General features: G+C 35.0%; 6 protein-coding genes and 1 non-coding gene across 8 annotated transcripts; 4 read left to right on the top strand and 3 right to left on the bottom strand.

Annotated features, from left to right (window-relative positions):
• Nucleotides 1-2,370: 2,370 nt before the first annotated feature.
• On the bottom strand, nt 2,371-2,904 carry LOC145617163 (uncharacterized). The gene has a single exon (XM_081671846.1). It carries the CDS (start codon nt 2,902-2,904, stop codon nt 2,371-2,373), a length of 534 nt encoding a protein of 177 aa, XP_081527972.1.
• Nucleotides 2,905-24,967: 22,063 nt separating this feature from the next.
• LOC145617404 (uncharacterized) lies at nt 24,968-30,043 on the bottom strand. Of its 2 annotated transcripts, XM_081672110.1 has the most exons (7): nt 30,002-30,043; nt 29,770-29,821; nt 29,362-29,454; nt 26,602-28,996; nt 26,175-26,495; nt 25,989-26,088; nt 24,968-25,844 (listed from the first exon to the last, which is right to left on the bottom strand). In XM_081672110.1, the coding sequence occupies exons 4-7, from the start codon at nt 28,983-28,985 to the stop codon at nt 25,140-25,142; spliced, it is 3,510 nt and encodes a 1,169-aa protein (XP_081528236.1). In that variant the 5' UTR covers nt 28,986-28,996; nt 29,362-29,454; nt 29,770-29,821; nt 30,002-30,043; the 3' UTR covers nt 24,968-25,139. The 2 variants fall into 2 exon arrangements, with proteins under 2 accessions (XP_081528236.1, XP_081528235.1); XM_081672109.1 differs by lacking the exon at nt 29,362-29,454.
• A 436-nt stretch (nt 30,044-30,479) lies between these two features.
• Nucleotides 30,480-36,231, top strand: LOC145617305 (uncharacterized). The gene is made up of 8 exons (XM_081671998.1): nt 30,480-30,498; nt 30,838-31,680; nt 32,809-32,889; nt 34,084-34,158; nt 34,542-34,586; nt 34,670-34,759; nt 35,197-35,298; nt 35,866-36,231. The coding sequence occupies exons 2-8, from the start codon at nt 30,943-30,945 to the stop codon at nt 36,046-36,048; spliced, it is 1,314 nt and encodes a 437-aa protein (XP_081528124.1). The 5' UTR covers nt 30,480-30,498; nt 30,838-30,942; the 3' UTR covers nt 36,049-36,231.
• Nucleotides 36,232-36,322: 91 nt separating this feature from the next.
• LOC145617306 (uncharacterized) lies at nt 36,323-37,916 on the top strand. The gene is made up of 3 exons (XM_081671999.1): nt 36,323-37,309; nt 37,415-37,492; nt 37,596-37,916. The coding sequence occupies exons 1-3, from the start codon at nt 36,860-36,862 to the stop codon at nt 37,815-37,817; spliced, it is 750 nt and encodes a 249-aa protein (XP_081528125.1). The 5' UTR covers nt 36,323-36,859; the 3' UTR covers nt 37,818-37,916.
• On the bottom strand, nt 36,375-36,448 carry TRNAI-AAU (transfer RNA isoleucine (anticodon AAU)). Its single transcript has one exon. It is a non-coding gene; the product is annotated as a tRNA-Ile (tRNA).
• An 8,198-nt stretch (nt 37,917-46,114) lies between the features above and the next one.
• LOC145616590 (phospholipid-transporting ATPase 1-like) lies at nt 46,115-57,590 on the top strand. Its single transcript, XM_081671342.1, has 9 exons — nt 46,115-46,456; nt 47,146-48,846; nt 50,583-50,937; nt 52,187-52,973; nt 53,105-53,228; nt 53,618-53,837; nt 54,777-55,235; nt 55,332-55,633; nt 57,079-57,590. Exons 2-8 carry the CDS (start codon nt 47,421-47,423, stop codon nt 55,525-55,527), a joined length of 3,567 nt encoding a protein of 1,188 aa, XP_081527468.1. The 5' UTR covers nt 46,115-46,456; nt 47,146-47,420; the 3' UTR covers nt 55,528-55,633; nt 57,079-57,590.
• Nucleotides 57,591-67,495: 9,905 nt separating this feature from the next.
• On the top strand, nt 67,496-70,222 carry LOC145617399 (putative WRKY transcription factor 30). The gene is made up of 3 exons (XM_081672098.1): nt 67,496-68,022; nt 68,501-68,605; nt 69,364-70,222. Exons 1-3 carry the CDS (start codon nt 67,643-67,645, stop codon nt 69,920-69,922), a joined length of 1,044 nt encoding a protein of 347 aa, XP_081528224.1. The 5' UTR covers nt 67,496-67,642; the 3' UTR covers nt 69,923-70,222.
• Nucleotides 70,223-71,666: the final 1,444 nt, after the last annotated feature.

The following is a 71,666-nucleotide window of genomic DNA, read 5'->3' as shown; positions in this document are numbered from 1 at the left end:
AAATAGCCAAGAAAATGCAAGTAATATATTTGTACTAAATTGATATGTAGAAGCACGATAAATTGATGGATCATTTACTTACTTTGACATCATCAATGCAATACAGAAAATTAATATTTGAGACCCTAAGAAAGTAAATTCAACAATTCTACCAGTAAATATATCATCTCACGTTCTGATAATTACGATTGCTAACAAAATTTCTCAGCCGAAAAAGAATTATTTGTTTTTCGCCCAAAATTTCCCTATCTCCTCAAATTTCTCCAGATCTTTAAAACCCAAAATAAGAAATATGGGTGAATTATAACTGATAAAGTTTTTCTTCTCACGCGCTGTCGCCGCACTCAATACCAGAATTTTGTGTAACCTCGAACTGTTTTCGAAGCTCATCAACCTAAAAAACAAGTAGATAAAAAGGAAAAAGAAAAATCAAAATCAGAGGATCTGAGATAAACCCTAGAAAATAGAGAACGAAATTAGGGATTGAAATGGGGTAAAATTACAAACAAATTGAGTTAATTACTCATTACATATCCACCTTGTGAGGGATCGTATGAGAGAGAGAGAGAGAGAGAGAGAGAGAGAGAGAGAGAGAGAGAGAGAGAGAGAGAGAGAGAGAGAGAGATGAGCATGGTGAGATACTTCTAGAATTAAAGATCACTCGCCGCCATTAGGAAGAAGATTGAGGTCGATATCATCGGAAGAGTTGATAAGAAATCCGACAGAATTGGGAGAATAATTCCTTCTCTAAGCAATTATGGGCGGCTGTGGTTGTGTTCTTCATGAGTGTCGTCGGTGAGATAAGGAAGAAGGACGAGATTGAGAAGAGGAGAGAGAACAGAGAAGTTTGTCTGTGACTTTGTGTGATGAAGGATGAAAGAGGAAAGAGATGTGTACCGGTGAATGTGAGTTTTGTCTTTTTCACTGCAAAATAATTGGAGGGCAAAATAGGAAGACCACTGTAGATGAGGAAACCAAAGGCAAAATATAGGGGTGAAATCGTCCGGCCACTGTTCATAAGGATTCCAACCTTTGAGCAATTCTAATTTGTGCTCCCAGGCTTTTATAGGGTAAGGATTCTATTTTTTTTAACAAGATTTAAAGGGAGTTGTTAAACGTTGCTCTCATTTTACAAGGGAACGTTCGCATTTTTACAAAGGATTTCTATTTTTACCCCTAGTATATAAGTTCACGACTCACTCCACGACACTCACATTTCACTCTCTAATCTCACTATCAAACTCTCATACTCACTCGGTTTTTAAATACTTGCTCCACTTTCTTTTTCCGGCCGTTTTTAAATACTTGCTCAATTTCTTTTTTTGGAAAGCTTTTACAAAATTTAATTAATTTCACACACTTGGTGGACCCAACATAATACTCTCTCTCCTCCTATTCTTCCACTACTTTTGTTTTTTACAATTTTTATATTCTCAACTACCCCACTACCTCTATATTTTACTCCCTCCGTCCCTAAATTACATTCCTCTTTGGAAATTTACACGGGAATTAAGGAGGGAAGAATAAGACAAATAACAATAATTAGATAATGCAATGGGAAGTACAAAGATAGAATAATTATTACTCATGACATGTCATCAATCCTTTGCAAAAAAAAGGACCAATCAATCACATGCTCCTAATTGAAATTTTTTAACCAATCATATTCATTGTAATTTGGCACAAGGATTATGAGTGAGATTAGGAAAGGATGAGTGAGAAAACATTAAATATAAAACAGAAAAAGAAAGTTGATTTATTAAAAAAACTTACCAAAAATAGAAAGGAGGAATGTAATTTTGGAATACCAAAAATAAAAAGGAGGAATGTAATTTAGGGACGGAGGTAGGGAGTATTACTTTATCCAATTTCTCCTAAAACTCCGCGCATGGAGAAATGGAGCGAGTATTTAAAAATGGAGGGAGTACAATTTAAATTATACACAAACTCTAATTTGTATTTTATACTTTATAATCACAAAATATACGGGTATTACAAATCAAGTCTCTAACCTTTGGAAATTCCAGGGATAACAGTCGAAGAAATATTATTACTGCCATGTTTGTCAGCCACCCAAGCATCGCCCCAAATATCAATGCTCTCACCATTGCCCACCTTCCAAATCAACCCATCTCTCAAGATAGACTTTGAAATCCAGATTCTCGACCAGGTATAACTTCTGAACTAACCAAGATAGGACCCCCAACAAATCAGATTCCGGGTAATATTTGTGTGCCATGACTCTACCAAATAATGAAGAAGGGTGCTTGAAAAGTCTCCAAGCTTGATTCCCAAGGAGAGCTAGATTAAAAAACCTCATATCTCAACCCCATTCACCCCAAGCATTTAGGAAAACAAAGCACATCCCACTTAATTAATACAGTGAACCACTTTCTTTTGATCCGAACTTCCCCACCAGGACCTTGCAGTCATGGAACGAATCTCATCAATGACAAAAATCATGACAATAATTGGAATTTTGTAAACTCCCATTAAACAGGTTGGAATGGCTTGGATAACCGATTTGATGATCACCTCTTTGCCTGCTCTTGACAAAAGTTTCTCTTTCCACCCTTTCAACTTTTTCCAAAGTTTATCCTTCAAAGCATTACAATATTCCCTCTTTGACCTTCCAATAATCGTCGGAATCCCCAAATACTTCACATGTGCCTCCACCTTTTTCATCCCTAAAAGTTCAACAAGTTCCTCTTGCTTCAACTCACATACGCCTTTGCTAAAAGAGACCTCCAATTTCTCATAATTAATTTTATGTCCGGAAGCTACTTCATATGTGTTGAGAATTTCATCTATTTTTGAGCATTCCCGTCGGTTGGCTCTTGCAAAAAGAAAACTGTCATCAGCAAAAAGGAGATGTGAAATACTCGGCCCACTCCTTTTCTTCATAGTGTGAAAATTTTCCAAAGTGCTTTTGTACCAGGGAGACTAATTACAAACAATGCTTTAATATCACACAAGTTTTAATAAAGGTTTTTTTTTTTTTTTTTTTTTTTGTTTGAGGGAAAGTTTGAATAAAGGTTATTAGGATCACTATGTTTAATACTCCTAATTGTAAGGAGTATCGTCTGTTACATGTAGACTTGGCAAATGGGTCATTGAATTTCAGGTTGGGTCAGGTAACATTTAGGTTGGGTCATTTCGGGTTTCAGGTATGATTCGGGTCAGGTATCGGGTCGAGTTCGGGTCGGTTCATTTCAATACGGGTTAGGCCATTTTCGGGTCAAGTATGTTTGGGGTCATATTTAAGTTGGGTCAAAATCAGGCCAGGCCAGGTCATGTTTTGGTTGTTTCATTTGTAGATCAAACTCAAATCAATAATTTTATATTTTGTTATTGTTATAATAAGAACTATCATTTCGGATTATGAGCTTGACTACGGTTGAAGATGATCAATTTGAGTTATTTTTGGCACCAAACATTATTAGTTTAATTATAAAGTAATTTTAGTTCAGGACATTTTGATATCAGGTCTGTTCGGGTTAATTTTGGGTATCGAGTTTGTTCAGTTCAAGTTTGTGTCAGGTCAACTCCATTTTTGGGTCAGGTATGAGTTGATGTTATTGGGTCAATTTCGGGTCATGGGTTGGGTCATTTGGGTAGTGTCATCGAGTCTGGGTTAGAATTGTCAGATCTAGTTACATGTGTATAACCCTCAAATTCAAAATAATATTATAATGGACTAGGTACACACAAGCTTTTTCGATCCGATTAAGCTAAGACCATCATCACTCATGGTATAAAATTTATACCACCCCTCTCTCTCTCTACCACTTTCTCACTCCTCCACATCATCTATACCACAATACAATATACTTTCTCCAAAAATCACCCCACCCATGGTATAAAAAAAGTTTAACAACATACTTTCTCTCTCCTATATGTATGAATTATACACTTAATTAAATTATAATTATATTTTGTTTTATGTTGAAAATAACTAATTAATATTTATAAAGTTAATTAAATAAAAATAAGCAATTTAGGTAGAAAAAAGTGGATTTCAAAAATATATAAAACTATATTAATATGGGTGTCTATGTGTATGTCTTGAAAAATTATGAACAATGGTAATTTTTTCATAATTTTGACTTTATAATTTTTTCTTAAAATGCAATTGAGAAAAATAAATAAAAGATGTATGACAACTAGGCCACATGGCGTGACCTGGTTGGTTTATGTTTCACGTGGAACGAAGCTAAAGTTTACCATGAGATGGTATATACTATAGTTTTATGCTATCAAGATAGTAAAAATTTGCAACTTTTTGATGAATATTTACACCGTGGTATAAAATTATACCACGAGTGTTGATGCTCTATTAAATATGGCAACAAAATAATAACGTTGGATAACTAGTGATATTAACAAAATAACAATTGATATTATATGTGGGCTTGTATGGAAATTTGGCTTTGCTTTGGGCCAAAATGGTCGATCCACGTTTGCCCAAACACTAAATTTCTTTTACGAGTAGTAATTTGTCAGACTTGTCAATTTGCCATTATATCAATATCAACTAGTCATCTGGGCCCGTGCAATGCACGACTTGTTCATAGAAAATTGCATTGAGAGATGAATGAGGAAATACCAATAAATAATTATGGTGTAATGTGTAACTGAAAAAACATAATTAAAGAAATAAATGGGACTTTAATTTGAAATGAGGTTTGATACAAAGAAGATGGAGGGACTAAAATCAAAGATAGAAAATGAAAAAGGTTGAATTAATGAGGGGAGATGAAGAACAAGTGTTTAATGAAAGAGTTAAGAAAAATAGTATAATTAAAGAAAAAGAAAAAAAAATGTAAAACGACATGTGGCACATTGGGTTGAAAAAGAAGATAGGAAAGTGTAATAGAATGATGACACATGTCTTTTTTGGTTTGCTTTTTTAAATACTAAGTATAGATGTCAATATCAATATCAATCAATCAATCAATATATATATTAAAACTCATGGCAAGGATTGTAATCTTGCCATATGTTGCCAATCTTGTCACGTGTCGCCATGTCACTTATATTAATTACTAATATTTTTTTACAAAAATTTATTATTTGTTAGCATCAATATTTGAACTTATAAGCCATAACCTTTATATTCATTAAAATTGAACTTTGATCACCACTCTAACGACACATCTTATATGATAATAAAGTTGTACTCCCTCCGTCCCAAAATGGACGACCTATTTGGCCAAAACTTTGTCCCAAAAAGAATGGCCCATTTGCATTAAAACACCCACCAACTTGCTACAATATTTGTGCAAAATTAGCTTCCCCATATAAAAATTATTTTCCATGTTATTTTATTACTTTCTCTCTCTATTTTTCTACAAACCCCATGTAAATTTATCTTTCCAATATACTTTTACTTCTTTTTACTTAACTTCCTTAATACCCACGTAATCATAGGTTATTCTTTTTGGGACGGAGGGAGTATTAAAAAGTGTTATTTATGTTCATAAATTCTAGAATTATAATTATGAACTTATATGTGGATATTTTAACAATAATATGATTACAAATTTATTTTCGTTTCTTTCAGTTACTCAACACCATAACTTATATAGGAGTTAATTAAAATATGTAATCCAAAAATGCAAAACAATTTTACAGGTTTTTTCTTTTTACCATAAAATATATTTACTCAAATGAATTTATTATGAAAGCTGATTAATAAAAAAAATCCTTTAACAATTAAAACAAACTGATACAATATAACATTTAGACTACTACACATTAAATAATGAATTTTGATGTTCAGTTATATTTACAAAATTTAACAAATGATATTATTTTTATAAAAGCACCAATATATTTCACTTTATTTTGTTATAACTTTTAATTTACACTAGGGAAGCCTACGCGCGCGATGCACGCGATACAGCTAGCCATCGTAGGGGAGTTATAAATTCGAACCTCAAAAGTTTACGTACTTTGAGTTGCTGTTGAATTATACTTGTTTTAGGACGATCAATAAAAGATTTTATCTTAATTTATTTAATTGTAGAAACATGTTTTGTGTTATGATTATTTATTTTGAAAATGATCATATATATTATAACTCGCCAATGTAGGCATTACTATATAAAAAGGCAATCAAAGCTATTGCATCATTCTATAGCTACAATAGGAGTGTTATGGAGAGGACAAAACCCTCATTGAACACCCTGGCACAAAGGCTATGTAGTATATTTCCCTGCAATTAGATAGTCTTTGGACCATATAATGAAGGAGATAACATTTATGAGCTACGAGTATTTAACTGTTGATGTATAAGTATGTCTTAACTCTTTCCTATAACCATAAACTATAAGCTTTTCCTAGGATAAAACTCGAGCCAATGACACAGTAACTAAAGCAAAATACATCTTCAAACAACCTCTTAATCAAAAGCATAAGACTATACTACCTCATATGTAAGACATAACTGGTATTCTGTAAAAGACTCATCAAATGAGTTGCTTTGTTTTGACTCCCCTATAAACACAACTAAAAGAGACTACATCAAAAGTATTACTGTTATGTTTTTTTTATTTTTGGTTTATCATTTTAATGGCATCCAAGCAATTACACTTTACACTCCACCACTATGAAGGTACCATTATTGCATTCATCCGTCAACTCCACCAATCTTGAGTTGTCCCCAACTCTAACCAGATACGGGCGTCTTCGAATAGTATGCTTATTCACCTCTTCGTATAACATAAACAAATAGATTGCACGAACTTTACATTTCCTTTAGTATAAAAAAACAACCAGTAAGGTCATCATCCTTATAGAATTATCGCGGCGGTGGGTGGTGACCGGGGGTTCCGGAATGGAAACTGGCATGTTAACATTATTTTCCAGCAACCAGAAAATGAGTTCGTGAGAAAAGAGGAAATTGAGAAATGAGGAGTTTTGGCCTTTTCGTTGGAATGATAAGAAGGAAGATAAACAAAAGAAATAGAGGACAAAAATACGACAGGTTAAATACTTAAATGCATCAAAATTAATTTTAATTGGGGGTAAATGTATCAATTAACTTTTTTAAGGGTATAATAGTCTTGACACTATTCATAAGAGTATTTTCCCACTTTTTATAAGGTAGGGAAACAATGACTAGGGGCATCGCCCGGGCCAAAAACTAGTTATACTCTATAAACCAAAATAATCCCACGCTATATACTCTATATACTCTATACTCTATACTCTACGGTGGATTCACCTTGTTATTTTTTTTCATTTTTGAACCAAGCTTAGTCCAAGACCTCCAAGTAATGGAAAATTGGCTCTATTTTTTTTTTTTGAACAAAGAATTATTGGTGTCAAAAAAAAAAATAATCCCACGCTATTTGCATTTCCTTGACTGACTGTTGACTCTAGTCCCCCCCCCCCCAATAACCAGTACGGTCCGTACATCACCTTTTCTTCCCGCACTCTCTTCCTTGCTGCGCAAGCTCATAACACTCACGAAAAATGGTGATTATTATCCATAATCTTTGCGATTTTACTCTGCAATTTCGTTTTGGCCAGTGATTCTAATCCGATTATTATCCATAATCTTTGCGATTTTACTCTGCAATTTCGTTTTGGGCACTGATTCTAATCCATTTGAGTTGGTTTTCATTGTAGGTTATTGGGGGCGAGGGGAAGGAACAGGTCAGTGGAGAAGAAACTCTTCTGGGTGTAAATTTCTTTTTTCGTTGGATTATTCTGTTTTTATGATGTTGAAATTAAATAGTTTTGGTGTTATTGATAACTTGATAAGTGAAATGTTTTATGGTTTGATTTGATATATGTATTTTCATTAAATCTCAATAGTGTATGATCATGTTTTAATGGTATTCACGACACTTTAAAATGCAACATTAAAATATTATGTGTGTGGTTTTATGAGCAGAGACATGATGTCGTGGTGATTGTGAATTTTATACGGTTCAAAAATTGGAGTTAGACCTGGTTATTGGGCGGGTCGGGTCAGGGTCGGTGCGGGTCGGTTGCGGGTCAGGGTCAAAGAGGGTCACCTTTTATAGGGTCAATATAGGGTCGGGCCCATGCGGGTCGCGGATCGATAATGGACGGGCCTACAAAATATCAATTACAATAAATATTGGACAAAGCCATTATTAAATACATATGAATACAAATTAATCTATATAATTATTTTTACATTATGTATTTTCTTTATCAACTAAAATGGAAAAACTTGTTGGCCCTATATTGACCCTACCCAATAAGGGCCCTGTCCATTAATAGCCCTGTCCATTAAAAGCCCTATAAGCTTGGCCCTGACCCTGTTATCATTGGGCTACCCTCTTCCCTGTTATCATTAATAGTGTTTCATCACCATCTATCTCATCAAATTGTCTTTTTCTACGTATGATACGTCTTTGAGGAAATACAGGATCAATGCCAATTGAGCTATTTTTTTTTGCAATATCCATGGCCTTTGAAAAACCATTCTCCCTATATTTTTTTCTTCTGTTTTCTACTCTTTTTTCTGCTGTTGCTCTTCTGTTCTCTGCTGTTTTGACATGAGTAATAACAGCAGCCCCCCAAACGCTCATAATGAGCAGCAAAATCACGATCTGAGAGGTGGGCCGCTCATCCCGACACCTGCAGATTTCAACCTTGAATCCTTGATGAGAGTAGCATTGATTTTAACTCGTGTGTTATTGGGATGTTCATTGGTCCACGCCCTCCCTCTGAGCATTATGTGCAATTGATAGTGAACTCGAGGTGGATAAGGAGGGGGGAAATTAGGGTCCAAAGGTCAGGACCGTATTTTTTATTCGAATGCAGAAATATAAGGGACTATGATGGGCTGATCCAAACTGGTACGGCAGTCTTTGATGGCAGATTAATTAATTTGCGTCATTATCAAAGATTTTGTCCCTCAACAAATGAGTTTCACTCTCACGAGGCTTTGGGTGAGGGTGTATGGTCTCCCTTTGGGCTATCTAACCGAGTACATTGAAGAGGTGGACCATGAGGGAAACAATCTTCTCATGCATGCTGAGCTAAGGGCAAGAATGTTAGTGGATGTGTCGATGCCTTTAATTCCCGGATGTTTCATTCCTTTGGAAGGGGATAAAGTTATTTGGGTTTACTTGAGATATGAAGGGGTATTTAGGTTTTGCAAAGCTTGTGGGTGTGTGGGTCATTCTACATCTCGTTGCTCCTTGCATTCATCTATAGCAAGGAGAAGGGTTAGGCGACGTCTTGATGAAGTGGAAGCCGATGGAGTTAGGGTTCTTTACGGTCCGGCGGAATATCCATTCTACTCGAACTACATTCGAGGCCTACCCGATTGGTATAGGTATCGGAACACGGCCGTGGATTTGAAGCAAGGTGAAGGTCCGGTCGGAGGACCTTTGAATGCAAGAGTTCTAAGGGAGGAGGTGGATTTCGATGAACACCTTCCACATGACCTACCTTTTTCATCCTCGGAAAGTGAGGATAGTGAGCATTTCTTTTCCAGGGAAGAAGATCTTCCCAACGAAGACTCCGGCATCATGGAAATGGAGGAAGATAAAGTGCAACCGGATCTTGTGTTATCTCCGGGAAGGAGATTGGGATTAGTGGGAGATCCGTATGCAGAATTCACTCATAAGGAGGTGCATGGTCAAAGTAACACGGTGCTTAGAAGACCTCCAAACCCTAATGTGAGTACTACATACTCTAACCGTCGTGATCATGGCTTGAGAAGGGTTGGAGGTGAGCCAATGGCTCGAAGGTTTCTTAATTTTGTGAGGGTAGGCCGAGGGAGGAGTCATCTCTCCCTTGGCCGCTAGCTTACCACACCCTCCTAGGAGGTTCTTTGAAGGATCGAGGTTTGAGGTGGGTGAGTCATCTTCGGCTCAACAACAACCCCTACAAAGGGGAGGACTGGGGACAATTTTTCACACTTTGGGTATTTCGGAGTGGGCAGCTAGCCCAAATGGGATTGGTAGAAGCAATCTGGCAAGACATGGATTAGGAGGTTGGCTCAACTCGGATGATGAAATGCCGAGTAATGTTTTGGAAAACTCTTCGATTATGGCTACGGTGAGGGAATATGGGGAGCAACCACCGGATGATGAGTATGCTAGCATCATAGAGGCAAGCACGATCCTTTCTTTGGGTATTCGACATGCTAGAAGGGAGGAAATTCAAGGGATTCATCAAAATGTTAGGTCCTCTACTCCTTTTTTGAGGTTGTCTCCCGCCGACTTGGGAGGGCTTCCTAACCTTCCACTCACGGAGTTTGATCCGCCTAACACTCCGGTATCACCCTTTAGTTCTTTCAATTTCACCGAGTTATTCAATTTTGATGATAGTGCTAACACCAGGAAAAGGATTCGAGAGGCTGTGGGGCATAAGCCTCTTTCTCTTGGAGGTGACTCGGTTCTCTATAGTGAGACGGACTATGAATGGGTGGAGCGAAAAAGGCTCAAAAGGTTCCATAGGTGGTCCGAGAAGGGTGGATTTAGCATTTGGATCAAGGATAGAAATGGGTTGAACAGGTTTGCATCTAAGGCAATTTCGGATCCAGATATGGCTCGTGAATTTGGGGTGGAAGTTGATGATGACATCAAGAGAAGGGTGAACAACAAGAGGCACTAAAGTTTTTCTTCTTCTTCAACCGTGTCCTTAAAGCAGCAAAAGAGCGAGGAAGTGACTTCGGCTTTGAGAGAGATAAGGGATGATATGGACATCGATCTACAATTGTCCATTCTTGAGTCTATGAGGGTTTTGTCAAATGGTAAGGAGGTTGTACCAAATCAGCCCCCGAGAGAGATATGAAGGTTGTGGCGTGGAATTGTAGGGGTTTAAATGATCCACACTTCCTTACAATTCCGTACATAGTGTGGCTCTACCGGTCAAAGCTACCTTTATTTATGTTTATTTCGGAAACTAAAATGGCCTTTGTTGATGCGGCCTCAGTCTTAGATGTGTTGGCTCCTACATCCACTTTTGGTTGGGATTCGGATGGGAGTAGTGGGGGTTTATTAGTGTTAAGTTGGTCTAGTGATGTTGTTGATTGTTTGTACTCTTTAAAATTTTTTATCCTTTGTAAGATCTATGAATCTAATGGTAGTTTCAAGTATGTCCTTTTTCTTTATGGTGAGCCTCAATTAGAAAATAGAAAGTTAGTATGGGAACAACTACAATGGTTCTTGAATGAGTTCAAAAATGTTTTAGTAATAGGAGATTTGAATCAAGTTGAAAGTGGAAGTGACAAAATGGGGGGATCGATTCTTATTAAAGGAATTGATGCTTTCCTAAATTGGAGATTTAGTAGTAATGTCTCGGAAGTGCCCTTCTCGGGGCCAAGGTTTACATGGAGCAATAAGAGGGAAGGCAATGGTCTTATTCTTGAAAGACTTGATCGAGCTTACATTACTGAAGAATGGTTCCAACACTCACCGGAAGGGAAAATAGTCCATGAGCCAATCATATGCTCGGACCATGCGGCCATTACTTATCATTCTCAAACAAAAGAGGCTATTTCCAACAGGCCTTATCAAATTGAGAATTGGTGCCTCCAATTCCCGGAGGTCAAGGAGATTGTGGTTTCAGAATGGAATAAGAGGGTTCAAGGCTCCTCCATGTTTCAGCTTTCAAGGAAGCTAAGTTGTTTAAGGACCAAGGTGTAACTTTGGTGCATGGAAAATAAAAAGACATGGGGGGTTAATTGGAGGAAATTGACCAAGGACCTGCATGGCACAGCTTCGAATATTAGATCTCTTCAAGACGGGGATAACTATATCCAACAGATAAATCTTGTTGTGCCAGAAAGTCAGCTTGGGTATAGTTACTGGAAGCAACGTATGAAAGCAAACTGGGTAAGGATGGGAGATTTACCTACATCTACGATGTACAGAAAAGTTAAGCAACGTCAAGTCCGGAATGAAATCTTGACACTGAGAAATGAGAGTAATGATTGGGTGAAGGGTCAAGGGGAGGTGGAGGAGGTGATTTTAACATCGGTCAAGGAGGTCTTTAACCCCACCTACGCTTCTAATCATGGGGAGGAGATTGATCTCCTGCTTCGACAACTTGATATTCCTCAAATCTCTGAGGATGACAGGCTGGCGCGCTGGATAGACCTTTCACAGGGATAGAGATTTAAAAAACAATGTTTAGCATGCACTGTTCGAAGTCTCCGAGGCCTGATGGGTTTACAGCAAATTTCTTCCATTCCTACTGGGAAGATGTAGGGAGTCTAGTGGTGGATAGTGTGCAGCAATTTATGAGGACAGGGAACATGCTCAAAGAATGGAACCAGTCTTTTCTGGTTCTGATTCCTAAGGTTAAGGTTCTTGAGCTGGTGAGCCAGTTTAGGCCCATTAGCTTATGCAACACGGTGAAATGCATCTCCAAGTGTCTGGTGAACAGGTTAAAGAATATTCTTCCAAGCCTTATCTCCAAAAACCAGCATACCTTCATTCCAGGTAGGTACATGGAGGATAACATAATGTTGAGTCATGAGCTTATGCATTTAATAAATTCGAAAAAGGGCTCGAATTTTACAGCAGTTAAGATTGACATGTCAAAAGCTTATGATAGAGTGGACTGACTCTTTCAGTTAAAAGTTCTACAGGCCTATGGGTTCTCTAGCCATTGGTTAAAAATGATCTCGCAATGTATCTCAATTGTGAGTTTCAAGGCTGTCATTAACAGGAGAGCTTCGGAACATTTTACCCCGAAGTGTGGGCTAAGGCAAGGGGATCCTCTTTCTCCATACCTCTTCATTTTCTGCATGGACATCCCTTCGAGGATGCTTTCACTGGCAAAGGATATCAATCAATTCAAAGGGTTGAAGGTTTCAAGAAGATCTCCTTTTATCTCTCATCTATTCTTCGCAGACGATGCGATATTGTTCTTTAAGGCAGATGAAGAGGCATGCTCATGTATTAATGATATTCTCCTGAGATTCGGTAAGGCTTCGGGGCAGCAGTTAAACCTGTCAAAAATCCTTTGTGAAGTTTTCTCCAGGATTAGCCAGTGATAAAAGGTCAACGTTAAAGAGTATTCTTTCTATGCCAGAGACGGATAATATGGGTACACATTTAGGAGCACCGATAGATAAAGGTGTTGTCTTGGGCTTCTCTCAATCTCTCACAGGCGGCAAAGTTAGTTCTTATCAACACGGTTCTTGTAAGTATCTCGGCACATGTGATGAAATGCCTCAAGCTTCCTCAAAGTATTGTTAGCAAGATTGACTCGCTCATCTAGATACTGGTGGTCTAACAAAGGCAGTAAAGGTATGCACTGGGTTAGTAGGGATATCATTCAAACCCCCAAAAGCATGGGAGGTTTGGGAATTAGAGGCACTTCAATCCTCAATGATGCCCTACTTTTCAAGCAATCATCAAGGATGCATCTCAATCCTCAACTTTTGCTATCAAGGGTACATGGAGGATTATAATCTTGCGGGGGATGCAATATGGCCAGGCCTTATGTTAGGAAGGGGAATCCATCCTTAGGAAGATCTAGTCTTCAAAGAGTTTCCCAGGTTTTTAAGGATGGTTTTGCATGGAAAATTGGCATTGGAAAAGAGGTTAAGGCCATTAGTATGCCTTGGGTGGAAGGAGAAGTTCCAAGGGTGAATTCAAATCAGACCCTGGGAGCGGCTCTAGGTTGGAGGGTAGAGGGCTTCATTGATAAGAACACAGGAACTTGGGATACAGGTAAGGTTAGGAACTGTTTTGAGTGGAATAGTGCAAAAGCAATCTTGGCTATGGATCTCCCACATAAAGGGGATAATGACTTTACCTACTGGAAATGTCACAAGTCAGGAAGATACACGGTGAAAACAGGTTACTACTACCTCTTGAAGGATGCAGGGTTAAATCCGTCTTCCTTTACTACTAGAGACCAAGAATTCGTAAAGCTGATTTGGAGAATTGATATACAACCAAAATGGAAGCTTTTCTTATGGAGACTCTTCCATGATAGTATTGCTGTTAAAGTCAACCTAGCAAGAAGAGGTTTACAGGTTGATGAGATGTGTGAATTTTGTGGCACTAACCCGGAAGAAAGCCAACACCTCTCCCGCAAGAGAAGTTTGGGGTAAGTCCCAACTTTCTATGAGCCATGATTCCATTGGTTCCAGTTCTTTGAGGGAATGGATCCAGCACTATATCATGCTCTTTCATAGCGAGGATGGTAAGTTTGGTACCCGTAATGCTCTGTTCATAGCTACCTTATGGGGGTCTATGGAAATCTAGAAATGCTAGGTGTTTCAAGAATGCAAATGGGGATGCAAGTTATGTGGGGGAATTCATAAACCAGGCAATGCAAGATCACGAGGTCTTCACTCATAAGTATAACCAAGATGACCTAGCAAGGAATTAAGGACAAGTGACCCTATCATTCCCCTCATGTGCACTTGGGGAGAGACAAGACAGGTTATGACACTTTCATCGTAGAGGCTGATGGTTCGTGGGATAAAAGGACTACAAGAGCAGGGGTCGGTTGGGCGGTAGTCGATAACAGGTCTTCCAACATTCGGGAAGAAAAAGGGAAATGCGGAGTGGCTTCCTCGGTGGTGCAATGTAAAGCATAGGCTTGTCTGGAAGTGGGCTAAGGCACAGGGAAAACAGGGTATTCTTCTGCTTTCCGATTCCATTTCCCTCCTTAACAATTTGCAAGATAACCTTGGTAAGGATGTTTCGATTACTTGGTTGATTAAGGAAATTAGGGAATTGGGAGCCACGTTTCGAGGTGTGCAATATTAAAAGTTCCGAAAGACCAGGTAAAACGGGCGAACGACTTGGCTAGAAGATGTCGTCTTTCTTTGTCTTATATTTCTTAATTTGTTGTTCGTTTGCTATTGTCAAAAAATAAAAAAAAATAAATAAAAAAAAATAAATAAAGATCTAGCTTCACTTTGAAGTTTATGATCATTGTCAGCATCAGCTACTTCAAGTAATGCTTCACGTATCTTAGGTATTTGAAATCTGATTGCTTTAATACTTTCAACACGACTTTCCCATCGAGTGGCAGATAATGATTAAGAGTTAAACCTTTAACATTTTCTTTTAAAATATGCCATCTCTTGGTAGAACCAACAAATATAGTATAAATGCGTTGGATATACCAAAGAATTCCCTTGCTTTAGGAAAAGCATTTGCAATGTCACACAAAACTAAATTAAGACTATGACAACCACATGGAGAATAAAAAGCTCTAGGATTCAAATCCAATAGTCTCTTTAGCACAACTTGATGTTTACCTTTCATGTTAGAACCATTATCATATCCTTGTCCCCTGATATTATCTATGTCAAGATCATGAGATATTAACACATTTTCTAACACTTTAAACAGTCCTAGACTGGTAGTATCATGAACTTGTAAGAACTCAATAAATTTTTTTTCACTATATAAGAATTTGAACATTTGTCAACACACCTTAAAATTAAAGTCCTTTGTTCTTGATGACTAGCATCAGGTATACAATCCAACATCACATAAAAATATTTTGCTTCTTTTATTTTCTTCATGATAGCATTATTGATTTTAGAAGCAAGTAAGAGTATCAATTCATTCTGAATGTCATGGCTAAGATAATGATGATGAATAACCCCAGTCTAAATACGATGAACATGCTCAATAATCACATTATCAAATTCAACCAACATTTCAATCAAACCTAAAAAATTTCCATTGCTACTTTGATATAACCTTTCGTGTTTCCCACAAAATGCAAGGTTATTTTTACCAAGGAACTTCACAATAGCAAAATTCTAATAATGACACTTTTCTAGTACTCCTTTTCTTTTTGAAATTGGTCTTGGGTAACTTTGTCTATTGTTTCATTATTTTTCAATCTATTTCTAAGTTCACACCAAGCATCCATGTTCAAAACGTGATCAACACTTGTTTCATGTTCTTTAAGTCTATGACTAACATGTGACCAATTATTATATCCTTCATGTACCAAATTGCCTTTTCCGATACCCTTTTCGAAGATTTTACAGCAAAAACAATATACTTTGTCAATATCTTTAAAATAAACAAGCCAATCTCTATCACAAGTTTCACCATTAGGCAAATACCTAGTATATAAATTTGATGTAAATCTCCTAGATACTTTGTCGTTAGGGCCTTTCACTATGGTTAAGTCTCTTTTAGGGCCATTGAGAGCCAAAATATCAATCGACTTCTCATCAAGAGCTTCCCATATCCTTGGATCATATATATCACGAGAAACAAAATCATTTTCTTCACATTGTGAATATTATGGTCTAAATTTTCCTCCACATTTTGTTCAAAATCATCAACATTATTCAGATTCACATCTTGCTCAACATTAATATTCATCAACATTAACATTGTCATTAATTTCATCTACATTATCATTATCAACATTAAAATTATCACCACCAACATTATCATTATTTTCTTCTAACTCTGAATTAATAGGATTTTCACTTCACTGTGGCACTATTACAAAAAACTTAACTAAAGCACCTTTTTGTGATTGAATGAATTGATCTTCCTTCTTTTTTTAAATTGCGTTTTCATGCCCAGATGGATACTTTCGAAACATATTAAACACAATTACACAAAATATTTGATAGAGAGGAAAAATGCCACCGGAAAAAGTTTGGCCGCTTCACCAACTTAGGCAAAATTGACTAATTTGTATTAAAGTGATAATACAAGGCAAAATTGACTAATTTGTGCTTCGCCCTGGCTCTCTAGGGCGAGCACGAGTAATATAGTCAATTATCTCAATTTCATTGAGATGTTGCTCGCGCTCGGCAGGGTAGCATTACCCGATCTACTTTGTGAACGTACATGTCCGTTGGATATTAACTACTCTTCATATAAATTCTATAAATAGGAGTTTATATGACATACATGATGGATGAAAAAAAGAGATTATCATATAACTTGTTTCTTTTGAGAGAATTTATCGATAGTATTTTCTCTTAATTGGGTTTACAAACACTTGTTCACAAACTTCTTGTAGATTGATTTTGATAAACAACCAAAATCAATGGTCTCTTCTTTGTATCCCAATAACAATATCGTGTTAACCCTGTTGTTTCGTAGATGGTCGATAATAAACTATTAGGAAAGCGGCTATGATACGTGTCTAGAAAATATATCCAGTCCCTCTTGTTCATTCCTCCAAATTTTGTTCTAACATATTCTTCATTTTCTTGATTATTCAGGGCATTTCATCACAAGGAGGAGGTTTGGGAAACAATTGGGTTGTGCTTGGTCGTCAGCTGGAAGGGAGCAAGATGGGTTCATTTGTTCGGTCGCCCCAGAGCAGGATCCCTGGAATCCTACTTCCCATCCAGCCATTACAGCAGCTTGAGTTTTGTATTTCCATTGGGGTAAGTTACATAATTTTGTTAATTTAATTTGTCTCGTAATAATCGCAATAGTAGATCTTGATGATGATGCCTTATGTATTTTTTGTGAGCTTGGGATAATGTCACAAGTCCTAACTTGGCACTAAGAAAATCATGCTGCTGAGAAGGTAATGATTTTTGCTGAGAAGGTAATGATTTTGTAAGAATGTCAGCAAGCAGCTGAAGGGTGGACTTCACATAAGAAGTGGAGATGAACCCGAATCTATATTCTCTCTAATATAGTAGCAATCAAGTTTGAGATGCTTTGATCTTTCATGATAAGCTTGATTCTCTGCGATATATTGTGCAGATTTATTAGGAACATCAATATTTAGATCTTCAAAGATCCCTGCAACCCATGCCAATTCACTAGTAGTTTGGGACATGCTTCGGAGCTCAGCCTCCCATGATGACTTAGATACAACATTTTGTAACCTAGTCTTCCAAGAGATTAAGGAAGTTCCCAGAAATACATAGAACACATAGAACCCTGTAAGAGACCTGCCCTCCTCGAATCTGCATCATTGTAACCAAGTAAAATGTGTTTGTTTTGTCTAGGATAGAACAACCCCAAATCTGTTGTCCCTTTGAGATATCGAACCACATGTAAAGCAGCATGTAAGTAAGGTTTTCTAGGACAACTAACATACTGACTTAATTGCTGAACTAAGATGGTTAAGTCAGGTCTCACTCTTTTTAATTGCCTCAAATTCTTCTTCCATAGCATTTACCCATTTCGCATCCATAAATGTTTCCTTGTAACTGCATGGCTCTTTCACTCTCATAACATTATCCAAATCTGCAAACATCAAATTTGCATTTCCTTCACCATCATTCTGCTGTCTTCTCTTATTCTTCAGATATTCACTCTCATATTCTTTGAATTTCAAAGGAACTCTACTGCTTCTGGATGGTCTCAAAATTGGTTCTGCTTGTTTGTCTGGTATTGCAGTATCTTGCAAGTCCCCTTGTACATTCTCTATCATTTCTTGCTCGAGTTGTTGTTCTTGATTGGTGTGTTCTATTTCTTCAATTTCTGCATTTAATCTCTCTTCACGACTTGAATCACCAAATTCGGGAATTGGTGTATTTTCTCATCTTCAAATGAAAGTTCAGGAAGAACTATCATATTGTTGGGCAATTTAGCAAGCTCTTTTGCAGATTGCTGGAAAGGGAAAATATTTTCCTTAAAGAACACATCTCTTGCCACTAATATTCTTCTGGACTCTAGTTCGAGAACCCTGTATGCCTTCTGCATGATAACCTAAAAAAATGCATTTTACACCTTTAGGTGCAAATTTGTCTCCTTTTCTATGAACATTTGGAGCATAGCAAAGACATCCTACAACTCTCAAATGTTCATAACTTGGAGCTTTCTTCATTAACTTTTCATATGGAGTCTTCCATCCCAAGACAAAAGATGGTAATAAATTAATAATATGTGTGGCAGCCAAAACACATTCACCCCAGAGATTGTTTGGCATCCCTGCATGTAATTTGATTGCCTGTCTCGATCAAATGTCTATATTTTCTTTCCACTTTCCCATTTTGTTGTGGCACCCCTGCTACGCTCCTTTGATGACAAATCCCATTCTTCTTAAATATCTCATTACATTTACTCTGAAACATCACTGTCCCATTATCACTTCTTATCACTTTTACTTTAGTTTTGAACTGATTCTCTCTACATATGCTAGAAAATCTCTCAAAACTCCTTTCACTTGCTCTTTATTGGACAACATGTATGTCCAAGTTGTTCTAGAGTTATCATCTAAGATTGTGAGAAAATAAGAAGCCCCTGTAATTCCTTGAGTTCTATAAGGACCCCATAGATCTACATGGACCAAATCGAAAATTTCATTTGCAATAGAAGCACCAGGAGTAAAAGGCAATTTATGACGCTCTGCTAAAGAAGAAGTATCACAAAAATACTCATTTAAACTCTTACAGTCACAAAAGGTTAAGTGTCTCATCTTAGACACAGAAGTATGCCCTAATCTTTCAGGAATTAACTCTAAATTGTTCTTGGATTTACAATTCAAAACTTTTCCAGTGCATACATCTACATCTAGATCTTTTTTTTCAACATTCAGCTTCTCCAACCTCTCCGAATCTCCAACTATCATCAGTTTATATAATCCTCCTTTCTCCTTCCCATATCCAAGGATTCGTCCTCACCGTCAGTAAACAACACCTTTACGTTTCCCTTTCTTACTAATTTTCTTACTGAAAGAAGATTATGCTTAAACTCGGCATGTATAAGACATTTTTAAGCGTAATCTCAGGACTCAATACAATTGTTCCAATTTGTTTCACAGTTCTTGCATTCCCATCGGGCATCCCAATAGTCACTTCTTTTCTTAAATTTCTAAGTTCAACAAAAAATTCTTTGAACTGGCCACGTGGTCAAAAGCTCTTGAATCAATTATCCAAGAATTCTTAGCATACATGTCATAGTAAGAACATGCATTTAAGTTGGATGTTATACCTGCAAAATTGCACGTGTTCTTGATTCCCGAGCTGCTTCCAGGTTGATGCTTCTGACTCATTGCTCTTAGGACCTCCTGCACTACTGCACTTACTGTCTCTGCATCAGGTTTAGCACCTTTGCTATGGTTATCATCAGAACTCTCAATCTCCAGTGGGTTATCTAGGATTCCATTTTCAATGGTAGCATTCACGTTTCCTGCATATATCCCACTCTTCACTCCCTTAGATTTGAGCTTTGTGTACCATTGAGCTTGAAGCATTCATCTATAGTATGTCTTGTGAACTTGCAATGTTCACATTTTTTCCTACTCTTTTCCTCCTTACTCTCTCTCTTTTGATATCCATTGCTTCCAAATTGCTTCTTTGATGAGGATAACTCATGTGCTGCTTTCCTGCAAGTAATGCACTTGCTTCCATTCCAGACTCCATCAAACCAGATATTTCTTTCTGTTTCTCCACTTGCAAGACTAATTGATAATCCTTGTTCAGAGTGGGTAAAGGGTCCATTCCTATGATGTTCTGTTTTTGAACATCATATCCTGCATTCAGCCTCATGAGAAATTCAACTACTCTGTTTTTCTCTTCTCTCTCAACCATCTTCCTCACTACATCACAAGTACACTTTCCCATAGCACCACAATTGCATACAGGAAATACTTCTATGTTTCCTATTTTATCCCAGTATTCTTTCAGTTTCCCCATATACTCAGACACAGTTAAATTGTTCTGTTCTAAGTCACTTAATTCTTTCTTCAACATGTATAGTTCTGGTGCATTAGAATCTGAAAAAAAAGTGTTGATTTCGGATCAAAACATATCACACCTGGTTTTGCTCTTCAGCATTCAAATCATCAAGTAATTTTTATATATGCTTAGTAATTTTTATATCAAGTACACTTGTTCTATATATCAATGAATGATGTTCCTTGAATTTCTTCTAAAAAAAATTGCAGTTTGCCAAGACATTTGGGCTATTATATCCAATGAAATTTGATTGTAAAATCAGCATTAATTTGAAGAACTATTACATTCATTGGCTTGCCCTTCACCCCGAACTGTCTACTGACCTTCAACTGCCATATGATGATAAGGTATGAATCTAAAACTTGTAAGTTTTCTTTTTTATGAAGTCGATAACCTTAAATTATTACGAAGTTTCTTAGGTGAATTATGAAAAAGGGCAAGTTTCTTATAAGTTGTAGCTCTTATCAAATTTCTTAAATATTTTTTGCAGATTCCACCGGCAGGTTCAGAGCTGGACAATGACATGAACTTCAGATGGGCGTCGTTTACAGAACCAGAAGTTTCTGAATGGAGAAAGGGGCGTTGGGACCGTCATGGCATAAAGAATCCAATATATGATCAATTCTTCTATTTCTACAATGCCTGCAAAATTCACAACTTCATTGACATCAAAACTAAAATGGATGAAATAGGTTAGTCTCTATCTAAATTTTTATTTTAATTTTATTAAAGGTTTTGTATTATTTAAAATCTATGTTATTATTGTTATTATTATTATTAGTATTATTAATCGGAAGTAAAGACTTCACTTCTGCAAAAATTCCTCGGTCAGTGTGTGATCATATTGATCGAAAAACGATTGCTCTCATGGGATACACTACAACTGCCTAGAGAGAAAGAGGGGCTAGGCATTCGTTTGGCTAGACAATCTAACTCAGCGTTTCTTACAAAACTTGGGTGGAGAGTTTTAAAAGATCCCTTTGGCTTCTTTCTTGGAGGAAGATCCTTGGGTTTGGCATCTGACCAAGATTGGAGAATGCTCAGTCAGGAGTGCCTATTTTGCTCTGCTGAAGGGTAGCAAATCTGCTGCCACATCGTCCTCTTCTTCCCTCTGTACAGACATATGGAAGTATCTCTGGAAGGCACATGTCCCCCCAAGGTCAAGAACTTTGGTTGGCGAGCTCTCCATGGTAGTTTACCTGTTCGTAGTAACCTCAAGAAGCGGGGTATTTGCGATTCTGATGTGTGTCCTGTTTGTGGTGAAGAATCAGAAACTTTGATGCATTCTCTTTTCTCCTGTTCTTCTGCCAAGGCTATTTGGTACTATTCTCCCCTCCGTTTAACAATTGATAATATGGCTAGTTTATCCTTTAAAACCTACCGCTCAAATATTCTAAAAGATAATAAAAAAAAGGGAGTGGTGGGACATTTGTTGGAGTCTTCTAAGGGGTGTTTGGCTTAAGAGGAATGCAAATGAGATTAAAGAATGCAAATGTGGTGATTCAACGTGCTGTAAATCTGGTTGGCGAGTTTGAGAAGGCAAATGAGATTAGTTTAACACGCCTGAGCTCGTATCCCAAGGCTGCTCAGACTTGGGAAGCCCCTCCTTTGACATTGGTGATGTACTTTTATCGACCAGCTGGAAAAGGTGGGAAGAGTATGATGTTGATGTTGTTGAGGCATTAGCTGCAAGGCATTCTCTTTCAAATCAAGCAGAAAAAACAAGTTTATGACAGTACCTTATAATTTCTTTAACTTATTTGCGACTTTATACTTTTTTTTTTTTTTGAATAAATTTGTGACTTTATACTAATTTCATGATATTTTTATAACTTTCTTAGGGCAGTACCTGATGTGTAATCGTGTCTCGCACGCTGGATCCGATTGGCGAGAAGCCAAAGCCAGCACCTTGACTAGTCAGCTGACTAAAATGCTAGGCTTTATGCCGCAGCTCATTGCTAGATTGGTGCAGGGCCGATGGTGCCTATACGAATGGAAGTTCAAGCTAACATCAGCGCTCGAACTATCAAGCTTCCACTATACTGAAAGGCACATCGGAGGCTTCTCGGATGATGACTACATCTTATTTTAGATGATTACTGGAATTTGACAGATGCCAAGAGTATTTGATGATGACGCTCAAAGCTTTTCAGAACAATTACTGCGTATTATTTCGCCCATAACATGACCAGCTTCTGCTGCCAAACAATTGCGGCATCACTAAGAATGCAATCATGTGCCCCTTAACATGTGCTGCCAAACAACGCCATTTGAGTGACCTTGCTGCAAGTTGAAACTTGTATTGGTTTGCAAATCTGTATATATCTGCTCCTTAATTGTCATGCCATTTGCTGAATAGAATAGGATAGTATTGGTTTGCAAATCTGTATATATGTTCTCCTTAAACACCAGCATTACTGCTTCTGGTACGGGCAGTACTGATGCTACTTGGGTTTGCTCCCCTAATGGAGTTGTGAAGGTGAATACCACCCCTCCCACTATTTCGACCAGTTTTTCGGCCAATTTTTGAGTTAGGATTTTTTAAAAAAAAATGAAACTACAAAAAAAAAAAAAAAAAAAAAAAATGAATGCTTTTCCCCACCCAGTAACTGAATACTCTCTACAAGTCTTGATTATGAAGTAGAATGCAAATTATCGGGTTGGAAATCAATATCAATCATAGTTTAACATGGCAATCACAACTTTAAAATGAGTTGAACTTCACATAATATCACCAAGTAGCAGATTTAAAAACTTGATATAATATTATACTTGCTTACTTCCCTTTTCCCATAATTTGCATAAAATGCAGCAAGCATAGTGCTCAAATATGCACTTCAATGAAGGACATTAATATATAGTGTGTGAAAAAGAAGAACTTTGCCTGCTTTTGTAGATCTGGAGTTGGTGGGAGATTATGGGACCGCTAAATGTTAGAATTGATCGTTGTTGACATGGAGGAAATAGATACGCTCAGATTTAGCTCTTTAATCTTTTTAGATCTACTCTTTTAGGCTTTGTGACAAAGGAATAATCGAAAGGACAGATTTTACAACCCTATGGTCTTTTCAGTTTCTTGCCTGTACCTTCTACGGCAACACTTGAGGTGTGGCTATCAGCTTTGGGAAGTAAAATACGCCTCGATCTCCTGACCTTGCAGAAAACTCATAATGCATCTGCTGAACAACATATTAAAGGGCTATGGTAATTCTAAAGAAAGAACCAAGCACATCAAAACTAGCCCATATTTCATAAGATCTGATATAGTACATAAGTACTTCTAAAGGTCAAAATGCATTAGCAACTACATAACAAGATTGTCTTGTAAAGAGCATGAGCTGCAACGGCCATTTACATCTAGGCAAGCGCTACATGACAAAGCTAATGGAAACCATAACAACAAAAGAGTCCCCTAGTTCCAATACAGCAATAGCCTATTGATAAAAGTTTAGACCAAATTCAATCAATAGACTTCCTATGCTCAAAAACAAGTTTCTAGTCAGCAGGAACCGAAAAGTGAACAGGGACCTCATTCTCAGATGCAGGGATAACAACTAAAATTGTGCAGGGCTTGCTTTTCTTTGGCAGAAGTGGACAGAAGTCCATCCTAATTTACTAACCAAAGTAAATAATAAATCAAAAGTATCATAATCAAAGTTTAAAAGACCAGCTACCACGAAATTACCCAGCCAACGGAATAAATTTCCAATCAAAATATCTAATAATCCTAATTAAACCTTAGATTTGTTTTCCTAAATTCGCAATAGCACCAAATCAAGATCAATCACATCAAACCAAAGAAATCCAAAACAGAATAAAACACAGGTAATCAAGAAATCAAGCATAGGGATTGAATTTCAAATGAAAAAAATAACCAAATCGAGAGGAGCAGATTCAAAGTATTTACAAGGACATATCATGGTTTTGGAACATCTGTAAAGAAACGTACAAAAATTAGCAGAAACATTAAAGAACAGATGAGTGATTCCAACACTAAAAATAAAGACACTGCACATGATAAACAGATATTACATAGATTGTCAAACAAAAAGTATTAATATGATGAAGGGCTACTTCTTTTGATACATGCAACATCTCAGAGCCCAAAACCATCATTGCTAAAACTCACAATGGCAAAACAAACCTGAGGTTCACCTTGGGATAAGAAGTCTTCAACTTGCTTCACCTCTTTTTCAAGACAGTATCTTTTTCAAAGTAGAGACTCAAGGGGCAGCTTTCCATTGAAACAGAAACTTTTCTGCATTGTCCCATGTTGGAATTTTCTGAACCTTTACAATCATCTATCAAGAAAATTTTCACATGAAAGGGAGAAAACTAGGACACAATGGACTTAACTTTGTCCAATACAAGTTCTGCATCCTACTAATTTCTCTTATTGTTTTAAAATAGCATAACATACAGTGAAGAAACAAGGTTTTCGAGATCATTAATCATGTCAACATACTAAAAAAGCAATACATCCTATTTCAAGGTCACTAATCATGTCAAAATACAAATTAAGTAATCCAAATCAACACTAAATTCAACAAAACAAATCAGAATCATCATCCTCATCATCATCATCAGCAGCACCACTGTAATCACTTGAATCACAGCTAGACTCGTCGTCATCAGCCTCTTCCTCAGCATCCACTAGCATTCCCTCAACACCATCATCCTCATCCTGCGAATTACATTCTTCACCATTATATTCAGGAATCTCATCTGGAGCACATAGAGCTGGTGGAACCTCAATAGTTGCCTCCTGAAAAATGTCTGAGTCAAGCTGAGCATCAATCGCCGACTTTGCCTTTGTCTTAAACACAGCCCACCATTGAGCACAATCCTTCTTAAGGCTGGGATAAGGTGCAAAGTACACTTGCCTTACTTGGTATGGCAACACAAAAGGATTACAGTTTGGGTTTTTCTTCACATGGTTGACCTCAACAAGCTTGTACTGCTCATGAATATTAATATCTTCCATCCAACTGCATTTGAACAATATTGTCTTATACACTCCAAGATTTCCGGTGTAAACAAGTTCAATCACATCATCCAAAATGCCAAACTCTGATCCATCTTGATGGGACACACAAACTCCATAATTCATGGTCGACTTGTGTTTGCCATACTCATATGTTTGAAAACTGAAACCATTAACAGAAAATTGACTCCATGTCTGAGCTTGTTTGCATGGACCCATCGCCAATGCACGCATCACATCACTGGTTGTCATTGATCGAAGTACCTAATTTGAAATAGCCAACCAATGGTAACAAATGTGAATACATATATATATATATTTTTTTTGATCCAATGAATACATATAAATTAAAATTATAATGGATGTTTAAAAAATTAACAACTCAAGAATATTTTGAACTTCACTCACCTGTGACTTGAACCACTCAGAAAATTCAGCTTCGCATTTTTCCCAAACGTCCTCCAAAACTACACCTGGTCGAGTACGAACAATGTGCTCCTCAAACCTCCTATTTAATTCCAAATTTATCACGTTGTTGTAAGTCTCTGAAAGGCCATATAGATCTCAAACAATGATATGTATTTAGGTACTTACTTCTCGTAGTCACCTAAGATGCCACAGTTTGCTAACACAAACATATGTGCATGTTGATACTCAACGTTTTCCAACAAACGACGACTGCCTTCATTAGGTGCATGACCACAAACCTTAAACAATTCTGGGACATCTTTTTCTTGCAAGTGTCTTTCAACTTTTGAATTCAAATTCTTTCCTAAGTCCTGTGCTTTTGTGTCCACTTCTGACTGAAAGTAATGTGAACAAAAGTTTGCAATCTCCTCATTTAAGTAAGCATTGCATATTGAACTTTTGACACGAGCTTTGTTTCCGACCTTGCGTTTCAGATGGTTAAAAAACCTAGCAAAAAGGTAAATAGTGCTTGAGAAATTCAATGTACCACTTTGAATATGGAAACTAGAATGTAAGGAACATTTTAACAATTTAAAACCGAAGCTCCTCTTACCTTTCAAATGGGTACATCCAACGATATTGTACAGGACCACCCACCTTGGCCTCGTATGGCAAATGCAACGGTAAGTGTTCCATAGAGTCAAAAAAGGCCGGGGGGAAAATCACTTCAAGCTTGCAAAGGATCTCAGCAATGTTGTGTTCCAAGCGCTCCATGTCACTCACTTTGATGGTAGAGGAACACAGGTCTCGAAAGAATTGACTGATCTCTGTGATTGGTTTCCAAACATGCTCTGGGAGCAATTCCTTCAAAGCAACCGGAAGTAGCCTCTCCATAAAGACATGACAATCATGACTTTTCATGCCGCGAAGCTTACAAGTATGTAGATCAACAAATCTGGTCAAGTTTGAAGCATATCCATCTGGAAATTGCAGATCTCGAACCCACTCGCACAACGCCTTCTTTTGTGCCTTGTCAAGTGTAAAAGGTGCTTTTGGCATGCTTTCTTTTCCTCTGTCATCTACCGTGAGCTCTAGTTGTGTTCGTTTGCAAACACGTGCCATGTCTTTTCTAGCAGCAACTGTGTCCGAGGTATGTTTTTTCACATCCATCACAGTGTTAATCAATTGATTTAAAAAGTTTTTTTCAATGTGCATAACATCTAGGTTGTGACGAATTAGCAAATTCTTCCAGTACGGAAGCTCCCAAAGTATGCTTTGTTTAAACCAACCCTTTTTTGCCTTTTTTATCCTTTTAAGTGCTTCCGGCCCATCAATAGCTTTTGGCATGTCCTTCACACAACGCCACAACTCTTCTCCGGACATGATGTGCGGAGGGGAGTTCGTTTCAACTCTATTCCTACAAAATGCTATTTTATTGTTTCGAAAGGGGTGATCAGGAGAGAGAAATTGACGATGACAGTCAAACCAAGAAACTTTGCCTCCATGGTCAAGCCAAAAGGCTTTGCTTTTGTCCAAACAGTAAGGACATGCCTTTTTCCCCGAAGTTGACCATCCAGATAGTATTCCATATGCTGGAAAATCACTAATGGTCCATAAGATGGCTGCCCGGAGGTTGAAATTTTGTTTCCTTGAGATGTCATAAGTAGTGGCGCCATTCTCCCACAACTGTTTTAGCTCTTCAACTAGCGGTTGCATGTACACATCCAAGTTTCTTTTCAATTTTTTCGAACCAGGTACAAGCAAAGAAAGGAACATGAAAGGCTTTTTCATACACAATGATGGAGGCAAGTTGTATGGGGTTAGAGTGACGGGCACATATTGCCCTCCAAATTTACCATGTGGTGCCAATTCATTGGTGCACATACCAAGTCGAACATTACGAGGCTCAGAGGCGAAATCAGGAAAAGATCTATCCAAGTGCTTCCAAGCTTCACTGTCCCTAGGATGAACCATTTGGTTTTGGACTCGGGGTTTCTTGGCATGCCATGTCATGTCCTTTGAAATGCTCTTAGTTGCAAACAACCTTTGCAACCTTGGTGTGATTGGAAAATATAATAGAGCTTTTGAGGGAACCAAGGCACCCTTAGAAGTCTTCTTGTATCTATCTCTATCACACAATCTACATTTGTCTAAGTGTGCATCACCTCTCCAAAAAAGCATACAACCCTTAGGGCATGCATGTATCTCCTCATGAGGAAGTTCCAACCCCTTAATAACTTTCTTTGTTTCAAGGAAAGTCCTACCTATGTTGTTGCTGTCCGGAATCGCTTCACTTAGCAAAGAAGCAAATCCATCAACACACTTGTGTGGCAAGTTGTATTCACATTTCAGTCTTGTTATTTTAGATGCCATCTCCAACACAGACATGGTACTCCCATCTGTCCCATCATAAAGTGGTTGCTCTGCTGCCTTCAGAAGGTCAAAAAACTGCTTTGCTTCCACATTTGGTTCTTCTTCCGCGGCACTTGAGTTTCCTTTAGCCAACAGTTCCTGGTTATTCTTATTAACATTAACAACCAGTTTCTGAGAAGAAGAGTTCCCAACCTGTTTTTGAGAAGAAGAATTCCCAACCAGGTTCTGAAAAGAAGAATTCCCAAACAGGTTCTGAGAAGAAGAATTCCCAACCAGGTTATGAGAAGAAGATTTCCCAACCAGTTTCTGAGAAGAAGAATTCTCAACCAGTTTCTGACAAGAAGAATTCCCCTGGTCTAGATCTGAAAAACCTTCCCCGTGGCAATACCAATCATAGTAGTTAGGAATAAATCCCTTCTTGTGTAAGTGATCTTTGACCGTCTTTGGATCGTAGATACGTAAGTTCTTACATTTAGAACAAGGGCATCTAACTTCATCTATGTTTGAGCTCTCAGGATTTTGTCTGCAATGCTCCATGAAGTCTTCAACCCCTTTCAAGAACCCGGGCTTAAGATTACGCCCACTAAGCCTATCATACATCCAGCTGCGCTCCCTCCGTTTCATGATAACTAATTCTACACATCACACAAACAATGTCATAAAACACTGTGTCACCACACTTAAGGAATTCATGTAAGAAATAAACCCAACTAAAGTGACTCAGTGTTTTAGATTTTAGAAATGATATCACACCACTTATGGCAACACAGTGAGAGCATTCTGATTATATAATCAGGCTTATTGGGTGAGCAGGAATGAACAAAAATTCTACCTTCAAAAAAAAATTAAAAAAAAAAATCTAAAATCAAGCATATATAAAATCATTCAATGTAATTACTATCGACTCAAGATGCTCCTACAACGAGTTACATGTTTCCCATACATTACTATTCAACACAGAATTGAAATACAACTTAATACAATACTACGTAATTAACACCCAGAGAGAGTGAGGGATAGCTCAAGTGGTTAGAGCTCCCTCCCGGTTCCAGGAGATCCTGGGATCGATTTTCACCCCCGCCCTTGTAGCTCTCTAAACACCAAAAAAAAACGTAATTAACCCCCAAATAATTGCAAAACTTAGTCTACTAACACAATTTAGTATAATAGCACACATTGTATCTAACAATTAGAATATATATTAACTCAACCTAACCCATTCAAAAGTATAACATAACTTAATTTGTCAACAAACACCCAAATTATAATACACTTCACTACTCCATAACATAAACAAGTAAGATAAAATCAATTACACAATTACCATGAACATACAAATTACTGCATTTCACATTTCATCGAGCAAAATCTGGAAAAAAAAAAAAAGAAAAGAAAAGAATTTACTTACCTCTAATTAACCTGGATTATTGACTCCAACCAAGTAATATAATTGCAAAAATCTACCAAAAATAATAGGGGTTAGTGAGTTTGGAAAATGCTTGATACAAAAAACTCGAAAACCAGTTGAATTACTACATTAGAAAATAAAAAAATTTAGGGTTTTAAAATTATTGGGTAAATTTACTACAAAAAAGAAAAAAATTAAAAATTGTATAGAAAAAAAGAGAAGGATTACATACCATGAGTGAGGAAGGACAGAATCCGGCGGCTAAAAACGGCGGCAACGGCGGTGAATATCTTCTTTCTCTCTCCTAACAATTCTTCCCTTTCAATTTATTTTTCAGAAGTAAAATTTGGCTACTGAAGAATTTGCTGAGTCAGTAATTTTTAGTCGCATTTCAGCGATAGTTTCAAAACTGTCGTAAAATCGGTCGTTATTATTTCTGAATATTAAAAGTAAAGTGAAAGGCTCTATTCTCATACATTTATTTTAGTTCAGATCATTTCAATACAGTTCAATTCAGTTAATCTTCTAATTTCCATCTTTTATACTGCTCCGTAAAATATTCAGTTCAGTTCTGCTCTTCTCAGTTCAGCAGTTAAAATCACCAAATTTATTAAGCCGTCGCTAAAAAGCTTTATCGACGGGTCTTTATCAGTCGGTAAAATCAGTTGCTATATATATGCTCGTCTTCCATCAATTACTTTTGCAACGCTGCAACATTCACTGACTTGGGTATTTTCTCTCTCCTCCCTAATCTCCTATACCTCAATATAAGTTCATTAACCATTTTAATTTCCAGTTTGTTTTTGGAGTTTATAATTACTCGTATAATATTGGAATGTCTCTTTTTTTATTATGTACAAGTATAATATTACTGAAATGGTTTTCCAAATTGATGGTTAAATAATACAAATTGATGTTAGTTTTGTGTTGTTAGTGGGATTTGATTTCAATTTCACGTATTTTGTTACAATTTATTTCAATTTCATACTGTAATTGGTACTTTAACTTTTTAGTATAAGTTTATTCAGTTATTGAATATTTGCTCCTTTGCTTCTTGTTGTTGGCCAGGATTGAGCGTTCAATATGAAGTTGAACTGAAATTGTGATTTAAAGTTGAAGAATTTTGCATTATATTTCAACTTGAATCTTCACATATTGTCATAAAGTTTAATCATGTGTGACTGTGTTCAGTCAGCTGCTATTATAGCAAACCGATTTAGTGGTACTCGAATTCAAGTATCAGGTTTAGCTCAATGTGGTTGGAGTAGCAAGCCAGTGAATTTGGCATCAGATATATTAACTGGTTACAAAGATTGTTCTGTTATGAATATACTATCAAACAGAAAATGCAGAAGGATTTTTAGGCATGAGAAGGTTATAATGGATAGAAGAGTTGTGACAAATTTGGGTGTGTTTGGTTCAAATGCATTTGATTCCGGATCTGACTTGAGTCTGAAAGAGGGAGGGGATGAGGATTTTGAATTGGGTTTGCGAAATGGTGAAGAGAAGCTTCAAGACTTGGAGCTAGGTTTGATTGGTGAAAATGAAGCTTCTGATGATATGAGGAATTATGATAGCTTGAACAGTGAGAAAAATCAGAATAGTGAGCTTGGGCAGTTGAATTTCGACGAACTTTTACAGGAGGAAGGTGAAGGCAGAGTTTCAAAAGCTGCAGATTTAATGTCTATTAAAGGTGATGGGAAGAATGAGGATTTGGAGTTGGGTTTTGACCGATTTGAGGAGCTTCAACAGTCCAAGTCAAAGCCAAAACACAAGCTAGACAGGAAGCTGGAATCTAGGAGTAGAAAGCAGTTAGCAAAGAGATCAAGCATTCTTGCAAAGCAAGTGATAGGAATTGAATCGGCATGCAGTTTGGGATTTGTTTCACAGCTGTGGGTTGACACTGCAACTGTACGCCATACTATCCTTTACCTCATGTATTTTAAGTCTGAGTACATTCTCTATATTCAGTATAACTTACATGCATCATTTGCTTTCTTGAACGATTGATTAGTATCTTGGCACGAAGATTCGCTAGAACTATCTCTACTATGCACATTCTTCAATTAAATTGCATTACTTGTGTCATTTCTTGTGTCTGCTGTGTCACATACACACTTATTTGACACCTCTAGATACTTAAGTTAGATTTGATCCATGAAATATGTGGTAAGTGAGATCATTGAAAATATAGAATTAACGACATTACATACATGATTCTATAAATATGCAGTGTGTTTGGCTTTGGTTGAATAATTTCGGTGAGAGGGGACAGTGAGGAGTCTATTACTCTATATTTACTTGTTTGGATGAAGATTTAACAAAGGGAAGGGGATTAGAGAGATCTGTTTTCCTTCCTGATATAATTAACCAAATCTTTCTAATGTTTTTATCAGGAAAATGCAAGTCCCCTCTCTTCCCCTCACCTCCTCTTCCAGCCTTCTCTCTTTGCTTGTTAACCAAAATCTTTCGTAGTAAAGCTAAACTAGCACTTTCCATTCTCATAATGTCAGTCATGGTTTTTTTTTTTTTATCACTGTACAATCAGTGATTAAGCCTCATATACTTTTCTTTGCACATTGGTCTGTTCGTTGACTAGTTTCTTTTCTTCCAGTGATTTCATGCTGGATGACTCTCATCTTTAAAACGTTGGTCTTTGATACTTTAATCATATGAAGTAAGATGCTTGTTTGAATTTTAGGTTTTTTCTTTTTAAGCAAGTGGTGCGGTATAAGTCAATAAGATATGATGTATTTATCATCTTAAGCTAAATGACCAAGCAATTACTTGTTTAGCATATAAGTATACTCTGTTGTTTTATTGACTATGGATTTTATCAATGGGGTGGCACTCCTGTATCTTGGATTTGTGTATGAGTTGAAAATCTGAAGCCTGACTATTCAGTTCTTGCAGATTTTAATATTCAGTATTTCTGTGACTAAATATACACCTGAAAACTGCATAAATCTCCTTCTTTTTATGACATATATACTTTGGCCTTTAAAACCCCCTTTGCTTTTGGTTGTTTATGCATTTCAGTGGGCAGTAATGGAGGTTGAAGTCAGGCCAAACTTGCTTTCTTCAGAGTCAGTAAAATTTCTTCTTGAAGATATTAAAAAGGTATGTAGCTTTCCTCTTTTGAAAAGTTTGGCTTTAATATGTCTAGGTAAAATAGCATTCAAATTTGAACAATTCAGCTGCCTATTGTTGCATGCACCTATACCACCATAACAGCTCTCTTTTTTCGTCTGCCACTTCAGATTATGTAATTTAATCACGTTTATAGCTGTACTTATGCTTGGATCATGAATGTGGTTTTTGTTTGCCTGTCCTATGATTCTGTTCCACTTGTTTAAGCTACTTTTCATGACTTCTTACGAAGCATGGTTTTGAGATTGGTCTGAAGGTTGCCATGGCGCATATCTTAGCTGTACTCAATCAATCAATCAAAGTCTTAATCCCATAAGTGGGGTCGGCTAACATGAACCAAATTTGATTATTCCGTGTAGTCATCGACATTAATCTTCCTCTTCTATCTCTTACGGTCCAATGCTTCATCCTCATGCAAATCCATATACCTCATATCCTTCCTAACTCCTTCCAACCAAGTCATTTTCGGTCTCCCTCTCCCTCGTTAAATCCCTGCATGGTCCCACTCTTCCACTCTTCGAATCGGTGCACCCTCGGGTCTCCGTCGATAGTTAGAACAATCTTGAGCATCTCCTTTGTTTTTATAGACTGCTTCTTCCAATCTTGCGGGATCCTTGTAGCCCTCCATATCTTGTTGAAAAGATCTGTTAACCAATCAATACCAATCTTACCTAAACACCTCCACACCTCTATCGGTACACCATCAGGGCCAACCGCCTTCTTAGGCTTCATCTTCTTTAGTGCAATCTCCACCCAATATCTTAGCTGTACTATCTTAAGAAAAATGTGTGGCTGAAAGTTACTATCTTGATTCACTTATTTCTTTTGTACTCAACCATAGATGCTTCTTGAAATGAAATCTATGTAGATTATATGCTTAGAGTAGAATGGATTTAAACTTTCTTTGACAGTTCCCTCTACTATTTATTGTTACATTGGTGGACGACAAATTGTGTGGCAAACTACGAGTATTGTCATGCTAAATGGACTTCAATTATGTCTCCCTTGGCTATGAGATTCACCTATTTCATCTGCAGGCCATTTTGTATCATGTTTCTGACCTTAATGAAAGTAATTGTTGAAGCAACACAAGTACTACTCTTTATTAATTGTTATAGTATTTGTGCTCTTGTCATTTATATATGAATATTTAAATGTCTACAGGTTGGTGATGTGGTGCTTGTACAGGAGGAAAACTTTATACAGGATGAATTTAGAACAGTTGGACTGGAAACCTTGGTATGTTCTGTGATTACTCTTCCAACTAACATTTGAAGTGTAAACCAGCTGGTAATTATGGTCAAAAAGGGTGGATGCTTTATTCTTTTCGTTTTTAAGGGAGGGGGAAAGGGGTGTTGTTGTCTAGGGGTATCCATGGAAAAATGCATGAAAATTATTCATGAGTGGGGGGTCATACAGAGTATTGTAAGTTGTAGGAATATACAATTTACTCTTTTTAATTAAAATTCTGTGAGGATGCTGCTTGCTAATCCAATGTTACTGCAAAACAACTCCTGTTACCGCGTGATTAGGTAGGACTGTAGGAGGTTTCTTAATTATACATTTGTATTCTTGTAAGATTTGCATCCAGTTATGAAATCTGACTTTTGCCTTTCTGTTAGGTAGGGTACAGTGTTGTAACACCTGGACAAAGAAACTTGGGAAAGGTGAGTGTGTCTGATCCATGCTTGATTAAGGGGACAAATTCACTCATGGTACAATTGCAATTACTTTCTATTTATTCTTGTAGGTTCGTGGCTACACTTTCAACATTAACTCTGGTACTGTGGAGTCTCTTGAGCTCGATGCATTCGGCTATTCAGTTATTCCTTCAAGTCTGGTAGGTCATTTGTGCTTTTATAGTCATAAGTTGAACTTGCACACCATTGGTTAGTATAGACATAATTGGAACTTGATAAATTCGGCTTTACTTATTAAACAAGGCCCACCACACTCTGAACATGCACTTCAATAATGAAGTGACAAAAAAGCTGACAAACCCCTTGAATATCATCTTATGGGTGACAATGACTTTTTATGCCATATGGTTGATCAATTATCATCTCTTCCTTTCATTTATTTGCATAAAGGTTTCCATTTTTTGAGCGAGAGTGGGGGACCAGGTTTAATGGCTACCTGTTATTATGTAATTGGAACTTTCATAAGCTTTTCTTATGATTATTTATAGTAAAAATTAGATAGACTGTCTATCCTAAGGCTTGAGACCAAGATAGTCGTCCTATTTAATGAGCTATTGATTCATCTTGATGATTTCAGGTAAGCACTTATGCCTTATTCAGTGATGATGTACTTGAGGTAGTCTCAGATCTCATCATAGTGCATGAAGCAGCAGCCTCACGCATCCAAAGGTTAACCAAGGTAATGACTTGAGTTTTTCTTAATGCAATGAACTAAATTATGGTGTGCAGTAATCATTCATTTGAGGAGTTGGTTATCTGGATCACTGCATTGCCTCAACTTTTAGGCTCATGTCCAACATTTTAGGGTTCCTCTAATGGCTATGATACGTTTTGCCTAGGATTTAGGTTGTCACTTATCATTTCTCCTTCCATTATCTTAGGCTGTGAAGCGGCAAACTAGCAATGTACACTGATAATAGGCTAGTTGTTTTGATGGAGAAAATTACTGCAGCAAACTTTACTCAAACCTTCAGGGTTTTTTATGACTCCTCCCGCCCCTTTTTTTTCAAAGGATGATAGGGATGCTCCCTACGTACCGGAACACTCTACAGTACTAATGCTAATAAGTAATATCAGCAAATCACATGTGCATAAACAAAAGACCGCTATAGTTTAGAATTGAAGGAATAATTCCTGTTGGAAAGTTCTTCCTAAACCTGTAAACTGCCTTCAAAAGCGAATATGCACAGTTTTTACACATGAAACATCCATGTAGGTTGAATATCTTATCTTGTTTGCTTGCCAGGGATTTTTAGGCACAGAGATCACTGAGACATCAAGCATTAATTTCAAGAACCGCGACATGGAATTAGATTCTACACAATCTGTTAAAGCTCGTAAACCAAGAAGGAAATCGAGTAAACGAAAATTCTACCCAGGAACTAGTGATCTGGACAATGACTTTGATCTTCCTATGGATTACATGTAGTAAATACTAAATGTTAATATAAAAAGTTTCTCCTTCCTCCCTCCTCCCTTAGTCCCTTTGTAATTATTTTCATACTCCATATGTTTGTACGAGTAATATTCATACTCTGCCACACTGCCTAATTTATTGAACTAATATACAGAGAATAATTCAATTGTGAAATAAAATCATTTTTATTTCTTTTCTGTAAAGTATTTGATTATTTGTTAATTTTTTGTGATGCAGAATTTTGAAACTCATGCATGAAAGCTGGAAACTTTGCAGTTCATGAGGTTCAATGACATAGATTTTAAATTGATTATTGATTTTTTTATTACAAAAAAAATTGGCCTATGCAGGTCTCGAACCTGCGACCTTCGCGTTATTAGCACGACGCTCTAACCAGCTGAGCTAATAGGCCATGATGTTGAGACAATCGAGTATTACAAACTACACTAATACCACAAATTCCTTAGATTCTCTCATTTTCAAACAACTGTGCAAAATTCTGATACTCCCTCCTCTTTTTTTTTTTTTTTTTTTTTTTTTCTGACTGATACTCCCTCCTTAATAATGTGTTTTTTGTCGTAACATAGGGACACTAATTATCGTTTCACGGAAAAGACATACATTTGCACCTAATCCCCTAATAGCCGTTACCCGCCCCTCTCAATTCAAATTTGAAATTAGCAATCATACTTTTCTTACATTAAAATAATCATATATAAATTGTCTATCAAAATTTTCATAATCACCACCTCCATTTCTTTGACTATTGCCTCCCTACTTACACTCCCTACACACATCCTTTCTCTCCCGTCTTCCATTTCCGATGCTCGCGGCCGAGCCCCCCTCCGCATCTCCCCACCTCCGCCACCCAAAACCCGGTTTCCGAAAACCTTTACAACCCAAAAACAGCATTATCATCAACAACAATCACTATGATCCCTCTCCAAAACCAAAATTAAACCCACAAAAAGCAAATCACCAACTTTTTTCACCCATTATTATCATCAATGAGTCTAATAAGGAGAACTGGGATCCGACCATCCCTCTCATTGAATCCATGGATGCTTCTTTAGCTGATGAGCTGACCGCGGTCAAGCAGAAGCTCGAACGGCTCAAGTTTGAGAAAGATAAGACTGATAAAATGCTTCAAGAACGAGACCGTATTCTTGAGATTCAAATGACTGAGCTTAATCACCGAGGAGAGTTTCAGAAGGAGCTCGAAATCGAAGTCGATCGGCTTTATCGATTGAAGCATCTTAAACTCGCTTGCACGGTATGTAATTATGCAAATTAATACAACCCCAGATAATTTTAATATTGGTGTATTTATTTTTTAAATTTTGCGGATTATTATATTGAATTGAATCGAATCGAACAGAGGATGTCTCCAATTCGGTCATTGAGAGAAAAAGAAATGGAGAAGAAGAACAAGGAGTCACAACCTGAGCTCACTGTTGTAAGTGTTCTTTAATTCTTGTATATATTTGTTTATTGACATTTTATTAATTGTTTTTTTTTTTAGAATGATTTTGTGTATTTTTTTATTTTTATTTTTATAGAGTGAATCGTCTGAGAAATCAGGGGAAAACAAGGAGGAAATGGTGGATGAAAACAGCACTTCAGAGAGTCCTGCCCCGAGTTTTTCGAGCACGAAATCATCTGCATCAATTACTTCCACTTCTAATTCCAATTCCAATTCCAAGTCAACAGCGAGTTCAAAATTGTTGCCAATTCGGTTAAGGTTGGGGTTGGGGTTGGAAAGTGCATTGGATGATAAGTAACAATGTATAAAGTAATGGAGGAAACACATACAAGTAGTATATTTTCAACCATGGTTGATTGATTGATTGATTTTAGATTATGTTCCAAATTGCTATTTAATTCTCAGGCAAACGTATGTAATGTCTTGTTATATATGCTGCAATTTATGGTGAAATGAATTTGCTTTGGATTATGATTGTTTTGATTTTTGGTTGTGAATTTGAATCATGATTCAACTTGTTTTTATGTTAATATTCATGCTAATTCTTAATAGCCATTAGGCCGAAGACTACTAGTGGTAGTTTTTCGAACTTGTAACCTCTTAGTCATAAGTCATAACGTAGATAGGAATTTAACATCTAGACTAGCATGCATGTTCCTGTAGCAACAAGTACCTCAGCTAGTAGAAGGATGTATCAATGGACAGTGGATGTAGTGGGGAAGTCATTGTGGTGCATTTGGTGTAGGCCGATACCCTCGTTAATAATAAAAATTATTCCGTATAATAAATAATTTTCACAAAGATATACTTGTATGGAGTAATTTATATTTTCGACACACCATGAACAAAATGTTGACACTCTTTTGTGCCTTACATATCCTTGTTGTGCCACTAGAATCTACCAAGTATCTAGGTTCATAATTTTGTTTGTATTGTATTGATAAAATCAAATCTAAAGTAAAGATTGAGTTAAAAATAGGATTACAAAAAGTTATTTCACATTATGACTTGAAGATAATGGCACAATACTATACGAAATTTCTTTTAGCCTATGTTGATTCCTAGACATATTTGTTCCACTTTGAATGTAAGGGATTAAGCCATTAAGGGAATAAGCAATAAGGTAATGTTTTCTTCATCCAATCAAGTTTTACCTAACTTATCTTATCGGGCTTAAAGCTATATCTTATTACTATAGTTTTCATCTTACTCCCTCTGTTCCCTTTTGATAGTCCCTTATGGGCATTTTTCACAGGAATTAATAAACACAAATAAGAATAGTAAAAGTACATTGAAAAAGTAAATTGACATTGGGTATGCAAAAAAGTAGAGAGAGAAAATAATAAAAGTACATGGGAAAACAAAGTTTAGGGCATGTTCTCATTTACTAAACTCAGCTGAACTGAACTGAATTGAACCGAACTGAAATGAATATTTTATAAGAGAAGGAAATTAGAGCTGAACTGAAATGAACTTCAACGTATGATAACAGGCCCTTACATGGAAAATTTAAATTTGCACAAATATTGTTGCAAGTTAGAGGGAATTTTGGTAAAAAAATTAATAATAATAGTTGTTGGAAAAAGCAAATGGGGTGAATATTTTGGGACTAAAATTTGCCCATAAGGGACTATCAAAAGGGGACGGACGGAGTATTTTTTATGAACATATATATAAATTTATTAGCGTTAATGTTATCTTGTTCTAACAACTTATTAACCCGAACTTTGTGAATATAAAGTAAAGAGATTAAATTAAAACAAAAATTCCCTTAAAAAAAACAAAAATTAAGCCTAGATTTGTTGAAAATATTAGAATTAAGGTTAAAACTTTTTGAGAGACTCAAAAGGTAAGAAGTTTTCACATAATTAAAACTCAAAATATGATAACAAAATGTGGATTAATCAAATCTAAAATGTGTCAAAATATTTTCAAATGGTAACGTGACCTCAAAAGGTATATTTCAGAAAAAAAAAAAAAGGGACTATTAATTTGAAATAATACTAAAATCTATCCATCCTACAAAAAATAGTGGTATACGTAATGTAGTCATTATTGTTCTTCTACAAGCTTCTTAGTTGCATATTTGCGAGATTGATTTTTTAGCCACATAAACCACAACAAATTAAAGGACGATAATACAAAATGAAAAGGCATAATAAGAAACAAGCTAAGCTAAGGTTGTGATTCTTGCGCATAATTTAAATCACATCAACCGAGCCGCTACCAAGCAATAGCTTTCGGCACTACAAATCAAACTTGTTTTATGCGTCTGCCATTTTGCTACTTTGCTTATAATGTTAGTGAATGAAAAAGACACCTTTTATTTTTATCTTTGTTATTGGGGTAGTGTGGACTAGTGGGAATGTGGGATTGCCGATAATCTTCTACATAACTTGTAAAGGAGGCCACATATAGATGATCATGTATGCTTTTAGTTACTAATCTACATGCACACGTAAATTTTATACAAATATATGTTGTATTACAATTCGTTTTTTTTTTTTTTTTTTTTAACATTGTCTACATTTGAATTAATATCGAAAGTTGCATTATATATGGGGGTATTCAACTATTTAAGGCTATTTACTTGATTTATGTGGATATCAAAATACTAATTTAATTTGAAGGCTTTAAGAATTGGTTGTCTTATACAATAGAGATAATCGCCTTGCTTGATTATTACTACTCCCAACGTCTATTTGGATTTTGATTACTTTCAACTTTGTCTCATTAGTTGCTCGTTGCTCCTCGTTGCTCCTATTTGAATTAAAAGTATATATATACTATATAAACAGATTTCATTATTTGATATAACTTTCATTTCAATAAGTTATTGTAACTAACGCTAGCTTTAAATATATTTTCATCTGTTTACAAAATTACTTTTGTTTCTATTTTTAGTAAGTAGTTAAGTACTCCACCTTCCTTGTGTAATTAGCTTAGTAGCAAAGCATTTAAGAAAAACATACATATTATTGTGTACCGTGTACGACCTAGCATAGTGCTATGCCAATGAATAAGTGAAGGTATTTTCTTTGAAAATATACAATTTTATATCTCTTAGATAAATATTAGTGGCAAACTTGTAATAGCAATTTAAAGGTAAAACCGCTAATGGTGTTAACAGTTCTAGTATACCCAAAATATTACTCTATATTATTTTACTTATTTGACCTGAATTGAACTTAGTTTTTCTAATCTGATTAAAGCTAAACTTATTCTTTCCTATTTAACCTAAAATAAGTAATTGCGTTAGCTAATGACTAATCACACATTCACACTCCCGCTTTTACACGTCAAACGATGAATAGGAGAATAATTCTACTGCATGGGCTTGTTCATTTTGGCGATTTTGCAATACAAGGTACGTATTCCCTTCATAGTGGATTAGCTTTCTTCTTTAATTCTAGACCCTTAAATTTGGATCAAAGCTTTGCGACCTATTCACCTATTGCACTCAAAATTCGCTAGTTAAAGATACACAAAAAATTTCCTATGGAGTATAAATCTTAATCTTAAGGAAGAAAAAAGAAAGAAAAAGGGTATATAAAATTGGAGTAATTTCTTTGCTTCAAAAAAAAAATGGAATAATTTCTCGTGTAATAAAGTTTAAATAATCACAAAGTATTGGGTATATGCATGGGTGAGTCCGTTTAAGCATGAGTCCACTCACCCAATGACCCGGCCCAATACTTAAAATCCTATGTTTACTACTAGTAAATTATAGGAAATATTTATATAATAATATGTATAATACCCCTCTTTTATATAATTTGCAAAAAATGAGTTTGCATGTATTTTTAGATAAAAATTTGTTTGTTAGTGTTAAATGGACAAAGATAAAGATGCATGTGAGGTGAGTGATAAAAAGAAATGTTAACTTAAAAAAGAATGAAAAACATTTGTTGCATATAATATGTAATAATAGTGTATTTGGATTGAAAGAAAGGGAGGGAAGGGAAGGGAAGGGAAGGGAAATGAAACGATTGGATTATGGAAGGAAATTTGAGGGAGTAAATTGTAAGAAATTGATTACTCTGATAATGAAAGATTTGAAAGGAAAACTCATCTTTCTTCCCTCCCCTCCCCTCCCTTATCCCTATCTCCACTTCCCCAAAGAAATGGCCTTATATTATTATATTCCAATAAAGTTTCATTTTATCTAATTTGATTTTTATTTTAGCTTATTAACTCTTGATTGGACAAAGGGAGTGATTTAGAATGATACCAATATTATGTGCTTTATGAAGTAATAATTTGTTTAGAAATTCAATTAATTACGTTCGTATAATGTAATAATTTGTTTAGATATTATTTATTTGCTCACTTTGTTGTTTGATTTTTAATTATCAGATCGACCAAGTACTGAACAACCACAAGAAACTTATGAACAACACACAATAACCACTGAACAACCCCCACAAACCACTTACTTGCCCTCACAAACCACTAATCAGCTCCCAGAAACATCTGATCTACCCCCATAAAATACTGATCAGCCCCAAAAAACACTAATCAGCCCCACAAAACATTGAATAGCCCTTACAGACCTTTGAACTACCCCCCACAATTGAAGGTTGTATCCATCAAAATTCATATAAAATATATAGATTGATCATTTGAAATCTTGAAACTTCAAGAACCAATTGACAAACAAAGCTAAATACCATATCATTCAAACTCGTTTATAAAAAAAATGAAATCAATTAAAAACAAATTTTGCTATTACAAGTTTACAACATCACATTAATTAACTATTCATATCCATATACGCCTATGTGACTAGCATGCAAAAGCACACGACAAGTTGGACAAGAATGGTTGCCCTCCTCGTTATACCAAGAATTCATGCAAACCTCATGAAACTTGTGACCACATAGATCCACAACCCACAACCTAAATGTAGTATGTTTGGATATATTGAATTTCTCCAAGCAAATTGCGCATTCGGTGCAATTCTTGGTCACTTGTTTTATCCTCTTCAATTCATGTGCCGTGTAGGGGATCCTCACATTGGTATGGAAGTTGACCAAACCCGCGTGCCGGATTATTCCAGTCTTAGTCACACGCTTAAGATCCCGACCAGAGAAGGTGCGACCTGTATAAGTAGGGATATCCTTGGCCAACAAGGTGTACGTACCGATGCACCGATCTTTGGTCATCAATCCCGTGGCAGCAGAATATAATCCAATTTGTATCTGAGAATTAGAATCTGACATGAACTTGGTGCTGACATTCAAGGTGAACTTGTGATTCCACGTTGGGTTCGACGATCCACCCAATGTATTAATCGGAGTACGTTGCGCCGTAGCCTGGTTATCAGTCCACACGGCTGCGTAGGTTCGCATCACACGACCAAGGCTCATCGCCCGTGTCCAAGGTCGGGGTTTTAGAGCTTCTCCCGACATTATCTCTAACTCTATAACAACCTCTCTCTCTGTTATTGATGATCCTGCCATGCTCGTCTGAATTTTTTATTTTTTTCCTTAAAACTGATATTTTTTTTTGTTTGTTATATTCGATCTTGTACTAAAATATTAAGTACATATGTATATATATACTAGTTGTATCTTATGACTTAGCTTGGAGCTTAAGCTATATATGAGATTGAGATACCTAATTTATTTCCATATATAACAATGATCTTATCTTAAATTGTTAGGAATATAGGAAAGTATATTAATGTGATATATTTTCATACAGTAGACACTCTATTTGTAACTTAGGAAGTATATACATACTACTAGGCACTCGCTCATATTATTGGACTTAGATAGCCACTGCGCGCCTATTGCCCTATTGGTGTTAGTGTCTTAAAATCAGTCATCAATAATCATCATCAATACTCAATCAATACTAAAAGACAAACCAGCAATGACACGTGTCATTCTCTGGTGTGTTCTTAGTATATTTTTTCTTCCAAAAAAAAAAAAAAAAAATAAAAAAACTTTTAGAAAAAATGATAGAGAATATACGCAAAATATTTTCTTCTAAAATTTAGAAAAACAATCGTAAAATAATATACTTACCAACTTAGATATCTAATCATATCTTTCTTTTTTTTTTTGAAGGGTAATCATATCTTTTTACTTTTTTTTCTATATAAGTAACTAGGTTAAATCCCGTGCCATGCACGGTAATTTCTAATACTTAATACTTATCATTAGTTTAACACTATTATTTAATAAATAAAATATTATTCTACCTAATTGCAAAATACGATGAAAGTTCTTTAAAAAAAAATTTAAAAAAATTTAAAAAAACAGAGTGAATAATATATGGACGACTAATAAAAATAACTATGAATTACATTACAAAGTTAAAGATAGAAAACTATTATTGCATAATATTGTATAAAAAGAATAATATCTTTGCTTGAATGTGTACAAATGAAATATATTTATTAAATCGGAAGTGAAATATTATTGTATAGTTTGTATTAAAAACTTCTCTATGAAGCTTTGGCCAAAAAAATTAAAATAAAAATAAAATAAATAAATAAACTTTTGGAGGGAAAATTTTTAACCAGGAGATGACATGTGTCATTCCTGGTTTCGCCTTTAGTATAAAGTTATAGATTGCTTTTTAATGTACTTCCTCCGTTAACCATTATCTGCAACTTTGGGGCATGACACGGACTCCAATGCAAAATTTCATAATTCTGATTAGTAAATTAAAAGGGTATGTAATTAAGGTGAAGAGAGAGAAAGAAGATTTAACACCAACACCAACCAACCACCCACTGTCATCACCAATACCAGCAACACCACTCACACAGCTTCACCACCCCCACGAAAACCTACCACCACCACCACCAACACCCCCACGAAAACCCACCAACACCCCCATGAAAACCCACCATCACCACCAACACCTTAACGAAAACCCACCGCCAACACCTTCATGAAAACCCACCACCTCCACAGTACAAAAACCACCCCACGAAAGCCACCATAAAACCCACCAACCCCACGAATCCCAAGCTTCCAGCCCCACGAAGCTCTCCTCCACAAAACACAAGAAGCACCTCGAAAAAATCCCCACTCCCACGAAAATCTACCCCCACAAAATCTAGGCTACCATTCTCATGAAATCCCCCTCAGATCTGACAGAAACCACCGCGAATTCACCACCAATTTGAAAAACTCACCCCGAATTGAAGAATTTCTTGAAAGTTGATGAGAGAGAAGGAAGAGAGATAATGAGATTGAAAGAGGAGAGAGAAAATATGGTGGAAGATGAATGCAGATGAAGATGAATGGAGATGATTTTGGTTACTTGAAATCTTTAATTGAAGATGAAGAGTAGATAATTAATTAGAATGGGTGGTAGTTAGTGATTAATTAAATCTTATTATAGTTAGTAAATTGTATTTTAATTTTTTAAATGAGGGTAAAATGGTCTTTTCACCAGATTTTTTTTTACCAAAAGAGGAAATAAATATTTTTGTTGCACATAATGTTTAGCGGCCAAAAATAGTAAAAGTTGCAGATAATGGTTAACGGAGGAAGTATATAATTATTATTTATAGTAAAAAAAAAATTCATCAATATAATCTTTAAACCTATCTAACATAATTAGCTAATTTTATTTTTTTAAAATGTGAAATAGATAATATAAAAAAGAAAGTTTGAATTAAAAAATGTAGTCATTAAAAAAAATAGTACGGAGTAGTATTTTATGTTGCAAGATTTGGGATAAAATAAAAAATAGACAATAGACCAATTTATTTTTATATTTAAATATACTTTTGCAATATCAATAACACATGTCAATGATATTGCAAAAGTATTGTATTATTATCAAAAGACAAATTCACAAAAGTATTGTGTATACATCTATCAAATAAAACTTCAAAAGATAAGGAGCTTCCTTAATCATTAAGAGTACAATAATCTCCTTATTCAATGTATACATAAAATCCTTTTTTAATTGACTTTGGATACAAATTATATATATGTACGCTATGATAAAGAGCTACTCCGTACCACTCTATTAAGTTTTGGCAATTTAATACTTCATTTGAATAACTTTTACCAATAATAAATATGTAAAGGATTACTTTAAACAAGTCTCGATTATAATATTTAGTTTGTTAATGGATGTAAAAATACTCATACGAGATTGAAAACTCGATCGAGTGGTGACCTAATCTTTAGTAATTAAACAAATTATCAACAAAGCCTAAGCAAAAATAGCAACAATTGATAAACTCAATTAACAAAGTGAAGGCAAGAGAAAGACGGTGCATCTTCTTCTTCTAAAGAAAAGAGTAGTGAAAGAGTGAAGTGGACCATAATATCTGAAGGGCAAAATAGTAAATTCACAAAGACACAATAAATACACCCAAATTTACCTTTAATTTTTTAATTAACATCTAACAGAGGCGCGATTTGTGTTCCTCCATCCATTTTTTCTCTCTCCTCTCTCTTCGTGTAATCCACTCCACCTTCATCATCATCACCTTCATTCTGGAAATTCGATCCCAATTTTTTTTGATCAAATTTTCTCTAAACCCTAATTTTTCTAATTTCGATCTCAATTTTATTTGTTTTTTCGAGGTACAATTCGATTGATTTGATATTTTTTTGTCTTATACACCGCACTGCACACAAAATTACACCTAAGTGCCAAAAATCTCAAAAAATTAATAATGAAAATCAAAATTTGATCTGAAACTTCGCGATCAGATCTGGTGTCATTGAATCAGAGAAATTGTTTGATTAAAGTCTGCAATTTTTTTTGCTCGATTGATTGAAATTTGTTATCGTGTTCAGTGCCACAAATTGTAATTTGAAGGACAAATCTTTCTGTTTTTTTGGCTGATTTAACACAATTATCGAAGCGAATTGTTTAGGGTTTATCGCCCTCTCAAATTTGTGATTGTTTTTTACCTTTTTGGATCGACGCTTTGATCTTTACCTCACAACACAGGTTAGTCACTTTCTCTCTCCTCTTCCTTCTCTTACTTAGCTTTCAGTAGCTGTTGTGAGCTTCTCTTTTTGTATTTTCTTTTTACTGCAATTCATAATTTAACTAGCTTGATATGTAATGTACATTGGCTGAAATTAGGGTTCTTGTTCACCACATTTTTTTAGTTATCTGGAATTTCTGGTTTGATAATTTGGTGAATTTTGCGTTTTTTTTATATTTGGATTAGGTGAGAAGAGGAGGTAATTGACTGATTAACTTATTTTGGTGGAAATGCAATTACTTTATTCAAGAGAATTATTAAGTTTTGATCAGCATTATAAATTTTACAAGTAGTTTAATTGTTTGTTAATTTTACTTTAATTTTTTTTTTATTATAATGTCGTTGCATTGAGTTGAGTCGAGCTTTAATGTCGTTGCAGAAGTAGTTTGAAGATGGTGGATACTTCGTAAGAAATCGGTTGAACTTTGGGGAATTAGTTGTGAAATGATCACTTTTAATGTTGAGGGATGCTTGAAATTATCAGCTCTTTCTAATTCTTGAATGAGGATTGGAGGGAGAAGAATTCTGTAGCATTTTAGACTGCTGGAAGTTATTTTGTGAGTGTTTTTCTGATGTGGACTTTAAAATTCTGTATGACTTCAGTTGTTGAGTCGTTTACGTAGGTAAGCTGAACCTTCTTTGTATGCAGTGTGTAGGCATTGGTCTTTAGCTAGTAACCGGATTACCTCTGTGCACATGCCTCATTGTCGTTTTCAACGTTTGAGGCCGAGACTGACCTATTTGACGTGGAAGAGTACACAAGACAAATATCATTATTGACGATTTTTGCTAAGAGGGTGATTGAGAGAGGCCTCCTACTCCTGGCTCTAGAAAATAAGCAATATCATTCTGTTGGCTCTCTTTGAGCTATCTTCTCTGCAACACCCCACACGAGACCACAAGCGCCTCGTGCCGTGGGGTGGAATGGAGCAAGTAAGTCGTCCTGCTAGTTTTGAGATTTCTGGTACTGCATCTAGGGTGCAGGAAAAATTAAGAAAGTCTCAGGCTGTTTTCTATAAGAGTGGGCAGTTGGATGATAATATTTTCTGTGATCAAAGTCCGAGGTTAGTCTATATTGATGATCCACAGAGGACAAATGATAAGTATGAATTTTCAAGTAATGAGATCCGTACTAGCAAGTATACATTGCTCAATTTCTTGCCCAAGAATCTATTCATCCAGTTCCACCGGGTTGCTTATCTGTATTTCTTAGCCATAGCTGCTCTCAACCAACTTCCTCCACTTGCAGTCTTCGGAAGGACAGTGTCTCTCTTTCCTCTCTTGTTTGTGCTTAGTGTCACTGCCATAAAAGATGGGTATGAAGACTGGCGGAGACACAGGTCAGACAAGAAGGAGAATAACAGGGAAGCTCTAGTGCTTCAATCAGGATTTTATGAGATGAAGAAGTGGAAAGATATCCAGGCTGGTGAGATTGTGAAGATATTTTCTAATGAGACAATTCCTTGTGACATAGTATTGCTGGGAACAAGTGATGCTAGTGGAATTGCCTACATTCAAACAATGAATTTAGATGGTGAGTCTAATTTGAAGACCAGGTACGCAAGACAAGAAACAGCATCAGTTGTTGCGGAAGGAGGGACAGTTTCAGGGCTGGTCAGATGTGAACAACCAAATAGGAATATCTATGAGTTCACTGCCAATTTGGACTTTAGAGGGAATAAGTTTCCCCTCAGTCAATCAAATATTATCTTGCGCGGTTGTCAGGTGAAAAACACAGAATGGGTGATTGGTGTTGTGGTTTATACTGGTCAGGAAACTAAAGCAATGTTGAATAGTGCAGCTTCCCCTGCTAAAAGAAGCAAATTGGAAAGTCACATGAATAGGGAAACCCTATGGTTGTCGGTTTTTCTTCTTATCATGTGCTCTGTTGTGGCCCTTGGAATGGGCCTATGGCTTCAACGCCACAAGGAGCAACTTGACACTTTACCTTATTATCGGAAAAGATATTTTACTGGCGGAAGAAGGGAAGGAAAAAATTACAAGTTTTATGGGTTTGCTATGGAGACTTTCTTTGCGTTCTTGAGTTCCATTATAGTCTTTCAGATAATGATACCAATCTCACTTTATATCACAATGGAGTTGGTTAGGCTTGGACAATCCTATTTCATGATTGGAGATAAGCATATGTATGATAGCAGTAGTGACTCAAGGTTCCAATGTAGATCATTGAACATAAATGAGGACTTGGGTCAGATACGTTACATATTCTCAGATAAGACTGGAACACTTACACAAAACAAAATGGAATTTAGGACAGCTAGTATTCATGGAAAGATGTATGGGACTTTATCTTTTTCTGCTGCACCTTCATCAGGCCAGAGTCTTTCAGGTAATCAGTGCTCTGTTTCTATGATGTATGTTCTTCTTGAGTTTGTTGATGTATTTCCAATTGTTTTTTGTATATACTGATAATTGTATAATCAGTGGTCTCCTGATAGTTTATCACTTTTTTTTTTTTCTCTGTACTACTCTTCACATTTCTTCTCTGATTTTTTTCACATAGTTATGGCGTAAAATTTTCTTGTTTATTTTTTTAGCCGTAGTGTTTAATAATGTTACTTTTTAATAAAGCTGATGTAAATCTCAATCTTGTCTTTTCTGTTTGAATCTTTTCATATATGACTATATTAGACCACCTATGCAGCTTTTTTAGTTGCAATCTCCAGTTTACACCAAGGTTTTGTGATTTGTTTGGAGCTTGTCTTGAGTTTTTTGCAAGTTAACTACTTATTCTTTATTAAAAATTTGTATGTGACTGTTTGAAAAGATTATTGAGGCCAGAAAATTGGTTTCCTTGTGGAACAATTCTATCTCTTAATTTTCATCCAATTCAGACCTATTTGCAGTAACAGAAATTGAATTTTCAATTATGTAGCCCAGCCTGTAACTAAAGAGAAAAATCTTGATTACTTTGCTAGTTGGGAATTGAATCTAATTTTAGCGTGTGAATATTATATTATGGATCCATGCCTGTGTAAAGAAGCTATGTTGTGTCTCTGGCAGAGATGTGATTTATGCCAAAATATTTTCATAGAGGTTTATGCGTGCAAGAATTTAAGCTATTGAAGTTGCATATATTGATTAATTGACAAATTCACAGTTCAAATTTTACATGTCATGAGTTGAGAATTATATACGATTCACAGAAGCATCCAAGCATGCATTTCAACAAAGGGCTTTGAAGATGCATAGGTTGTATATAAATTAATCAGTACATTCCCTTTTCTCCATAGAGTTTTAATGCTTACAGGTAGGCCTTTAGCTCCACATACCCAGGGAAGTGAATTAATTACTGTAAGTGGGTACTTGTGATTTTGTAAGAAAGAGAGTGCAATAAGAATAATAGGCTAATAGCCCAACAAAGTGGGTGAAGTTGGGGTTTAGATTATAGTATATTTTGTTAGAGGGAGAGATAAATAATAAATATTAGGCTATAAGCCCAACAAAGTGGGCGAAGAGAGAGAGAGGGAGAGGGTTAAGGGGAGTAACATGGTAGACGGGGGAGTAAGATGGTAGAAGGCGTTGGCCAATTATAGTGGGAGAGAGGGTTATGGGGAGTAACATGGTAGACAGGGGAGTAAGATGGTAGAAGGCGTTTGCCAATTATAGTGGGAGAGAGGGTCAAGGGGAGTAACATGGTAGAAGGGGGAGTAAGATGGCAGAAGGCGTTTGCCAATTATAGTGAGTAGAGATAAGAGTAACATGGTAGAAGGGGGAGTAAGATGGTAGAAGGCGTTTGCCAATTATAGTGGGTAGAGATAATTAAACACCTCAAAACGGAATGTGGGTTGAAAAAGAACCGGAGGCAATAGAAGTTTATAAACTTTTGGAACATGAGTCGAGTTGATGTGCTTTATGTTCTCATATATGACAATTATATTCTTGTCATTGAACTTGTATGTCTTGAGCTACTGCATCTTTTTGTTGATTATTATCTAGTTGGTTTGTAGGTCAGTTATATAATCCAGTAGATTTAGATCAGTAGGGGAATTTTAATTCCCTCAATTTTTAAAGGTTAATGGTAAACCTCTGAGTCTCTTATAATTCCTCTTCGTATATTTGCAGGAGTCAGTGGTGCAACCTATGTGCCTAAAAAAAAGTGGAAACTGAAATCTGAAGTTGATGTTGATTTTGAACTTTTGGAATTGTTGCATAAAGAATTGGAAGGAGATGACCGAAATGCAGCCCATGAGTTCTTCTTGACACTGGCTGCATGTAACACTGTCATTCCTATTTTCAATCAAAGTGCTGCTCAGGAGCATGTAGCAAATGACGTTGAAGTAGATGCTGAGGCAATTGATTACCAGGGTGAATCTCCTGATGAGCAAGCCCTTGTTGCTGCTGCTTCTGCGTATGGATATACCCTTTTTGAGCGCACTTCTGGTCACATTGTGATTGATGTCAATGGGGAGAAGCTCAGGTAAAAGTTTATTTTCAGTTTGATTTACAATTGTAAGACTCAGCAATCAGTATGCTGGAGACAGAAGAAAGACACCTAGTCTCTCTCTCCTCCCCTCCATTAGCATGTCAGTTGTATGTCTCTGGTCATTATTTTTGGGTATTTGACCCTATCATGGTATAAAGTGCTATTAATCTTCATGAACCGCCAACCGGTACTATGTAATTGTATTCCATTGTTCATGCTTTCTTCGTTGTTATTGTGTTTGTAACTGTTTATGTGTAATCAGTGAGAACTAAAATATTTTGTGAAGATCCACCTTCAAACATGTCCTGTTTAATGTCAATATGAACTGTTATTTGGATTTACTATACTCCAATGGGGAAGAGGGTGGTAAGTTTGTCTTTTTCTCCCCCCAATTGAAAGGTGAGGTGCTTTAAATATTATAATATGCCATCATAACACTTAACAAAATGTTATTGGATAAAGTTAGTCTAGATTAAATGGTGCAATGTAAATTTTAATTTTTTTTGGTCTTATGCATGGAATTGTCAAACATAGAAGGGTTAGTATACAAAATCTTCCATACATAAATCTTAACATACTTCCCAACATATAATGTTCTCCATTTTTCCTCAACAAACTGAACTATCGAAAGTTTGGTTTCTAATAAAATTTGGAATGCTCATATGAATTCTATTCAAATGAAATATCTATATAAATAATTTCCCATCTTTACTAGCCATTTTTCCTGATTCCAGATGACCTTGGTGATGGACTGATGGTAATGTCACTTATCTCAACTTTATGGCGATGCACTGTTTTTTGATGTATATGAATTATCTATCATCAGGGAATTTTTTTTTTTTTTTTTTTTTTTTTTTTTTTATTTTGTTTTTTTTTTTGGGGGGGGGGGGGGGGGGAGGGGGTTCTTAAGTCACTTGTTGGATGCTTTATTATCTTTAATTAATTATTTGTATAACTTTAATTATGTGTATGCAAAAACTATACAAGTCTTATTTTTAAAAATCACTCATTGAGACGAAACAAACAATACCCCACATGATAATATTTTGATTTTTGTTTGAGTAGAACTACTTGGTCAAATATATATAACTTTGACCTCAAAATGTAAAGTGTAACCTTTTTTGTCCTATTTTTCTTAGAACTCTTCTATCTAAATCTACGCAACATAGTTGCATATTTCAGATTACATACATTACATACATCATTCTTCTTACAAACACTAATCAGGTTTTCAATTTTTTAGGTTGGATGTGTTGGGTCTGCATGAATTTGATAGTGTTCGGAAAAGAATGTCCGTGGTGATTAGATTCCCTGACAATTCTGTCAAAGTATTAGTAAAAGGTGCTGATACTTCTATGTACTCTATTTTGGCCAAAGGAATGGACAGGGATGATCAAGTAGAATCTGCTACTCATGCTCATCTTCTTGAATATTCTTCGTTTGGTTTACGAACATTAGTTGTGGCTGCACGAGATCTAACAGATGGAGAACTTGAGGAGTGGCAGAAAAAGTACGAGGATGCTAGTACATCTTTGACTGATAGATCTGCAAAGCTACGTCAAACAGCAGCTTTGATTGAACGTGACTTGAGATTACTTGGGGCTACTGGTATTGAGGATAAATTACAAGTAGGTGTACCTGAAGCTATTGAGTCACTTCGTCAGGCGGGCATTAAAGTTTGGGTTTTAACTGGTGATAAGCAAGAGACTGCAATTTCCATTGGACTTTCCTGCAAACTCTTGACCTCTGATATGCAGCAGATCATTATCAATGGCACTTCAGAACAAGAGTGCAGAAGCCTTTTAGCTGAGGCGCAGTCTAAATATTTTGTCACGTCAGAATGTTCTGGGGAACAGAGATTGATACGGAAAAAGAGCGCTGCAAATGTTTATGTTGAGATCCCAGATGATTCAGAAAATGTAGTGTCATGGAACCCAGGAAAGGAGGAAGAACTACCAAATTCTTCACTGGCACTAATTATTGATGGGAATAGTTTGGTTTACATTCTTGAAAAAGATCTTGAGTCACAGGTGTGTTAATATTTTTGGCTAAGCTGTCTTATGGTAGTATGTTTTCTTAGTTCATTACCTTTTGGTGTTGGATATTTGTCATACGGTTTTGATTCTATAGTTACCACTTTAGTCTATTTTGCTTGTTACAGCTTTTTCATCTTGCAACTTCTTGTCAAGTTGTGGTTTGCTGTCGTGTTGCACCCTTGCAAAAGGCTGGGATTGTTGATTTAATCAAGAGTCGCACTGATGATTTGACACTGGCTATTGGTGATGGTAAGTTAAGTTTTCTGATTATTACTAAAGTACTTTTTTTAGGCTTTTATTTTCATGATCTCATGGGAAAGAAGTATTGCAAAATAAGTTACATTGCTACCACGTCCTGGCTAATCCTCCATGTTTTGATGGAAGTTTGTTATGGATTCAAAAACTGTATGATTTAGCTTGCAAGTGACTGTATTTACATGAGACTTGAAATCTATTTTTATTTTGTTGTCAACTTAAATACTTGTAAAAGACTTAGTTTAAAGGTACAGGAGCATGTTTGGTGTTGATTTGGCTTTTGTACAAACTTATTCTGTGTGAAATATATTCCTTGTTTGTTTAAAAGGAATATATGAAGTTAAGAATCAGCTTTCTTATGCAAAATGAACTTATGAACCTAGGTGCAAATGACGTTTCAATGATTCAAATGGCGGATGTTGGGGTTGGAATCTGTGGTCAGGAAGGACGCCAGGCGGTTATGGCATCTGATTTTGCTATGGGACAATTTCGATTTCTGAAAAGACTTCTCTTGGTGCATGGACATTGGAACTATATTCGTGTTGGTTATCTGGTTCTCTACAATTTCTACAGAAATGCAGTTTTTGTACTCATGCTGTTCTGGTATGTGCAACCTGGTTTGGGTCTTAGTATATTAGTGATCAATCTAACCATCGAGTATATCTTTGCTTTTATCAATGAGTCTGATGTTCAGTAAGCATAGTTGCATATATCATCTCTCTTTCTTTTCTTTTCTTTGATAAATGCAAGCATTTTGGTCTGTATATTTATTTTCTTATAATCCTATCAGTAGGACATCTACCATGAAGTTTTTCTTGTTGTGGGTATGGCTAAATTTTGTGATTCAGTATTAGCATGTCTTGGAAATGACGTATCCTATGGTTAGATATTTTATTTCTGTGAGGGGCATCATATCCTTGCTGGTTGTTACTAGATGTAAAATTTAGTTATCCTATGGTTATAATGTTTTGTTTCTTTGAGAGGCATCATATTCTTGCTGCTGGTTATTAAATGTAAAATTTAGTAATCCGATCTGGATATGTTGTTCCATTTTGTATCTATATGCTAAACAAGGAAATTATAGTGGGCTGTCATTTTGATGTAGTGTACAATGATGCTATTTAATCTTCCCTCTACACACAGATAATTGCAGTGTCCCTTTGTTATTCTTAGCTCTTTGATGCTCTAGGGTCTCGTCATACATAATTTTAGCAACTCTAGCTAGCTATTATGTGCCCATGCTAGAAATTTCGATTCAGGTTTATGAAATTTGGGCGACAAATTGTCGTCTTTGTCAACATCCTTTTATCCTTTAATCAAATTACACAAATTATATTGTTTGAACATTGTATGAGCACAAGAGAATTCTTCTGTAATATCCTTCAGATGTTCGGTGATTGGAATGTATAACTTTTGGCTTATTTGTGTTGAAAGATCATTATTGCCTATGACATGATCTGTTTTGAAGTCTCAAGCAATCAGATATAGGCATTTGCTCCAACCAATTATATTAGTTCTAACATTCACCTTTGGTTGTCTCAGGTATATATTGTGCACTGCTTTTTCAACAACTCAAGCGTTGACTGATTGGAGCAGTGTCTTTTATTCTGTTATATACACTTCTGTGCCTACCATTGTTGTTGGAATTTTGGACAAGGACCTGAGTCATAAGACATTGCTTGAGCACCCAAAGCTCTATGGTGCTGGGCACAGACAAGAGAGCTATAATTTGCAGCTATTTTGGATAACAATGCTTGACACCTTATGGCAGAGTCTTGTTCTCTTTTATGTTCCCCTGTATACGTACTTTGAAAGCACTCTTGATATCTGGAGTTTGGGCAGTTTGTGGACTATTTCTGTTGTACTCCTTGTTAATATGCACTTGGCAATGGACATTCAGCGCTGGGTAATTATCACTCATGCTGCTGTATGGGGATCAATTATGATTACTTGTGTATGTATGGTGGTTTTGGATTCAATACCCGTTTTTCCGAACTACTGGTCAGCTCTCAATTTTACTGTTTGAAATTCATCATAATTTATTTAAATTGTGCTGACTATTTATGTAAAGTCTTATCCATCCTCTTTGCATTACAGGACCATTTATCATCTTGCAGTTACACCTACCTATTGGCTAACAATTGCACTGATATTAATCGTGGCATTGCTACCACGCTTTCTTTGCAAAGCTGTGTATCAAATGTTTTGGCCTTCAGATATTCAAATAGCCAGAGAAGCTGAGATAATGAGCAGACGGAAAAAGTTGGATGCAAAAGCAGAGCATGCCAGTTGACATGTATAATGCACAAACATACAGGCTTAGTTGTTGAGACCACTACGGCATTACCCCTGATTGTGCACTAATTTTATATATTGCCCATGGCCCTCAGTATCCACCAGTAAGCATCCGTTTTTTTTTTTTTTTTTTTTTTTTTTTTTTTTTTTTTGTGAATTTCTTCAGTATTTAATAATCATTATTGGTATGATGATTTATTTGTTATTTTTATTAATGGCTAGGTGTGACCCACATCATCTTAAAACTTGGCTGTATGATTATTCACCCTTTAAACAGAAAAAGCTAACAATCAGAGCCATGGATAGATGCAACCTGTATGAAATCAAGCAACCTTTTGTGTTTTGAATGCATCATTGTCCATCGAGGAATACATATCTTCATTTTCCTTCTGTTTTCGTGAAATCAATTGCTGCTGAATATCATGATGCCTTGTTCACTTGCTTCAAAGACCATTTTTGAAAAATTTACAAAAGTAAAACCAAATATTTGAGTTGTATAATCTATTCCCCAGTTAGTTCAATTAGTGCAGCTGAAAACCTAGAACCTATCTGCTGCATATCAGATTATACCTAGTTCTGAGATACCTTTTTGATTATGGGATGACTAGGATGTAAATATTCAAAGTAGGCTATTACTTTATGTTTCATACAATATCCATAGGCTTGTTGGGCTGACTATTCTTATGTATATGTACTTGGAGCTCTGGTATGCAATGAGATTGTTCCTTCCGTATCCTTGTTGAATCAATTCTTGTGGCCTACAAGTATCTAAGGACAATAGCAAGTCCCTGGATATTATGGATCCAAATGGGCACCAAAAGTTTGCTTTTGGAAATTGGGTCAACAATTTAAGATTAATACAAATTCTTAGTCAACAGATGACAATTTTTGTTTGATATGTGTTTGCAAAGTCAACAGTTGGATGATTAGGGCTAGTCTATACCAGACTAGTGCATATGCTGTTCAGTAATCCAGCTCTTGCTAACTTATACAAGTCTGTCAGAACTTTGAGACATTTTATCTGTTACTAAACTCAGTATCAAATTTAAGTGCATCAAATTCTCTCATGGCCTTCAATGACCTTTAAGCGAGGACACAAATCTGTTGTCTGGATTAAACTATTTGTTTGCTTATTATTTAGAGAAGTTACAGATAGTCCAAATCTGGACTGAATAGTTTTGTGTGTTTTGTTTAATCAAGTCTTGTTTATCTTGTTGTCGCTCATGAACACATTACAGTGAATTGTGGAACAAAATATTATAAAAGTGTAATTTTCTTTTCTGCGAAGCACAAAAGGAGCAGTGTATAAGGCTGTAAGCTTGTAAACAGTGTGTTGGTGCTCGTATTGCAACAAAGTTTGATGCAGTAGTTGCTTTTGCAATAGTTCATAGCTTTAGTCATCTTCTGGTAATCTGGTTTGGTTTTAGAACTTCTCTGATGTACAATTTTATATGAAGCCATTCTAAGCATGGATGCAATTATTAATCAAAAAGATTATTAAATCCTCCATTTTCTTTTATATCTTATTATTATTCTTCTTCTTTTCCAGGTGGTGCTATTCAGGCTTTCAGATCAATATACTGATATGGCGGTCATTTCAATTAAAGATTAGGCACCGTTACACCAGAGCGGAAAACAAGAATGTCGGAGAATCCAAGGGGATGTAGCATTTAATAACAGTCCCATCTCTGGAGAGTTTTTTCTGGACGAGTCAAGACTTAAGGCATGGTTGTAAAATGTGGTTCGAGGAAGCAGAAAATATTATATGTATCTGCGTCGACACAATTCTCAGTACAGGATTCATTGGCAAGAATTTGTTGCCGAGGGGTTTGTTCATATGGAAGACCCATAGATAGGGAAAAAAAAAAAAAAAAAGTAGTACATAAGATAGCTTCATGTAAAGATTAGGTCTGTCAATTTATCTAGATTGTCACGAATGAAATGAAAAGAGCTTTTGTCATCAAAGTTGCTTGTTGATTGTTGTTGAAAGTTGAGATAAAATACGTTTATCCAAAATAAATCATCAAGTAGATAGTAATTAGTAAATATAAAAAAAGGAAATGTGTATAGAGTAAAAATCCAAATATTATCATATTTAAAGAACAAAGGAAGTACGGAGTATATTTTAGCCTATTTTCAACATTTGTATCCACTACTTTTTTTTTCTTCTTTAGGGATGGTGAGGGTATTGCACAATCATACCGATTTCAGTGGAATGAAAATGGGTATACTGACTACACATAATCTATTGTAATTTGTAATCAATTATAATAAGATTGTTTAGTCCACTTGAAAGTATTTGGTAAATATTAGTACGGTAGTAGTATGTGCCAAAAAGTTCGAATATGGAAGACTTATCATACGTTTTGGTACGACTTCAATTTGAATGCTTTATTTCCTCCATGATAGTTTGGTGGACTAATCAGGAATTTTATACACAACAATCTACGTAAACATTTCTAACGCGTATTTATAACAGTGTTGTTTTGTACTATATTTTTATGGAATATATGGCAAAAGCAAGAAAAATATTACAGTGAAATAATTATTTATTACACCGATTAATGCGTGATTTTTACATGCATTCTCAAAATAATACAATTGTATGAAATATTTTAAATTGTAATCTAATGTCCGGGGGTGTTTATTAATTAGCCAGATCCTTAATGGCATATGTTGTGTTAATAAATTTTTTTTGCCTTTTTTTTTCTCCCCAAAATTTTTATATTCATGATTTGCATACTTGAAGTGTATGCATGATGAATTTGAATAATCTGGAGAATGAATCATACTTTGTACATTTATAAATTACAAGTTTGGAGTGTACATTTTATGTAAATGTAGTTGAATGGTTTAGAAACAACTAAAAGAAATGTTGTTGATTGTTAGTCACCCTTTGCCGAAGTTAGGGTTAGTTGAGTGACTTACTCTTTTCGGTATGGTGGATGATTGAATAATTGATCGATTCGTTAATGATGTTTCATGCAGGATTGTAATAAAAGTCCATTTTTCCAATTTATACTCATACAATTTTAAATAAGATGAAAAACAATGACAAATTATTAAAAGATTAACACAAGTCGGCTTTCGTTAACTAATTAGCAAAAATAATTCATCTCGATAATGGCTCATAGTACATTTTTTTACGAGTCTTGCATAAATTATTTGAAAATAATTGCTCATCATGAAATTAGAAAGAAAAATGAAGAATAGACCAACTTCATCATATCTCCTATATGAAGACTTGAACGTGGGATGTCAAAGTTCAAAGACAAGTTAATACCAACTCTCCCACCATCACCTCGGACATTACTTTTTGACTCTACTTTAATTTTTCTCTTTACAGTTTGTGTCTGCGCCATATTGGTAACTAACCCACATACTTAGATCATCATTTTTTGCATAGATGAAGCGTTCTATTAAATATTTATGGGGTTGTAAGGAAGTTACACTTAAGGTATTTTTGAGATTTTTGGTATTGTATTGGTTTAGATAATTAGATCTAGCTAGAGGTGTTACTACATTAATTATGGAAACACAGCCCTTAGGGCTTAGGGCTACATGTAAGCATTAAATTTACACTAGAAAATCGAAAATAGTCAGGAAATCATAAACATATAAGCACTAATTACACTGATTTGCGCGTGCTTTTGTCGTAAATTTCTAATTTTATACTAAAACTTTCAAGAGTATATTACGGCTACATATATACATATAGCATTACCTATTAATTATTTATGGGATAAAAATCATCAGTGTTTGAGCCATACATGAAACGCCATACAAGCATGAAAATTATGTGATTAAATATTGGCCGAATAATGTTCTGAACTATTCCTTGTAATTATGTGATTAAATATATATATATATATACATATATATATATATATATATATATAATTCTACCCTAGATTCCTTATGCCTTGCCTCAAATCAACATTTTTTATCTATAATCTTGTTACATTAAAACAACTAATTTTAAATTATATCTTTAGTCAAACTAAAATTATTTAAAAGGTTATACATCATAAGTGTGGTCAATTGTAGATTAAATTCTTCACACCTCTCTTCACTTATAATTTTGTCTTTCATAATTGTAATATGTTTCTGTTATTGACTAGCTAGACTAGAAACCGAGTGAAAATACGTAGGACACTACAATGGTGTGCTATATGCAAACTGATGTTTATTACCTCATTCATTTTCAACGTTATTATCATCAATTACATCACTCCATAGTCCATGAAAATATAGTGTATATAGACCTAGCTAGCTAATAATTAAACAAAACCGAGATAAAATACTGGAATAAACCTATTCAACACTAAATAATAATGTAATATAAGAAACTCTAGAATTTAAAGTAAGCAATTTAAAATAATTTTTCCGTTTTTTATTAATTGCGTCGTTTTACAAGGATAATTAATAGATTTTGTTGATGTGAATGTGAGGCATAAACTCCACCATACCGGCCAATACATTGTTTTGAATTAGTCCTTGTATTGGTGTAATGGTGTATCTATAATTAATAATCTTTCACGGTCTTTGGCTTAATTATACTACGGAGTACGTAAAAGCTACTTTATTCACTGAACTTGAAAATTAAGAAAGTTTTAAAACATTTGGTTAGTGCATTTAGCTATAACCACGAAAAGACAAACTAAAGTGGGCCTCTTGATTGAACTTGAATTTGCTAAGATTTTCATACAACAATTCCTACTAACTTCCTTTTTGTTCCCTTTTTATTCTATAAAACTTTCCGTAGAATTTCTTTCCATGTGACGTTGAAAAACTTATACCTTATATTAAGTGGTTTTTTAGGCCGAAAATTGTATGATCATGTGTATATAAGCTTCGTTTCAAAAAAAAAAAAAAAAAAAAAAAAAAAAAAAAAAAAATAATAATAATAATAATAATAATAATAATAATAATAATAGGGTAATGTTATATATAGCCCTTAGGGCTACATATAAACATTAAAAATACTCTTGAAAATTGTATAAAATAGGAATTCATGACAAAAACACGCGCAAATCAGTGTTTTCTAGAGTATTTTTACATTTTCCATAATAATAATAAAAAAATTTATATAAGCTCAAAGAAAGCATACTAATATGGACATTCGATTAAAACTGTCACTAGTATTAAAAGGAAAACAAAAAAAATAGGAATATCATTATTCATTACATTTTGAAACATATTATACCTTTTTTTGAAAGAAATTAAAAACATATTATACCTTAATTGATTGGATAGTAAATGACAAAGATTTCAAAGAATATCTTAAGAAAATGATCGTGTCTTTTAAATCATAAAAGATTAAAACAATACAATGATGATAAATAAACGGATGGAGAAGAAATAGTGACAGTTTATATCTTTCTTTTCTTTCATTGACTAAACCGTGTGCGTTACTTAAATTAAAGAATTGATTGACTTGTATACTTTTTTGACACTTAGCTTTTCAGCATATGCAATCCTACAGTACAATACCTTCTAATACGGATTAATTTGTAACAAACATCATAATGCTACTACTATTATTTTAACTAGATTAGGTTCATCAATCCTTGTCATCACTTTGCTTTGATATACAAATATACAATTCCTAAATTATTATGTTAATGAATTAACACTTCCTTTTGACCAACGTGCCCTAATTGTAATCTTATATTCATTAATTCAATTACATCAATATTAGCTGTCTTATCCTTGTCTAAAACTACTCTTAACTGAAAGATACCCCTATATTACCATTTTTTTAGTATCATGTAATTAAGACATTATATCCTTGTACTCCCTCCGTCCCTAAATTACATTCCTCTTTCGAGCATTTAATTTATTCCTCACATAATAGAGAAAAAGAGGAATGTAATTTAGGGACGGAGGGAGTACTACATAATTTTTTAAGAGTTATGGTTAAACTTTTTTTTTTCCCTTGCAAGTTTATTAGTTTTCCGGCTTCTTCAAAAAAAGCTTTATGTCATAATAGCTTAATAGCTTAATTGCCTAATGACCAAACATTTTTTTCATCTACAGAGAATATGCTGTTATGACCCGTGCATTAACATTGATACATATTAATCATAAAAGAAATTAAATACGAGTATTCCTTAATTATGGATGTGAACTCCTTTACTTTTAAGTACCCATTAATAGTGGTTCGTGGGAAGATTCTTCCACATGATCATGGTGTGAACTTAAGTAGGAGCATTATTCCTAGATCCAAATCTAGTCTTAAATGGTAGTTCAAAGAAAAATCTTAGCATTCACACGCTTTTTGATAAAATACTATAACTTTACCTTTGGGAGTATGCCAATTGGCGTAAATACATTACAAAGGGCCCAAATTAGCTAATCACAAAATAATAAAATGATGAGGGCTATAAGGCTATTACATGATGTCATTGGGGCTAATGTCATGCCAAATAGTTCCATGAGGATAAGAGGAGTCACGTCTCACATGGGATAATACTATTAGCTGTGTGTCATGTGTTATAATGTCAAAATGTCCCTTTTAAGTGTTCATTTTATTACTATACAATTATACAATAAATACAAGTACAAGCAAGTATACAATTTAAATATCCTTCAATCTATCACTTGATCCTTATGTTTCTCGATTCGAAAGATTTGATACGTTATCATCAATCGATCAAAACTACTTTAATCACATAAGTATTAAGAATACTTTATCAATAATTCTATGTTTTTTGTTCAATTCCTTTTTTTTTTTTTTTTTTTTTTCTGTTATATGTGATTTATATCACCTGTTTAATTAAAAACTCATCTCTCCTCTTCATATTAAAAGATGAATAGTCGAAGAGGGTATTTTATACGACACTCAATTAATGTTAACTCGTATATAATTAAACCTAAGATAGGAATAAAGGGGCGCCGGGGCAGTAGATGAAAATGGGACATGGCGACAATAGCGTTACTTGCGCAGGTTTTCTTGATCAGTCTGTCACCATCTATTTGCAATAAACAAAAAAATGTACAACTCCAAATTACTATAGGACGCCAAAGTTCATGCATTTGCCATTTTCCCTTTATTTAAATTAAACTTTGGGTTTGTTTTGTTTGGTAGTTGGATGATAGATGAATGGCAATTTTAGTGGCCACCATTCATTATTATTCCCTATTATTTATCACTTTGTTTTCTACATTGATGCATGGAAATTCCCAGGGTTTCATACTACGTGTCTTTAAATATTACCCACTTCATTTTTAAATACCCCTAAAATAATACACTTAATTGTTAAAAAAATTATTTAATCTCCAACGTGTCCAGCCTAGCTATGCAATGCATTACTTCGTAGATAATATCCCCTAATAATAATACATCGCAGTTAGTAGTTAATGTTATATGGAAATCGAATTTATATTATAATTCATTTTTTATGAACATATATAATTTATTAATTACAGTACCTTTTATTTATGTAAATGAGCGATGATAAGATCATGGTAAATTAACTAAACCAAAATACTATCTCTAGGAGGAAAATAACTTAGGCAATTGCATACTAATAATCTTAAGGAATATAATGTCATCCATTTATTAAAATAACAATGCATTACTAGCCTTTTGTTTGTTTCATTTGATTTTTAACCGAAGTACAGTTTTCCATACATACAAATATACAATTAATCATTAATATTTCAACTATATATCATACAAGTATAAAATTTATTATAATTATGGTTTTTTTGTATACACTCATAATATACTGTAGTAAAATAAAAAAATTCTTTCAAATGGATCGGAATATTCAAGAATATGATACAACAATTACGAGTAATTTTCTAGTGTATTATGTTAAAGAATAAATTTTCTGCCTCCCTTACAATTTGATTTAAGATGAAACAATTAAACAATTACATTCAAAAATCTAGTGTGCAGCCATAGAAGACAATTAATATAAAAACGCATGATAAAGGTACACTAATGCTTGAAATTTAGGTCAAAGAAAACGACAAGATATATAGTTTCCGTAAAGTGTATTATTATTAATAATCAATTTAATTAATCAACTAGCTAATAAGGTATATTCTCAGGAGAGGAGGATTAGATGTAAACCATATGGAGGGTTTCAATAACAAGTCTTGAAAACATAATGAGAAAAAGACAAATTTATAATAATAATAATAATAATTAAATCATAATAATCAATTATACTAATTGTCCTTTCAAGCTTCAAAACAGTCAAGACCAAGTGATCCCCACATCGATGATCAAATAGCGCGGCGACTAATAAGCTAACTAACTAAAGCCTCTCTTATTACTATACATACCAATTTCAATTTGAACCCCTTAATATTTCACTTTTAGACTCATTCCACACAATCCATATACAATATATCTATAGGAGACTTTAGCTTTGAACCCCTTAATTGTTTTTAAAAATAAAAATAAAATATTTGAGCTGAGCCCCTTAAAAATTCATAAGTACGTAAATGAATATCAATTGATAATAGATGGAGCAAGTTTGTTTTATTTTAATTTCCTTTGTATAAGTTTAATTTAGGGGGTGTCAATGAACTGAGTATTAATATTAGAATGAGCCACCTTTGCTTTTAAAATGTGAGGCCGGTTCGCTTCATCTAAAAAATGATATCCAATTCTATAAATGTTGATCAATTTAGTAAATATAAGTCTAGTTCAGTAAAAATCAGTACCACTAAAGAAGAAATATGATTTGGTGAAATTTATTTTAGTTCACAAAAAATAAGGTGAAGCAGACAAGGCCTAATTCTATAAATTAACATCTCCTAGGTTTTTTTTTTAGTAGCCGGTCTAATGATTTGTTGTAGCCGTAAGAATGATTTTCATCTTATTCACTTGTACGCATTTGAAAACTTGACAACCGTTGTAATCCCCAACAAATGTTTACAAAGAACTAACAATAGGGCAAAAGATGATTACCTTTTTGGTAAACTCTAACACACATACAAACCCTAAACATAAAGAAACAACTAAAATAACAAAAACTAACGACTTCACCATAGGGAGACGAACGGATATCTACACTAATGTGTAGATTTATTGAAACATAAATTGCAAAACTAAATAAAATTCAGGGAAAAAGAGTCGGAAATAGTCTAATGTTTTACCTAAACGGCCAAGATTTTGGAGAATGCTAGAAGAGAGGAGGAGAGAAGATGAGCCAGTACAAGGATTGATACTTGTAGCTTCATCACAATTTAATCATTGCATGAATGATCTCAACCAATAATGCAAGTTTCTACTCATTTAGATTGGCGTAGAGCTGTCAAAAACTGACCCGACCTGGACCAACAATGATCTGAACCCAACATGTAACTGAACAATGCTGATGAAACTAGTAATCTGTAACCCGACTTGAACCCAACCTGATGTTAACTGACAACCGATTAGATCCAATACTTTATGACCTAAAATTGAACCTACACCCGGCTTGTCTGATCTGATAATAATCGTTAACCGATTTAATTCGACTTGGCAATTAACATTCCAAACTCGAACTAGTACCCGATCCAATTAGAACCTGGAAACGGTCATAACCCAACAGGCCAACACTACCTGTTATATATTGACCCGATTCATGGAAGGTTTAATAAAAATTTAAATACCTTTTATTTAGCTTATATAATGGTACATTTCTGTAAACCCTCAATCTGGTTCAGCTTATATACCTTTTGTTCTTTATTACTTCGAATATAGGTTTAATAATATATTTGCTTAATCAAATTATGGAAGGCGTAATTATATAAAGTTCAACTTGACCACATCGATGTTTATTCGAATTGATGAACTTGAACCAAAATCAAGAATGATCCAACTTTAAGATGATTTGACCGAAAAATTATCTGACCCAACCGTAACCCGTACCCCGAATGTACCATCTATTAACCCGCCTAAACCGACTCAACACAACCCGAACCTGAAATTGAACTCGATCTGTATTTGACTCGAACGAACCTGACTTATACTCGAAAGGGTGAATGACCCGGAATAACCTGAACTGAAAATAACCCGACCCAAACTTGATCTGAGGCTAGATTGACCCGACATAGGTTAGCTTTATTCTGATTTGACCTGAGATTTGATTTGACCTGACCCAAACCCGACTCAAAACCCGAATTGATAAATGTGTTTGAATGTTTAAATGATCTTATCGGCTGAAATTTAGGAATTGTATTATTTAATATTAGTATTTTGTACTCAATTATTCATGTTCAGTTTTGTCACGATGGTTAGATCTTAGATAAATTTTTTCCCTTAAGGTGCCTAAAAAAAAACCAAAAAAACAATGCATAAAACATTAAAAAAATGTTGGGTTTTGTCGGACGGAAATGGTGCTCTTAGGTGGATAGACGATTCCCTTATAAGCCGAATAATGTAATTAATTGCCTTTGGAGTACAAAAAAATACAAATAATAAATAAATGGAGTAATAAAAAATTAAAAAAAATTAACGGAGTTAGCCTACGCGAAATGACGTTATATTAGTGACATCAAAGCCGTTTCGTCATGAAGATGAGCAAATAATCACATTTACAAGTCTCACCTTCTTCTGTATGGCGCGTGAATCTTACTCTCCAAAGCAAAAGCTAGTTAGAAAATTGGAATCTACCTTTGCCTTTTTATTTTACTGATGTTCTAGAATTAACTCTCTTTAATCTTTATTACTCCGTATAGGAATTAGTCCGTAAAGACGGACATAACAGTTTTTTTTTTTTTTTTTTTTTTTTTTTTTTTTTTTTTTTTTTTTGAACAAAATCAATTTAAAAAAGTCATGCAACATTATTTACAAATACATCTAAATTAACAAATGTATAAAACATAATAATAAATAATTTCTTTTAGCAAAATATGAAGGTTGAATAAACGCACTGTGGTACATCCCTTACCTACATTATCGAGTTTAACTATTTGTTATAGCCGTAAGGTTGATAACTATCTGATTTGCTTGAACGTATTTAGAATTCGACAATCGTTGCGATTCTGAACAAACTTTATCAACGAACTGATAACAGGCAAAAGATGATTTTACATTTTTTTTATAAGCCTTTTTTTTTTAATAAGCCTTAACACACATATAAAACCCTAAAGAAAAACAAACAACTAAATTAACAAAAACTAACGACTCCACCATAAAAAGACGAGCACATAACGAAAGGTTGGATGCAACTTTACCTATTTGTTAAGCCTTAGATTAAATACGAAGTATTCTGAATACATAAAATTTTAAAATTAATAGGGGAGTATGAGTACACTAATGGGTACGAAAAATATATTTTCAAAATTGATATGAATGCATGGGGTGTCCCCAAGGATCATATAAATTGATTTGGAGGCATAAAATATCAATAAGTTTATAAATTCTTGATAATGAGTTCGATTTGGTTAGGTGGGTATTTCAAAATTGTGTTCCACAGGTAGTAACAAGTTGCAAGTATAGCTGTTAATTGCTAACCTGACTCGATCAAATCTGAAACTAATATTATGTTTTTACATTATTTGACATTCAAAATCTAACCCAAATCCGACTCGCTGATCTAAATTGACTAGTCTAGTCGATTGTTTATATCATCTACTGTTTACCATCCTTCGTGTATGAATAATTTTATTGGAAATTGACTTTAACACACCAATAATTGATATTAGCATCCCTTCATAGTTCATACGAGAAGCGCATAAAAATTGTGCTCTCACACAGGGTGTGTCAAAATCAATTCCCCATTTTATCACGGGAAAAGAACAGAACAACCCAAAGGTAGACATCATGCTCCTCTCAATATCTAGTATCTAGAACAAACACTACAAGAAACAAGTATAGTAGGGCGCGTGGTGGTTGCAAAATGTTAAAATAAAGAAAGGCCTTCCAAATAGAAGGACTGCATTTCTTTCAAGGTTCCTTCCCCTTTCCCTTGAATTTGCTTAGCCCACAATTAATTTAATATCATCACCCATTTTTTCTCTCTCCCCCTCTTTTTATATATATACAAGACTCACTCTTCTCTTCTTATCTTCTTACCACTTCACTTGAGAATACAGAGAAAACAAATCAAAAAGAACAATTTCAAACAAAAAAAAAATCTCACAAAAAAAAAAAAAAAAGAAAAAAAATGCAAGTAATCAGCAAAATTGAGCAACCCAATTCATCTTCTTCATCACCCATTTCGCCAAAGAACGATTTGATGGAAAATATCACCACTTTTTTGGAAAAAGGCAAAGAATCTGCTAATCAGATTCGGAGCTTCATTAATGAACGGCTAGGATTGAAAGCTGAAGATCGTGAGGCTTTAAATCATCATTCTTGGGTGACTTTGAACTCTTTTGAAACTGTTCTTTCTATTTTGAACGCTTCTGATTTTGATCAAGATGATCAAAGCTTGATCAAGAAGCGTAAATTTGAATTGGAATGTCCTGATCAGTCTAAGTCTGAGGATAATATTGGTGCTGGAAATGTTGTTTCTAAAGAAAGAAGAGGATGCTACAAAAGGAGGTATATCTTCAATCCTCTCCTAGTCCTAGCCCTTTTTCATTTAAGTCCGGGACCCGGACCCGATCATACTGTCTTGTCAATTGTAGGATCTGGGTCCGGGTCTCTGAGTCCGTTATATTATTGCAAATCAAGTTTCACCTAATTAATTCCGACTTATCCTGAGTTAACGAGTGGTTCTTTCTAATTGATCATGTGGAGAAATTGGTTATTTTTTGTTACTAGGAATTTTAAAAAGTTATTTGTCAATATCAAGGGTGTTTTGGTCTAAATGATTGTATTGATACTTATTGGGCTATTGGCTAATAATGAATACAGCAAATATCTAGGGACAATATGACATTTTATAGTTGGAGGGTTTCAATGTTTTATTTTTCTTAACAAACAAAAATTAATGTACCCAATAATATTTATGAAATATAAGAAACAAAATTATTATTTGAAAAGGGAATAATTAGTTTGTCATTGATATGATTTGCAGGAAGACTGGCCAATCAATCATTTTGGAAGTTAACAATCTAACTGATGATGGTCATGCTTGGAGGAAATATGGGCAAAAAGGAATCCTCAACACAATTTACCCAAGGTATTATTCTTGATCTTTCAAGTTGTGCACTTTTGATCACTATGATTAATGACAATGATCATTTAATTTGGTTGTTAAAGTCATGGAAATCAAGTTCAAGATGTAGATCATATTCTGTGTATATCACTAACCTTATAATTTCCTTTAATGTTTATACCATTATAAGAAAAAAAGAATTACTTTTTTTGGCAGTTATTATTGCACATACCTTTCTTGACTCTGTTTTTATGTGGATTGTTGGTCCAATATTGATGATAAGAAACACTTTTTTCCAATGTTTTATGTGTACAAGTGATAGCACATAAGGAGCTTAATTAATCCAATTCTATTTGCAATTGGAACCATAGGAATCTTTTATTCTTGAAGGATGGAACCATAGGAATCTATTATTACTTTAATGCTATAAATAACAATTGAATCATTAGATTTCATTTATACATTTTTAACATCTTGTCTATGTACTACCTAACTTTTGAGTTGAATAATCTCACTAGCTCATTAATTGAGTTTTAGCTAGTTGTATAAACTGATTAATTAATGGACGGCCTATGTATAGACTGTTTAGTATCTATAGAACAGTCTGGAAACTGTGATTTGTAAAACCACATAATTGTCAAATGCTTAATTAGCACTTCACATTTATTAACTAATTGATTGATTATTCTTTGCCTATTGAAGTTTTTTATAGACAATAACATGGAGAAAATTTCAATATAAATTATCTTATTCTAATTAAGTTAATATATTTTTTTATACAGGAATTATTATAGGTGCACCCACAAGAATGATCAAAATTGCCAAGCACTAAAACAAGTCCAACAAATTTCAGAAAACCCCACAAAATACAAGATCATCTACCAAGGTCAACACACATGCAAAAACCCCCACAAAACCCCTTCAATCATAATAGATGATTCCCTTGAAGAAAACTCCTCTTTTTACTTGAGCTTTCAGACAAACAACCACCTAGTAGCCAAACGTGCCCTTAACCCTACCTTGTTCCCAAAATCAGGCTTCCATGCTAATACTACCATGGTGAAACAAGAGTACACTCCCATCAAGGTAGAGTCGCCGTCCTCGACGGCTGCCACCCATGATCCTCATTCAGGGGCAACCAACAACCAGAACTCACCAACCTCTGAGATAACAAGCATAGGATTTCCATCAACCCCTGTTTCTGAGCAGGGCGATGTGAACTCGACTTTGGCGCCCGAGGTTAACGCCTCAACGGCTGAATCCTACGACGATATGGAATGGATCAACTTATTAACAATGGATCAACATGCTTCTCTTGATGGATTGTGGGATAATTTATGAGCATAAACCTAAAGTTTTTTTTGCAGTAGATTTTATATGGACATGATGTAAATTAAAGCCACAAATTTCATCTAGCTAGAATTATTTACCTAGCTATATATTTTAAATTTTCCCTTATTTCTTACCATGTATATTATCTAAGAATAGTCTAAGACTAAGGAGTGGAGAAAAATAAGGAGTGCTTGGCACTGATTGTGCTAACTAGTGTAAGATCAGATAGATTCGTCTCGATATGTAGTTTACATGTTGGTAGAATGTACCAAGTTTTGTAAGGTGCTATGTTTCCTAGTTTTTTTTTCATGAATTGATAGCGTAAATTATTAACGTGTGATAATTTCTCAATATGTTGCACTTGTTAATTTGAGATACTGCAATCTATACTACATGACATACATATCAGTCCTACATACAAAAGCTATTATTGGAACTTTGAAAGAATGTCTTATAATCACATACGAGTTTGTGTTTCATCTAAAATCAATTGAATATAAATGGTAACGTGGTTACACAATTGAGTTATGTACTGTATTTTTTAACAACTAAAAGTTTAGAAAATAACAGCTCAGAGAAAAGAAATGACACAGTACTTTTCATAAAGCAATTAGATTAAATTAGTGAAAAGCATATGAAATTTTCATGCAATTTGAGATTATAAAGTCCAACTTTTAATTTGCAACCCCATTATATTGTTCTTAATTAATTTCCCACCTTATCTCACACGTTATGCAAGAGACTCAAAATTACATCATAAAAATGCATATACTAGGTACTTTAATTTAACTAGCTAGCTCAAATAATCTAACATGTACCATGGATATAACGGGACATGTCCTTTACAAACTAAACACCAGACTAGATCAATCAATAGCTTATTTAGGTAAGCTTAAAAGTAGATACCAATCAACTATTTATCCAGTAGGATGGAAAAAATCTTTTAACCTTAAGGTTAGGGGTTCAATTCTCATTAAGAACACTTTTGTGTGAGAATTCTCTTACCATTCCCTCATTCTTAGGGCCTGTTCTCATACGTTGAAATTCAGTTCAGTTCAGTTCACTTCAATTCAGCTCAGCTCAGTTCAGTATGGACTTTTTTTTTTTTGTAAGTGTGTATTGTACGTGTTAGATTATGGAAATAATCTTTTGAAATTATCTTGCATATATTTAGTGTATATCTTTCCTAGTTTAGCTTTAGCTTAACCCAGAAGTCTATTCTTGTTTATATACTAATCTTTAAATGAGAAGCCTACGGCAAATATCCACATATTGTCTTACTAAATGTATGAGCTTGAAAGCTAATCGCTCGTATACGAAAATAAAATGAGAAAAATAAATTTAAAAACAAAAACAGGGCAGGCACGTCGGCACATATCCTTAGCAGTTGTTACAAGTTAGTCAGTTGTAAGGACAACGTTGTTGCACTTAAAACCTGACCACCAAGCAAGACGTATAATTACGCATGGACCATCATCTATCCTTTTAATATTGTTATAAAAAAATTTATAGCTGATCCAAGCTTATTATAGTGGGCGGCTGTTAATAATAAGAATAAAAAAATGAAAAATAAAAGAATAATAAAAACTAGAGACAATTAGACAAAGAGTAACTGACAAAAACAATTCCCAAATATATCCGTCATGTTACATTACAAGTAGGGCATGACGTGCACATATTTTTGACAAGCTATGCGCCTACATAAACACCCATCAATTGATTTATGGTTATGCATTTTCCTTAATTATACTTA

Source organism: Chenopodium album, chromosome 26 (assembly GCF_948465745.1).
Source record: "Chenopodium album chromosome 26, dcCheAlbu1.1, whole genome shotgun sequence".
Lineage (NCBI taxonomy): Eukaryota > Viridiplantae > Streptophyta > Magnoliopsida > Caryophyllales > Amaranthaceae > Chenopodium > Chenopodium album.
This window is presented reverse-complemented; position numbering and strand designations above follow the sequence as displayed.

Bases quoted from the DNA above. Each gene is read 5' to 3' on its own strand.
- LOC145617305 (XM_081671998.1), top strand. From the start codon at position 30,943: ATGTGTGACTGTGTTCAGTCAGCTGCTATTATAGCAAACCGATTTAGT. The intron at 32,890-34,083 runs GTATGTAGCTTT...AAATGTCTACAG, and splicing joins TTCTTGAAGATATTAAAAAG to GTTGGTGATGTGGTGCTTGT. The intron at 34,587-34,669 runs GTGAGTGTGTCT...TTATTCTTGTAG, and splicing joins GACAAAGAAACTTGGGAAAG to GTTCGTGGCTACACTTTCAA.
- LOC145616590 (XM_081671342.1), top strand. From the start codon at position 47,421: ATGGAGCAAGTAAGTCGTCCTGCTAGTTTTGAGATTTCTGGTACTGCA. The intron at 53,229-53,617 runs GTAAGTTAAGTT...TTATGAACCTAG, and splicing joins GACACTGGCTATTGGTGATG to GTGCAAATGACGTTTCAATG. The intron at 55,236-55,331 runs GTCAGCTCTCAA...TTTGCATTACAG, and splicing joins CCCGTTTTTCCGAACTACTG to GACCATTTATCATCTTGCAG.
- LOC145617163 (XM_081671846.1), bottom strand. From the start codon at position 2,904: ATGAAGAAAAGGAGTGGGCCGAGTATTTCACATCTCCTTTTTGCTGAT.
- LOC145617404 (XM_081672110.1), bottom strand. From the start codon at position 28,985: ATGAAACGGAGGGAGCGCAGCTGGATGTATGATAGGCTTAGTGGGCGT. The intron at 26,496-26,601 runs GTAAGAGGAGCT...CCTTTTTGCTAG, and splicing joins TGGATGTACCCATTTGAAAG to GTTTTTTAACCATCTGAAAC. The intron at 25,845-25,988 runs GTGAGTGAAGTT...ATTTCAAATTAG, and splicing joins CTGAGTGGTTCAAGTCACAG to GTACTTCGATCAATGACAAC.
- LOC145617306 (XM_081671999.1), top strand. From the start codon at position 36,860: ATGCTCGCGGCCGAGCCCCCCTCCGCATCTCCCCACCTCCGCCACCCA. The intron at 37,310-37,414 runs GTATGTAATTAT...CGAATCGAACAG, and splicing joins ATCTTAAACTCGCTTGCACG to AGGATGTCTCCAATTCGGTC. The intron at 37,493-37,595 runs GTAAGTGTTCTT...TTATTTTTATAG, and splicing joins CACAACCTGAGCTCACTGTT to AGTGAATCGTCTGAGAAATC.
- LOC145617399 (XM_081672098.1), top strand. From the start codon at position 67,643: ATGCAAGTAATCAGCAAAATTGAGCAACCCAATTCATCTTCTTCATCA. The intron at 68,023-68,500 runs GTATATCTTCAA...TATGATTTGCAG, and splicing joins AGAGGATGCTACAAAAGGAG to GAAGACTGGCCAATCAATCA. The intron at 68,606-69,363 runs GTATTATTCTTG...TTTTTTATACAG, and splicing joins CTCAACACAATTTACCCAAG to GAATTATTATAGGTGCACCC.